A 72,089-nucleotide genomic window follows, 5' to 3' on the forward strand; every position below is an offset into this window, starting at 1 on the left:
CCCTCGCTCGGAGGGACCAAAAGAATAATACAATTCAAATAATGAATTAACTATCCTAGCTAATTAATTATTACAAATTACCTAATTAATTAACAAATTAACTAAGCATAAGGAAAGCAATAAAAAGGGGCTCGGGAAGAGGGTCCGATGCGCGCGTGCTCAGGTCTTGTTCGAAAGTGCACTGCCATGCATAGGCTGCCTCTGTTAATGCTGCTCTGCCTCTTTGAAGACTGCCAAAGCCTCAGAATTGCTTCTCTGGACATTGGGAGACACCACCGGCTGAGTAGAATAGCCACCGGCAGTGGTATGTGATCATCGGCTGTTGGTGAAGATATCGGCCCAGTAAGGATTGTCGGTCGGCACTAAACACTGCCGGTCGGCAGAAAGTTCCTGCAGAATCTGCAATTGACAGCAACAGAGGGCAAGGCAGAGCATGGCAATACAATTCAAGGCATATATGCACCAATCATGTCCCTTATCATGTTAGTGACTCAAAGGGACATGCTCCTTGGTTCTCGGACCATCAATCGCGCATTTCAATGCGTGATGGCCCAAGAGACCAAGTTATGCATTTCCATGTCAAATGCAATGCAAACAATCAAACCAATGGGGACTTAACCTCTATCATGGATAGTCAAGAGGCCAAGCATGCATGCCAATACAATGCAACCTAAGCATGTTAAATAGGCATACAATACGACAATGCAAATGAGCATGCAAGAAATGCGAGGCATAGAGCAATGCGACTAACAAGTGTGCAAGGCTAATGTAAGCATTCAAGCATGTAAGCCAACATGTGACTTCATTCAATCATGTGATTTCAAACATGCAACAACTCACCAATATGCTACAATATACAAGGAGAGCATGCAACAAACAAAGATATGGACTTAAACATGATTTGGGCAGCTCTAATTAGGCCCAAAACAGTGGCCATAATGCTATGAAATAAGGGCTAAATGACATGCAAACATGCATGCAAATATGGTCCAATTCCTAAGGCCCACCAAAGAAATATTGAACTACACTTAGTGCAACCACACATGGCATGAATTAAATGACTAAAAACAGAATTTTAGCATATTAAAACAAGGCCTAAAGATCACTTAGATGGCATCCAAATGACCTAAATTCAAAGGCATGCACAAATGCCAAAACATGGAGCATGCTACACAAACTTTGAAAGCATTAAAGAGGTGTCCAAGGCAAGCATACAAGCATGTCAAAGGGACTGAAATGATGCTACAAATGGTGCCAAACCAATAAAACAAAGCAAATAAAGCATGCTACATACTCACACACTTAAGGCCAACAAGCCAAAATGCAAAAGGGCTATACTAAACATAGAAAATGTGAATCTAAAGACCCAAGACAGACCTTAATCATGTTAAAACATGACCAAAAACCTCACAAAGCTAAGCTAAAATATCCAAGCATGGTGGTCCAAAGGCAAGATGCATTTCTGAGCAAAATAGAGGAATACAAAGCAAGTGTATGATACACATGGAATCTCACCAAATCATCAAAAATTAGTGAATAAAACATGTGAAAATAGGCCCAAATAACCACTGATACACAACCATGGCATGCAAAAATAATGAGTTACTTTAGAGGGCCATGCAAGGAGTTATTAAGCACATGCAAGATAGACATTTAGCAAGACCAAATCAACTCTGGAAATGGCTTATGGGGGTCCTAAAACCCACTGAAAAATGCTTGAAACAAGGTTTGAAAGCATGCAAATAGGAGCCCCTTTGGAAGGCCAAAAAGGGCAACAATCAAGGCAACAAGGGAGAGGGTCACCCCTCTCCTTCTTAGGACCTTAAACCACCATCCTCACCACTGAAATCCCTCAAGATTTCAGTGGTGAGGAGGCCCAAACAAGGTGGTCCCAAAGTTCACCAAAAATAGCACAAAATGGGGCCAAACAAGGCCTAAGAGGGGGTAAACGACCCCAAACACAAAAGTGTCCTTAATGAAGTATCTCAAACACAAAAAAATAGAACTTTTTTATGTTATACACAAAGCTCAAATCAGCAAGCAAGACAGGCTAAAAGGGTGTGCAAAAATGGGGAATAAAGAGGGAAAATGGGTTACCTTTGTAGCCAAAAGGGGACAGCAGCCTCTAGACCCAAAAATGCAACCTTCAACCTCTGAAAACAAGACCCAAGAACCTCCAAGTGATGATGGAAGTGTTGTGCTAGGAGGTGTAGTTCAAATGGCCAAGAACTAGACCCTTTTGGACCCTTTAACCCACCCAAATGTAGAGAGAGAGGGAGATATATAGAGAGTGATATATATATCTTATATATCAGATTTTCTAACCTCTCTAATGGAAGGAGAGGCTCTCCTTATATAAAGAAACCAATGGGGCAAAGCTTCTCTTAGAAGCTTTGACCAAAAAGGCCAAGCTTCTCTTAGAAGCTTGGAGCAAAAGGGCCAAGAAGGCCAAGCTTCTTGGAGAAGCTAGACAAAAGGGCCAAGCTTCTTGGAGAAGCTAGGCAAATGGGTCAAGCTTCTTGGAGAAGCTAGACAAGGGGTCAAGAGGTGCAAGCTTCTCTTGGAAGCTTAGAAGGGTTCAAGCTTCTTGGAGAAGCTAAAAAAAAAAAAAGGGTCAAGCTTCTTGGAGAAGCTAAAAAGGTTCAAGCTTCCTCAAGAAGCTAAAAAAAAAGGTTCAAAAGGGTCAAGCTTCTTGGAGAAGCTAAAAAGGTTCAAGCTTCCTCAAGAAGCTAAAAAAAAGTTCAAAAGGGTCAAGCTTCTTGGAGAAGCTAAAAAGGTTCAAGCTTCCTCAAGAAGCTAAAAAAAAAGGTTCAAGAGGGTCAAGCTCCCTTAAGAAAAGGTCTCGGCTAGGAAAAGTGGCCGATTGATCAGAAACAGTGGCCGGCCGACCAAACACAATGCCGACTGAACATAAATAGTGCCGACCAGCCATCACCAATGGCCGGTGGCAAGGAAACAAGGCTGGTGGCCTCAAGCCATGGCCGGTGAGGTGTGGGGATGGCCTACAAGCTACTTTCCACCCTCAGAAGCAAAACAACAAGTGTTTGGTGCAAAACCAGACACAAAACAGTCAAGTCGAGAGATCCTGAGGTAGGGCGCGTAGCCGAGACCTCCGGGAACTCAAGACGAACACGAACAAGGATGATCACCGAGTGTTCAAACGATGACGTCCAAGTCTTGAGGTCGGTCAAAAATAGGGTGTCTATAATATCCCGGTGTTTTGAAAAGAAGCGTGCATAACAATGCAAGCGGAATGCGCGTAACAACACAAGTGAAGAGGTGTGCATGACAATGCAACCTAAGATGAATTCCAAACACGCTTAAATCGTGTGAGGAAAGGGGTCAGGGAGAAACATAGGGACATATCCCGGTGTTTCGGAATGGTTCAAACATAGGAACGTATTCCAAATGCTCTTAGCCAAAGAGGGAGAAACATAGGGACATATCCCGGTGTTTCGGAAAGGTATAAGCATTGGAACGTATTCCAAATGCCCTTAACCAAGGAGGGAGAAACATAGGGACATATTCCAGTGTTTCGGAAAGGTATAAGCATTGGAACGTATTCCAAATGCTCTTAACCAAAGAGGGAGAAACATAGGGACGTATCCTAGTGTTTCGGAAAGGTGTAAGCATTGGAACGTATTCCAAATGCTCTTAACCAAAGAGGGAGAAACATAGGGACGTATCCCTGTGTTTCAGAATGGTTCAAGCATTGGAACGTATTCCGAATACTCTTAACCAAAGAGGGAGAAACATGGGGACGTATCCCAGTGTTTCAGAACGGTTCAAGCATTGGAACATATTCCGAATGCTCTTAACCAAAGAGGGAGAAATATAGGGACGTATCCCAGTGTTTCGGAAAGGGAGAAGAAACATAGGGACGTATCCCGGTGTTTCGGAAACGGAGAAGAAACATAGGGACGTATCCCGGTGTTTCAGAGAGAAGGGGAAACATAGGGACGTATCCCAGTGTTTCAGAAAGATATAAGCATTGGAACGTGTTCCAAATGCTCTAAACCAAAGGAGGTCTAACCCGTCGCACGCGCGAGAAGAAAGAACAGCAATGCAAGTGAAAAGGTGCATAACAATGCAACTGGAGTGTGCATCACAATACAAGAGGAATGGGTGTATAACAATGCAAGTGAAGTATGACAATGCAAGTAAAGAGGTGCATGACAATGCAAGATAGATGTGCATAAAAATGCAAGTAACGAGCATAACAATGCTAGATAGATGTGCATAACAATGCAACGAATGGTGTGCATAACAATGCGAGAAATGGTGTGCATAATGATGCGACGAATGTGCAACTTCAAAAGCGTGTTTGAAACAAAATGTCGAATAAGGAAATACAAGCCTTAATGAGACCAAATCCAAACGCGACCTCCGATTTACCTCTCGGAGAGGTTTGTAACACACTCCGCTTGAAAAGGGTACACCCTGTTTATATTGGCGAGAGATAACATCTGTTACTGCTTGGACTGCCATTCTGACTTGAAGCAAGCTTACACTTGAGGTAGAGGCGCACTCATACTTCGGTAGCATTAACAAGGCCTGAGGAGGTGCATCCGGAATACAATCATGGAATTTGAAACAAACTCAAATGCTCTGATTTTCCCTCTTTTCTTTTGCTTTGCAGTCTGGAACCTATATAGCTTCAGATAGGTCCTGGTCTTACTGTTCTCACATGACCTGGGTTGAAAGAACAAATCTTGTTTTGCACAAATGTGGAGAATGGCACAGCACTCTGAGCGTAAAACAATTCATTTTTGAAATTGAGAATGAGTTCTCGACCGGGTATTGAGCCTACAACTGACCACAGCCAAAACGACTCGAAAATAGAAAACAAAGGTAAAATAACCTAAACACAACGAGACAAGCTCGAAATGACTCAAAACAAGATTTGAGACAAACAAAACAAAAGACACGACATACAGACGTGCGCAGGGAGCCTGTTTTTTCGGGTATTGTTTCCCACCCTTTCTCATTTGTGATTCTCACATCACTCGGCCCTCAAGCTCTGTTTTTCTGAAAAAAGCCCTTTTCTCACTTTTCCTCTCATCGTACATCTCTCTATTATTCAATCTCTCATTTTTAATCCCTCTCCTGGGTAGTTGATGAATAAGCAGGAAGTCGCGCGTTCTTACCCCTGGTATTCTACCAGACTCTCATTCTTGTTCACAACAGTGAGTTGCTCCCACAGGGAGGCTGTGCTACAATTGGGCGTGTAGCAAATCTGCTACAGACATTGGTTGATGATGCTCTGCCGGGGAGTTTGGACGTAATCAGATATGTCCATATAAGGGAGTGGAATATCTTGATCCATTCCAGCTCGTGCTTCGCACTTGGCTTGATACCTCGTTGTTTGAAGGATGTGAGAGCTTTCTGCCCTTTTGCGGTTTGCTTCAGTGGTGCCCTTTCTGGCTAACAAGGTGCCCTTCTTGGCAAGTATGGTGCCCATTCTGGCAAATGCATTGTCAATGGGGAAAAGACAGAACACCTAACTCAACTGTGCCCCTAGTTCATCATTTTGACCATTTTTTGTTTTGTTTTCTACTAAAACAATTTTGACCAAAATGAGAGTTAGATTAACACGCTTGTTCGATTTTCTGATTTAAAATCATGCAAGTTAGGCTATGAGCACTGAAAATTTTCCTTTTTTGGGTCCAAGAAAATGGCCCAATTTTGGAAAATGAAATAATTTTCGAGAAATTAGTCAACCTCAGTAAAAATTCCCAAAAACTGTTTTTGCAAATGGCCACTGCTCAACGAGCACGAAACCTACTCTTGAGATGCGCAACCTCAGATCTGAAGGAAAATTGCCCCTTGCTCGAAGAGAGCTGCATGACAACGGAAAGTTGCCCCTTGTTTGAATGGCACAGCAGCGCATTGAATGGCAACGGAAAGTTGGCCCTTGTCTGAATGGCACTGCAGCGCATTGTAGTCAATCCTCAGAGTGACGAACACAACCAAATCCTTAGCTTTAGAGAAGGCAAAGATGACCAGAACCATTACATGGACACAGTCGAATTTGGAAGTGTTTGTGGTTGGACTTCAGAATGAAGTTGCCTACGTATCCCAAACATGGGAATCAAGCCTTACGTAGTTCGGGTGAAGGTACACTCGGGTATTTAACCTCTCCTTTTGCGCTCTAACTTTTGCCAAGGCCGCCCTTCCGGATTTTCAACCTTGCGAGCTATGTTTTTCTTTTCCTTTTTCATTTTTTTTCATTTCTTCTCTTTTTCTTTTTCTCTTTTCTTTTTCATTCTTTTCTTCTTTTCTTTTCTTTTCTTTGCTCTAACTTTTGCCTGGGTCGCCCTTTTGGGTTTTCGGCCCAGCGAGCCTCTCAAGGGTAAAAGTGTAGCTTTGTCCATGTCAAATGGTTTTGAGATCCCGAAGTCATCTGAATCTAGGAGAATGGCTGCTGTTCACTGGCGATGCAGGAGTCCATCCAATGGGGGGTTGAATTTGCCCCTTAGTGTTGTGGATAGGAACTCAGCTGTTCTTCAGCAATACCTTCTTCTTTCCTCCCTTCTGGGATTTGGCACTCTTGCCAGTCTTCATTGGTTTGCAGGAATGACTCATCTTTCGCTCTTTGAGCACATTTGACATTTTTCTATCCCTAGTTCCAGGGGTGCCTCTGATCTAGCATTGCAAGCTTCCTTTGATCACATCTGATATTCTTTTATCTGACTTTCTTGCCTCTTGTTTGAGGGCTGCTTCAAATCTGGCCACACAGGCCTCACGTTGTGGTTGACCGTTGAACGTTCTGAATCTAAGTTCAAGGTCTGAAAGCCAGGGGTTGAGTCTCAAGGCTAACAGCGATCCTAGGCTGCACAATCTCAAGAGCAATTCCACACAGGTCTTCGCAGGATCGTGCAAAACATTTTTTTTGAATTTTTTTTTTTAAGAAAGCGACTAATCTTTCGCGCTGAAGACAATGTTGAACCAATCTAGATCAAGCCAGGATCCTTCTCAGTACTCACGTTAACAAACATGATCTCAATCATTAAGGGCTTAGCACGCCTCTCTTTCTCTCAATTGGTCAAATTTTGCAAATCCCGAGGAATTCCTTCCTCTTCATTTTCAATACGTTATTCAAAAAGTTTTAAAAAACTTAGGTCAAATGCAATGACTTTAAGGCACAAAAAAGCAAGTGAAAAGCATTGCCATTTTATTCAAATCCTCTGGCACAACTGGCGCAAGGCAGAAGCAAACACAAGAGTGTGAAAATCACTGCTGTTCATTCAAATCTGTTGGCATTACTGGCTCCAAGACAGAAACAGACTCAAAAGAAAACGAAAAGACAAACGCAAAACAAAATGGTGATGCCTGAGGTAACACCCCCGGAATCACCTGACCTTTGTACAACAGGACTAACTCGATACAACTAGACAGACCCTACTGACTTAATATGAAAAGACTGACTTAATACAAAACGACAAGACTGACCCAATACCCAAGTCAGAAAGCACAAAAACTAGCATTCACAAAATGCTCAAAATAGTGCGTGCCATATGCCACATCCGGAGTAAACTGAGCGCCGCCAATAGGTGGTTCATCCCTTGATCACATCACATTATCCCCCACAAGTTCACTGATCAAGTGTCGATAGACTTTGCAGGACCTGGTACGGGGATGACCCTGTTGTCAATCAAATTTTGTATCTCGTGGCGGAGACGAACGTAACTGTCGGTGTCATGACCGGTTTGTTGATGAAAAGAACAGTACTTAGTCGGGTCATGCTTTAGAGGGAGAGGATCGGGTAGAGGCCGTTGTTCTAACGGTTTCAGATGTCCTTTCCTGAGTAGGACAACCAAAGCTTTAGACAAAGGCATATAAAGTGGGGTGAAAATCCTCTTGCCTCGGGGTAGATAGTCTGAGGTTCGGGGGTTTGGATTGGATGTACCAACAAAGGGGGTGGTTGTTTCGGTGGTGATCATTCCAACTTCAGAAGATCTCACAGCTACATCACCACTGGTGGTCACATTCGAACTGCGGGAAAACGCCCTCCTGGGCTGTTCTCTATCATTGTCAATCAGGCCCTGTTTCAAAGCATCCTCGATCTGTACTCCCATCTCATGTAAATCTGAAAATGTGGGGAAGGGGAGAACGATTATCTTCTGCATGAGCTTTGGTTGGAGCTTGCATACAACCATCCGAATCTGATCTTTGTTAGTTGGCCTAATGGTCATCATTGAGGCCTTGGCCCTCCACCGAGTCACAAAGTCAGAAAAGCTCTACTTAGGCTCCAGGCTAGTCGTCTCAAGATCACGGGTTGTAATCTCGATCTGTGTATTATAGTAGTATTGAACGACGAAAACCTCGGCCATCTCATCCCAATTCCTCTTGACATCGTCTTCCAATTTTGCATACCAGATGGCCGCTACACCTGACAAGGTCCAGCCGAATAAAGAAAGCTTATGTAGTCTGGTGAGGCCCATCGGCCTTAGTATGTCTGAAAACAGCCGCAGGTGCACCATGGGATCTCCGGATCCATCAAATCGGTCAATATGTGGCATCTTAAATCTGTCCGGCAGCGTCACGGCTACGTCGGTATACCCATCCTCGATGTCCGAGATGGACTTCACTCCTTGGGATTTCTTGAACAACTTTTCAAGATTGTTCAGTTTTAATGTCGTGGGGTCCACCTCGAATTCGAAGGGGGAGTCCGGTAGATTGGTAGGTGTTTTGGATAGCTGGGGTAGGATTAGGGGCGGAGCCGGCCCTGTCGGAATGTTCGTACCTTCCTGGACATTTGGTGTTTCCTCGGGTGTCGGAACCCCTGGTGGTGGAGGAGCTTGATGCGAAGCAAATGCTCTGTTTTGCTGTTGCAACCTGGTGATTAGCTTTGCCTGCTGGGCCATGATCGCAGCCTGTTGTTTGGGAAATTTCGCTTGGCGGACAGCGTCCTGCTGCATGAGTTTCATACTTTCTTGGAGTTGATGCATCACCTTATGGTGAACATGCTTTGACATGGCAACAACTACACTCATGCGATATACCAAAGCAAGTAAAAGCTCACCTAGTACTCCATGCTAAAAAGATGATAAAGTTAGAATAATGCATGATCACAACTATGCAATATGACCAATGCAAAACATACGATATGCAATTACTAAGCTCGGATACTTAACATGGCATATGAATCAATTTGATAGCATACGGTCTAAGCACGATTCAAAGAAGCGTTAAACTGACAATGCAAGTTAGAATGATGCGCCAAGCTCGATGCATGCAAGACAATGGATGCAAGGCATGAGAGATGCTAAACAAAACATGATGCCCCAAACTAACCATCATAAGCAGGTAAATAAAAGGGAGAAAGACGTACGGTTGCAGACATACACATAATTGCAAGTTAGCGTCCTCACACATGAGGGTCCAAATAAACTAACTAGCTAAGCTAATTAACTAGCTATTACAAAACGAATTAACTAACTATTACAACAACAAGTAAACTAACTATGCTAACTAGTTATTACAAAGCCAACTAATGAACTATTCTAGCTAATTAGTTACACTAACTAATTAAGTACAAATTAGCATTAACTAATTAATTACAACATGAATACAACATGAAATAAAGTAACTAAATTAACTAATTAGCCCCGGGGAGCGAGGGATGCTCATGCATGCGTACGGATTTTTCACACGAAAAAGCCACTGCTCTGTTGCCAAAAAGGCTTTGTTGCACTGTTGGAACACTTGCACTGTTTTCACCTCAAAACTAGCCCTATTCTATTTCAAAAGGGCACTGCTCAACTTGACAAAAGTGGCCCGCAAGCCAGAAGTGGTGGCCTGCTGGCCACAAATGGTAGCCGGCCGTCCAAAAATGGTGGCCTGTCAGCCACAAAATCCTGGTTCCTCCTGCTACAATATAGAGCAAACAGAGCACAACCGAGGTATTCTCAAGGGTTGTTTGCACAACTTACCCCTCCTTATTATCAAACAGCTCAAAGGAGTGGTAAATTTGATTCACAAACCATCAAAAGATGCAATTTCATTGCATGATGGCCTATGAACCAAAAGTGTACAAGTTCAATAAATGCAACAAATAAAGACTCTCAAACCTCCTCCCTATCATGGATTGATCAAGGGAAGTGGTTGATATTGACTCTTGAACCGTTTACATCACGAACAACTATGAAACAATTCCAGACTCAAGGGCTCAATTAACGTCCGATTGAACCCTAACCAAGTTATTATCTTGTATCATTTTAGTCCTCATTTTATTACTCCATTTTAATTACCAACCATTCCTTAGTCAATTAAGTCCAAGAGTGAGCTTTAAGTCCTCTAATGGAAAGGAGTACCAAACCAAGAGTTGTTTTATGCATGAAAGAAGTATCATGCTGTTGGTAATGAAACCCCCAAAGGGCTTAAACCACTAAGCACAAGACCACAATCTAAAGCTTTAATCAAAGAACTAGCTTGAAATAACTTTCAAAGAAAATGAAAAGCCAAGAAAGGAGGGAGGTTGTAGAGGTGATTAGAGGTGATCACAAGCATGGAAAACAAGAAATAAACACTATCAACTCAAATAGGTTGGTGGCTAAGGCCTAAACCACCAAACCTATGAGGACAATTACACTACAAGTATGCAATACAAGGCTCAAATGCAATGAACAACCAAAAATAGTCCTAAAACAGTGCTAAATCAGTCCTAAAACATGCTGAAATTTAGATAAAAAAAAGGCTAGAACAATAAGCTAAAACATGGAGCATGTTAAGCTAGTAAACAAGCACAAGGAGGGGAGGCTACCCCCTCCATTTTTGAGACTTCAAAATATTTTTTTAGCCTCTAAAATAAATTTGAAATTCAATATTAAAAAACTCAAAAAAAGGTTGACAACAAGGTGGGAAACACAAGGGTAAAGGCCTTGGAAGCTAGGTAGAAGGAATGGTGAGCCACCCCTCCACCCATATTGGCCTTAAACCATAAGTTTCAGCCCAAAATTTTAGACTATAAACTGCCTAAAAACAACCCAAAAACAGTAGGCAAAATAGCAATTAAAGCAAAATAATAAAGCAAGACTTATACCTCTTAAAGAGGAGAACACTTTCCAGGTCACAAATCAACACTTACACAGCCTCAAGAGCTCAAAGTAATCTCAAAAATGCCTCAATTCCAATACTACAAGGTTTGGTTTAGAGTGTATAGGCAAAAACTTAAAATTTTGAGAGAGAGAGAGAGAGAGAGAGAAAGAGAAAGAGAAAGAGAATTTTGCACCAAAATGTTCAACCCTCAAAAATGAAAGGGGAGGCCTTCTATATACAGAAAAACATGAAAATCCCTCAAAAATATGCATACATACACGTGTAAGCAGATGCAAGCATCAGTGGAAATAGCTGGCACAGCTGGCATAAATTTCTACCAAAACACTCTTGTTGCTAGTAGCCAATAGCAGTGGCTGGTAGCCCAAAGAAAGGGGCCTGCAAGTCTCAGGGTTGTTAGGCTTGAAAAACTACAGTTTTGACCCAAAACAAGGCAAGAGGTGCATAGGGTTTGAAGGCTCAAAGTTGTGGCATTCTGCTGAGGACTTCGAGCACTTGACAAGCATATACAACTTCATCATCGGGAGTGCTAGCAATGGAGTCCAAGTCATAAGGGTGCTCAATAATGGGATGTCTATAGTTGCCCCTAGTTGACAGAACTCGAAGTCATGAAATGACGTGAGTGAATGTCAAAACCCGAAGATGACCCATTTTGACAAGGCTGTAAGACTTGGACAAACAATCAAGACATGAATTAAAATGGTTGTGCTCGCAAGCTGCCTGCGTATCCTTTGCAAGGAATCAAACCCGCGTAGCTCTGGGGCAAGATGCAAATGATATGCACAAAAATACTTTAAAGCTAGACTCACACACTTCGCGAAGCTGGCTATTTTGAAAACTTATGATCATGCAAGATGATGCAATAAGCAATAACAGATGCAATAAGCAATAATAAAATAACAACATATGAATAAGCAGCTTCAAGCTTAAAACCGACACAGGTTCCATGCAAAAAGATCTATAACACAATCTAACCACGCCAAAACGTGGGACGAGGAAAGAAAACACCGCCCAGGGTCGCCTTTCACGCGTCCTGAGAAACTGAGAAACAAAAACAGCTCAGGGTCACGCTTCACGCGTCCTGAGATGAAAACCGCTCAAGATCGCGTTTCACACATCCTGAGATAGGAGAAAAACCACTCAAGGTCACGTTTCATGCGTCCCAAGATAAAAACTGCTCAAAGTCACGTTTCATACGTCCTGAGATACTCTAATCACGCTAAACTTGTGAGAAGAAAAGAAAAACCGCTCGGGGTAGTGTTTCACACGTCCCGAGATAAAACCCGTCCAGGGCCACGCTTCACGCATCCTGAGATAAAAATCAATCAGAGCCGCATTTCACGTGTCCCAAGATAAAACACGCCTAAGGTCACGCTTCACGCATCCTGAGATAAAAACTGTTTGGGGTTGCATTTCACGCGTCCTCAGATAAAACCGCTTGGGGTCACGCTTCACGCATCCCGACATAAAACACGCCCAGGGTCGAGCTTCACGCGCCCTGAAATAAAACGATTGGGGCGACGCTTCACGCGTCTTGAGATAAAACACACCCAGGGCCTCACTTCACGTATCCTGAGATAAAAGCAAAAGGTGCGAGACTGCACCACAAATACACAATGAAATGTAAGTGTGCGATAGATGCACAAAGTGAACAAGTGCGATAGATGCACAAACTAAACAAGTGCGATAGATACACAAACTGAACAAGTTGACACGTCAATAAAATGACAGCGTATGCTCCATGCAAGATAGATTACCGATGTATGATGTTAATTGAAAGTATGTTCTATGCAAGAAACAAAAGCATATTCTATGCAAAATTGAAAGCAAATTTTGTGCAAAATTAAAAACATATTCTATGCATGAATCATGAATGATGCAAGACACGCGTGCAGCATGAGTGTATGTGAAAATGCCTATTCTATGCAACAGAAAAGAAGAAAGATGTAATTTGACAAAATGAATAAAAATGATATTTAGTGACAACCTCCAATTCACCTCTCGGAGACTTTGCAACATGCTCAAAAAGGATACACCTCGTTCATATTGGCAAGTAGGGACACATTCACGTACTGGAACACAGTTTCAAGCTCCCAAGGAATTAATCTGAACCCAACAGGGAACAGAGGCACAAAAAAGCACTAGGACACAAATGAGGAGCACTGGCCACCTGCCAGCCACAAGGGAAGACTGTTGGCCATCTGTCGCTCACAAGTTAGGCTTGCTGACCACAAATGTGGACTGCCCGGCCACCCGTGCACAAATCGGGGCAGATTCATCTTTTTATCGTGGGTCTTTATATATCCAACTCCATACCTCAATTCCTCATTTCCACACATTCGAAAACACCCCCTCTCCCTCTTTAGGTGCTTCCTCTCTCTAGATTTACGCTTTATACATGTTTTTCAACGCCCTACGCAAACTTTTTTCATAAAACCCTCTTGATTCTCCACACTTTAAACCGATCAGATTTTGATTTTGTCATTTTTTCTTCATTTTCACCACTTTAGGCTTGTTCTCCTCGAGTTTCTCTCGGGTTTTGTGAACTTTTTCGGGTTTTGACTTTTTTTCCATTTTCTCTCTCCTAGGGTTGACTTTTTCCAAGTTTTCTTTCTTTTCTCCATTTTTCTTTATTTTTCATCCATTTTTCACCCACTTTCCATATGGCGGATGATATTCCCCATGACGGTGCTCCTCTTGAGGTTCCACCTCCATTATCACCCCCTGCTAAGCTTGAGGAGCCGGTGATCGCCGAGGCCGGTGAGGCGACAGAGGACATCGCAGCTAATCTTGAGGCGAAGTTCGCTCTAGAGCTCAAGCCAAAGCCATTACAACTACGGGTGCGGTCCTTTGATCCGATGACGTAGCACCCTCGCACACATATACTACCGTCCAGAGGCATTAGGCGTTTCATTAAGTTCGCTCATGGCATGCTAGAGGAGCTCCTACTGAAGAAGCTGGACTTAAACTTTTCCTCCAGCGCTACCGAGGTATGAACTCTATTTTCATGCATTCTTGCATTTCCTTTAACTATATTTCTTGCACTGCCTTTTATCTGAATGCTCTTTTATCACTATCTTTCGTCTAATCCACCTTTTCTCTACCACAGGGGGACTCCGTGCTTATAGGGGGTACGAGGCGACGACAACGAGGGACTGGTACAATGAGCTCCCCACTAGGGTCTACTACATTATTGACGAGGCCGACTTCTGTCTATTCTGCTCCGGGCTCTCAGGGCACATAGCGAGCCAGACTTTTCTCGAGGTGTTGGGGGAGAGGTGGTGGGACACCACCAACTCTTTCCATATCTCTTCTACCGGGGAGATAACGATGACTCCCTATGACTTCGCTATGCTCACAGGCTTAGGAGTAGGGAGTGATCCGATCCCCTTTAACACGAACATGGGCGAGTGGAAGGCAGCATAGATTCACCTGCTCGGAGCGCACCCACCTTTATACCGCTCAGCCATGGTGAGGTATAGTTGGTTTGCCAAGAAGTTTTGCTGGAGCGAGCCCAAGACACCAGAATAGATGGAGCAGTATGTCTGGGGCTTCTCGATGCTTCTCCTCGGTACTACCTTGTTTTTGAACAGGTGGAACACCATGGGTTTATATTTGCTGAGCGCTTAGTGACATTGCCTCGAGTGTGATTCTATGACTGGGACAGAGTTGGCCTCGCCACCCTCTATGGCTACATGAGCTCCACTTCTTGGATGAGGGGAGAGCGAGTTAGAGGCTACTGGAGAGCCTGGAAGGTATGTACTACACCTTTCTGCTTTTGTACTTTATGTTTTCATATTTGTTCATAACTTGTGCTTTCTGCTTTGCACTTTCTTTATCTGTTCATACATTGTGCTTTCTACTTTGCACTTTCTACTTTAATATTTATTCATGCATTGTGCTTTCTGCTTTGCACTTTTTGCTTTAATATCTGTTCATGCATTGTTGATAACACCACTACCCTCTCCTTGCAGTTGTGGTTTTATGCATACTTCCGGACTCTGGCTCTGGAGGTTATGGAGGAGATTCCCCCTGTGGTGCCATACTCATAACGGTATGACAGTCGGTGCCGACGTCGGAGCCGTGACGACACGACCTTCGCCTTCTTCCGTCGATATTTTGACACAGTGGCTACCGATGAGGTAACCCGAAACTCATAGTCATTTTTTCTTTACTACTGCTCTGAGTTCATACTTCGACAACTGACGGCAACTAAGAATTTGTACATTCTCTGTTTGCAGTTCACATGGCAACCCTGGGTGACGATGCCAGTTGGGGTGCGGGACCAGTACGTGGGAGCCTAGGCCACATTCTGATTTCAAATTTTGCTAGAGGACCCAGTCTGTCGGGCTTGGTTTCTAAGCGAGCGGTTTGTATGCCAGACCATAGACTTACCTGATCCGGTCATTCCCATGCCACCTCCAGCGTCTATGATAATAGCGGATAGCTTGCTTATTGAGGCGATCATCTAGTTAATGGCAGGCCTAGACGCTGACTGCGTCAGAGGGGAAGATGACTACACGACGTTCATCCAGACTCATCTCGTGCCCTCTCTGACGGGAGTTCACATAGGCGAGGCAGTAGGAGCTCCTGTGGTAGGTAATGCGTCTCAAGCGACCAGGGCCCATACTAGAGGGGCCCCTCCTGTTGGGCAGATTACCGGTTGGCTGGAGATTTCCACTGTGCTCACATGTTGGCGGCTGACTGGGATAGCCTACTAGATTCCAATCGAGCCGATAGAGGCAGGGCACGAGTATGTCAGGGCCCAAGGCGCACCTCAGGTATGAACCACACTCCACAATTTGCACCCCACATTTTCTATTTCAAATATTGATTATTCTAGATATTGATCATCCAAATGCACTTGCAGGCACCCATGGAGTATACAAAGAGCCTCCTCGAGCTAGTCGCCTCTTTAATCGGCATGGTGCAGAAGAGAGAGACCCTGCTTGGTCTCCACGGTATCCAAGTATCTTTAACTATTTCAGCTTGCCTTTCACTACTAACTTTGTTGTGCACCACACTATCATATTCCCACTGATACATTGGCACTTCTGCTGTAGTCTTCCCCAAACTACACTGATACACTGCGTCAGCACACTGTACTCATATTGTATCTGGTTTCTGCATGATGCTCATTCTACATACTATGCCTGTATCTGATAAACACATTGTAGCTGATATGTTGACAACTTTTTTTCCAAATTCCATCTATACAGAGGGCACCAGTGGCACCAGTAGCACCAACATCGGCAGAACCTCCTCCAGCAACAGAGAGGAGAGAGAGATAGGCCCCAACATGTGGCCGAGGCAGGGATAAGGGTACTCGAGGCCTGAGCAACCCATCGAAGCCCATTTTGAGTGATGATGATGCCAAGACCGGCGACTCCGAGGAGGTAGCAAGTCGACATCCTGAGTCATTTGAGAGCAGAGATGATGATGCTAGCTCAGGGTCTGGGAGCGGAGATGATGCCAAGGCGGGCTCTGAGGTAGGGAGCGGAGATGATACTGGCTTTGGTTCAAAGTCTGATTCTGACAGCGGTGCTGATGAGTACAGCGCCCCTGAGTCCCCTCTGAGGAAGAGGACGAATATGGCCTCACGAGCTTGAGATGACTAGCACGGATTTTTGTATTTTTGCTTAGTTTCTTTTTGTTTGGTAGCTTAGCACATGTATAGCTTCAGATAGGTTTTGCTTTTTCTTTTGAAACTTGTACTCCTCTTTTGTAAAAACCATGATCGGAATAAAACCTCGCAATTTTTATGAAAAGTGTTATTATTTTTGTATCATGAGCACCATATTTGCATGAAAATGGAAATCGAATTGAATTTGAAAATGAAAACTTGGCACAATGTTCTTAATTAGGTAATGAGCCGACCAACGACCAAAATACAAAATACAACTCGATAAGCAAAGTAAAAGCAACTCAAACACAGATAAATACACTTGCTAAAACCAAAAGACTCAAAACAAGACCTCAAAACACAAAGATCAAGACAAAAGCCAAGCTACCAACACTGCCCAGCACACAAGTGTATGGTAGGCCAGAAGTGGGGGTGTCGGCCACAAAAGGTGGGTGGCCGGCCACTATTAGTGGCCGACTAGCCACAAATGTAAGGAACCTCCAGAGAGCTGACAGCTGGCCCCCACTCACATCCTTATCTTCTATAAAAAGTCCTCCTTCATGATTTCTTCTGCAAAACCTCATTTTAGTTGTTGTTTCTTCCACAAATGGAGATATTCCTTGCCGAGAAGGTCATGGATTGGATAACCACTTTAGACGACATGGAAAAGGTAAATTTCTGGGGCTTCGACATAAATGCATTTTTTTCGTTAAGCCTCACTTCACTTTGCTTTCCGTTCCTCCACGTCGCAGCCCGATGCCGGGACCCTATTACACATGTATTTCGCTTCGGAACACAAGAAATGTGCCCAACTCTTGAAGAATTTCAGGCATTGATGGGAACCTGATGCAATGAGGAAATCATACCTCAGCTACATTTTGGCCATGCTCAAGCTTTGAGACGGATGTGTGGGCTCATTTTGCGCGATGATCTTTGGCCCATAATGAAAAGCAAGACATACCTATCTTGATTCATCGATTTTCTCACATCAATGACAGAGGCGATTATAGACCGCCCCGAACTCTGCTACATGTGCGAGGGCGCGAATTGTAGTTCTAGCTACTATAGTTTGGACTCCTGTCACGGTTCTAAATCTAATCTCACAAAGTGCAATGTAAGACTGATAAATCACCAAAGAGTCCAAATCTGAAAAATCATTTTGAAAAATCGATTTTAATCAAAAAGCGCCAAACATGGACTGCTTTGCCAGATTTCAGAGTCGCCACCTAAATATTTTATTTTGGAAAATTTAGGAACCCTGACTCGTGCCAAAGGCCACATATTCGTCATCACCAATGTTGCCTCGGCTCGGGAACTTGGGTATGATAGGGGGAAGGTCCTGAAATGAGCACCCTCGCTCACCCGATCAAAGGATCGACCTCTTCTAAACATGATATGTTGTTTTTGAAAACACATGTGTTCTTGTCTGATTATTAGCTAATTTACTACATGATCCGCACAGCATACAAGTATAGACACAATCACGCGGGTTGGAACAAAACAACTCTTGTTTGTTTTTCGAGAATGGTTTGAAGTTGCTACTCGCAAGTAGGCTAAGTCGCGGATTTGCCACCCTCAAGTGGGCTTAGAAAAACATGATTTTGCCACTTCAAGTGGGCTTAAAACTCACAAACGTTGAGTTGTTCCAATTTAGGCAATCAAACCTTCATCCACAGGCATTCATGTATTTATAGCAATTAAGCACATAGCCTCATGGCAAGCATGCTATCATGGCAACACTTACACACATGCAAGGATGTGTAGACACCCCATTTTTTACCGACGTTAAGACTCAGACGTCATCGATTGAGCGCTCGGTGATGGTGCATGTTGTGCTCGTTCTGAGGTTTTGGAGTTTTGGCTGAGAGCCTAGCCTTCGAGCCTCAGAACTCTTTGTGCTTTGGCTCGGTTTGCGGACCAAGTCTTGTTTTTCCTTCCCAGAGGGAGGGAGTGGTCTTGTAGACCATCTCTATGTGGTCGTAGACTACTTTTTGTGGTCGTAGGCCACTTTTACCGTTTGGAGATTAGTTTTCGATTTTTGGAGCCTTTGGTCGCGCGCCTTGTCTCGGGACCACTTAACATTCTCCGTTTGGCGTGATTTTTGAACCACACCTTGTTGCCTCTACCTAGAGAAACGCAGTGGTCCAAGAGGCCATTTTTGTGGTTGCATACCACTTTTGATACTCGTCAGCTAGTTTTCGGGACTTTTGGCCGCGTGTTTCGCCTCTCGATTTCTCGTCTTGCATCCGCTTTGATTTGTTTTGGTACAAACCTTGTTTTTCTTGTTTGGAAGGTGGTACAAGGGTGGGAGACCAATATTTCTCCTTGGAGACCACTTTTCCTTTCTTCAGCTAGTTTTCTTGTCAGATAACTAGCTTTCTTGGTCTTTGGACCATCTTTTCATTGTGTTTTGTATATGATGGCTTGAGAAGCCTTTTGGTCAAGATGTATTTTGTATTTCATTTTATTGTATCCAAGTTGTAAGACCTTGATAAGATGTATGACATTCCATTCGATCTATGCACAGCTCTTATGGACTAATTAGATTTAAATTTATTGCTTCCGCACATGTTAGCCCCATATGTATACTCTGATTGTGTGTAAATCCTTGTAAGTTGGCCTTTGGTAACCTCGAATTACTGGCCATCATGGCACCATTCTACTAGGGGCGGAATGGAGTCGTGACACTGAGGTTTCCTGCTGAGGAAGTCAAGCATTTGACAAGCATACACATTCATCATTGAGTGATCAATCAGTGGCACCCAAGTCTTAAGGGCTGTCAAAAATGAGGTGTCTACATATAGGAAAATAGTTAGGAATTTTATTTTTTAGTTAATTCTATTAAATAAATAAATAATTGACAATGAGATATTTGTAATTTTTCAAAACACAGAAGATAATTCGTATTTTAAGCAAAACTTCAAGAAGTGTGTGTAATTTACACAATAAATAAATAAAATTAGGTCTCTAGTTTTTAGAAATATATATATATATATATATAGGTTAAATTATACTTATTGAAAAATCTAAAAACTCTTGAGATATTGATTCGTAATTATATTTCAATTTTAAATAGTGAATATCAATCTCAATCAAATAAACAACAACAAATAGACATAACAATTTAATGTGGAAAAAAAAAGTACAAGTCAAAGCCACAGAACAATCCACTAAAAAGAAAGAAATGAATTACACATAAGTACCCTCAATTACCTAGCGAATCCATACCCAAATTGAACCAAGCCCAATGTACCTCTTCCACCACCATCTTTACCTTGGAATTTCTTTACCCAACATTGAATTCATAATGCCAATTTCAAATTCATGATGATGAGCCACTCCGGAATCCACAAAAACTTCATTCCCAAATTCCCCAGAATCCACCAAAGAACACCTCTCTCTTTATGTGAATAAGTGAATGAAAATAACCTTTGATATTTTACACTATGTAATTCGTTGATCGATCGATCACCTTCTATGCATCAAGGAAACTCATATAAAAACACCCTCCAATAGAGAACACTTTATATTTTACTCCTCTCTGATAATCTGGACGGGTTAAACCTTAAAAACAGCAAACAACACACTTTATGTAAACAGAGCCGCAAAGACCGCTCGAGTGCACACTTCACCACTCGAGTGGTGTGACTAAAAGGCGGTGAAAACATATAGACCAACCGCTTGAGCGCAACATCCACTACTCGAGCGGTGAAACATATTTTCCAAAAGTTCAGTTTGCAGATAGAAATACTAGATGATCCACTTCACTGCTCGAGCGCACAAATGACCGCTCGAGCAGTCAAACAACTTTCCCATCCATAGTCAACGAAATAGTAAACAAGGAATGCTCAAGATACGGAATGTTAGCACAAACTACTCTATATAGACATAATTCGGGTTGGATTCACATCTAAACACTCACAGCTTCACTGAAACAAAAGAGCGAATAAAATTACTACTAAAAGGAGTTTTGTCAAATGGGATTGCTAATTACAAAAACCTAACAATCTCCCCATTTGACAACTTCGTGACAAAACACATCTAACAAATAAAATTGTAATCACCCCAACCCATTACAACCAACAAAGACAACTTTCTTAAGGTCATGTTTTTCCAAACAACTATTAGTGTCACAACAGAATATGATAGCATGAAACATATGATGAAATGAAAATCTTAAAAGAACATCATGCTATCAAGTAACAAATCTTCGCCTCAAACATACGCCCTATTTTTGTCATGAATTGTCAAAGGAAGCTTAATCAATAAAAGTAAGTACAAAAACCACACAAGGATAGGAAGATATAATAACAAATAGCATGCGATAAGTAAGTAATGACAAGAAGATGTAGTAACAAATAGCATGCGATAAGTAAGTAACACATAGCAACAAGCAAACCAATAAGTATCTATCTCCCTCTCAAAACAAACAACATAAGTCCATGTTCAACTAACTCCCCCTCAATAAATAACCTCATCAAAGGACTTCAAGCTTGGGGGGGGGGGAGGGGGGGAAAAAAGAGAAAAAAAGGACAAAAAATCAATGTAATGGAGTAGGTGAGGAATTTCATATTTGTACCTTAAAGCACACAAGAAGAATCCAAGAAACACAATTACTTGAAAATAGGAATGGAGCCACCTAAGGCTTAGGGAGGTCACGTTAATAATTTATTGATCACAATGCTATTACAAATTAATTCATAATTTTCGTATGATATGTATAAGCGGAATTTCATCTTGACAAAGTTGACATCAAGCTGTCCACCAAACTTAGGCTAAGTAAAGAAGGGAAAGAGAAAGTAGAACGAGAGCTCAAGGAAGCTCATGGCAGAAGTTCGTGTTCTCTCAAAAGAGTTAGAATCTTTGACAACCAAGCTATTTACATACAAGATGGAGAGAACTCAATTGTTTCATGATCATGATGAGGTGAAAGAGAAGAATGGTGATCTTGAAAGAGTGTTGGAGACTTGTTCAAAGTACGAGAAATAGCTTGAAGCAAAAATTATCTCCTTGAAGTTATAACTCGAATGTATCAAAGCTTTAAGTGCATAAAGTGTGGATGCGGCTGCTTGTACTCAATACATGATCAATGATAAAGGAGGAGTTGGCATCATCAAAGGACATTTCTCACCATCCAAACCCTCAACTTTCAAGGGATGAGAGCACTTAAGATTTCAAGGCTAGGGGTAACATCACTTCATCTTCTTCATTGTCTCATGATTGTATAGCCAAGGGTAAATTCATTCCTATTTGTCATCATTGTAGGCTTAAGGGTCATATTAGACCTCATTATTTTCATTTGCTTGAGACCAAAGATGAAGCGAGTTTGCATTTGCCTAGACCTTGGAATAGGAGGATGGAAACCAAGTCGAGACGGGTTCCCATTAAAGGGGAAGGGAACCACAACGTCAAGACATCACCCAAGAACCGCAATTCCCATAACATTGTTCATACTAAAACAATTTGGGTAAGAAAGCTTTACTTGGGTTAATTTGTTTATTTGATTTTTTTTTTTTTTTTTTTTTGTTTGCTTTCATATTTTTGGTGTTTCTGTGTGCGTTTGCTTGCTTCTTTCTTGCTTTGTTTATCAAAAATTCAAGAAGTTTTCTTTGTATGGTTTTGCAAGTTTGAAATTTTTGAGAAGTTCTTGGTGCATATTGAAATTGATGAGAATATCCATTACCTGCTAATATGTGTGTGCTATCTGTGGTCATTACTCATTTCAGATTGTGTGTACTTTGATTAGTATGTCTCATTCTGTACGCACTCTTGGATTAGCAAATATCGAACTCTTCTGCATAAGTGATCAAAGTTCTCTATGGACTTCTAATGGTGTTTCTTGTGTTTTTCTTGAGAAATTGACTAATGCTAGCATATCTTGGGTGATGTTGAGTCTCTTAACCTCATACCATCTTTTTGCACCTCCACTACTTACCCCTTTGTGCTTGTCTCTCAAGACATGAGGAAAAGGCTACCTCAAAGTCACCAACCAGGCTTCACTATCTTTTCCATCCTTCTCTGATTCGGTTTCCATATTCTTGAGAGTGAAAGTCATAAGTGAGTGCGCAAGAAAATTGTATCCATTGTTTGAGGGGGAGCATTCGCTTTTACTCAACAAATACCCATCGATCACTAGAGGTTGACTGAGATCTATACTCTTTACATGTTGCATCACGTAGCTAGACCTTCAAGAGGCACATAAACTTTTCTCATGAGATCTATACTCTTCACATGTTGCATCACATTCATTCATGGGAAATCTTCTAGAGTTTGTGCATATTATGTTTTCAAGCAGTGACGGAGCTAGGAATTTAACAAAGAGAGGGCACACATTAAGCGCACCATTAAAATTTTTTTCCATAACAAATAACAACGAGATATTATTAAACTTAATGCACTTTTATTTCCATAACAAATAACAACGAGATATTATTAAATCTCATGAGATTTACATCAACGTGACTTATAAATTCACAATCCATAACTAAATTCTATTAACTCAACAATATGAACAAACAAACAAACAACTAAATCTACAATCAATAAGTTCAAACCTATCAACTCAACAAAAGAGTCCCATAATGAGGAGAAACAAGCAACTAAATAAATCTCATAATAGGAAATCAATTATCAATTGATTCAATTATTGTCTTGACCTATCAATTAAAAGTGTACAAAAACAACCAAAAGAATAGAATATAACATTTTTAAAATTTTAAAAATATAAGAGGTTTTATATGATTTAAAGAAGGGTACTATTATGATTTTATAAGGGATAAATAATATATAATTTTTATATGTGTGGGTAATAATATAAAATAAAATAAAATAAAAAACACCTACTACTCCTAATACTTAACTAAAATTACTACAATAAATAAGAGCCTCTTCTATCATTTCAACCCCTCTCTATCTCTATCTCTCTCTCTCTCTCTCTCTCTCTCTCTCTCTCTTCATCCCAATTGAAGCTTGTAATCAGACACAACCCTCCATTTATCTTATATATGAGAGGGTTCAAGAATGTTGTGGGAAAATTCGAAGATCTTTGAAGAAAAATTCGAATTCTCTAGAAAATGGTAAGGCTTAGATTCTTCAATAGTCTCAACTAAGAACACAAAAGAAAGGAAATGATGAAGATAAGAGATTGGGTAAAGAATAAGGCAAAGTAACTAGAGAGAGAATAATGGCAAGGCTCTCCCATGGATCTCCCACTTTCACTCTCAAGGTTCATAATGGAGAAGGGAAACTAGTTCTTTTCCATGAGTTATCTCTCCAAAATCCATCCCTTGTAAAGTTATGGGTGGGTGCTATTTATAGGCACCTCATGATGTAGGATGGAGTCCATGTGCAAGGCACATGGGGAATATTCTCTCTAACCACCTTGTCCGAGGAGGTGACCTCTCCGAGGATGAGGAAAACCCCGAAGAGGAGATCAACCTCTTGGCGAACCCTTCTTCTTAGCCACACTTAACCAATGATCCCCAATCATCCCAAAGGGTCAGGGGTAGTCCCAGAGGACGTCCTACCGTATAAGGGTCAGGGGTAGTTCAAGAGAACGTCCTGCCGCAAATATTGCCAAGTCTCAGGGACCCCCTAGATCGTGTCACCTCGACCCGGGTATAGGCTAGTTTAACGGAAGAGTGAATTTATCTCCACTCACCATCGTCGGGATCGGGTCCTTTGTTCGAACTCCATTATGCCCATGGTTTTGGTGCGTAGATCCCAGAAAGCTCCGAGCCCGCAAATGTTCTGGAACTCATTAACGAAACGACTTCTAGATTGTGTTTGAATCCATTGTAAGCCAAGTGCTTCGGATCTCTAGATTCGTGGATCTGAATCCTTTTGAGTCCGAGTGCCTCGGATCTCTAGGATTGCTCAATACCCTTCCGGGTCTGGGCCCGAGTAAGTCTCTAAGTTCATGGATCCGAACCCTTTCAAGGCTTAGAGTGATTCGGCCCGTTTAATGGCGATAAATCCGGGCCCACCAATTTTGGACTTGCGATAAATTTGGGCTCACCAACCTTGGACTGTTCAGCCTAATTAATTTAGTAGGCTCAAATTAACTCCTCTTACATCTTACCTTTGTTTTCTCACTCTCTTCGGTATCCAGTAGGCAACTCACACTTTCCATACTTTACAAAAGACAAAGCAAGTTGCTTGACAAGTCTAATTGTCAGTTAAACGAACACACAACCAAAAAAAAAAAATTACAAATAAGTGAGAAATAAAGGAAATAATTACAAGACAATGAAAATTAGAAAATAGAAAAATACAGCCCTATATAAAATTTGTGCCACATGTAATTTTAACTTATATTTAAGTATAGACAGACATAGACGCCATTGTCAGTAATTTATTCAGTACTTCTATAATATCAAGTGACATGTTTATGTGATATTCTAAATCAATCATATTGCAAAAAAAAAAAAAAAAAAAAATGACTAGCATAATATGTGTTTATAACTTTTCATTAGTGAAGAATACCATAAACTCAAAATGGTTACTTTCTCTATTCCTGCAATTCCAAAAATAAATAAATAAATAAAAAACAAGTACCCAAATTGGATTGGACTTTACTATATATAAAATTAAAAATCATTACATCATTAATTGAGGCAAAGAATAGTCAAGGAAGAGGACCAATAACCATGAAAATAAATTCTTTAATTTATTGGTTTATTCAATGCCCTTGGTCATAGAACTGAAAATCTCATAATAAAAATGATCACAAAAATTAAAATGACTTAGACATAATAATCAAATACAAGAAGCAAATCATAATTAAATTTAATTCAAAATTTATTGATCGCACAACCCCTCATAATCAATTACTAAAAATGATTCATAATTTTACTTATGATATGTATTTCATATATTATTCATGCCAAAAAAAGTATTATCGTACTATAAATATTATATTATTACCCATGTATATAAAAATTATGTAATACCCATAATATAGTTTTTATATTTTATATCATATATATGGGTAATAATAATTGGATCTATTAAGTAGGGGTAGTCGAACCATAGAATTCTCCTCACGAATTGAATCTATTATCACAAATCAAATAAGATCTCGCTCCTTAAAACTTCGAACAACAAAGATTGAGCGACCCGCTCTGATACCAATGGAAAAATCTAAAAATCGTTGAGATATTGATTAGTGATTATGTTTCAATTTTAAACAGTGAATATCAATCTCAATCAAACAATCAACAACAAATAGGAATATAATGATTTAACGTAGAAAAAATCACAATTGTAGTACTTCCAATTGTGATATATATATATAAAAAAAAAAAAAAAAAAAAACAAACTACGAGTCAAAGTCACAAAACAATCCACTAAGAAGACAAAAAAAAAAATTACATACGAGCAACCTCAATTACCTAGCGAATACATGTCCGAATTGAACCAAACCCGATGTGCTTCTTCCTCCACCTTCTTCACCTCGGAATCGCTTTACCCAATGTTGAATCTACAATGCCAATGTCGAATCCACGATGATGAGCCACTCCGAAATTTACCAAAATTGTAGGCCCAAATTTCTCAAAATTCATCGAAGAACACCTTTCTCTTTATGTAAATAAGAGAATGAAACAACCCTTGATGTTTGACACTATGTAGTTTGTTGATCAATCGATCACCTTCTATACATCAAGCAAATTTATATAAAAACACCCTCCAACATAGAATACTTTGTATTGTACTCCTCTCTAAGAATCTGGATGGGTTAAACCCTAAAAACAGCAAACAACGCACTTTATAGTAAACAAAGCGGAAGACTGCTCGGGCGAACACTTGGCTGCTTGAGTAGTGTGACTAAAAGGTGATGCAAACATATAGGCCAACCGCTTGAGCGCAACATCCACCACTCGAGCGATGAAACATATTTCTAAAAAATTCAGTTTGCAAGCAGAGATATTGGATGATCCACTTCATCGCTCGAGCGCACAAATAATCGCTTGAGTGGTCAAACAACTTTTTCATACATAGTTAGCAAAGTAGAAAATAAGGAATGCTCAAGATACGGAATGTCAGCACAAACTCCTCCACACAGGCAAAATTCAAATTGTATTCGTATCTAAACACTCAGCCCCACTAAAACAAAAGAGTAAATAAAATCATTACTAAAGGGAGTTTTATTAAACGGAATTGCCAATTAAAAAAACCTAACACTTATCTCTTCTAAGATTGCATAAAATAGAACTATTTAATGTATTGATTTGTATAGACTGAATTTCATTTTTATGTATAATTCGTTAGCCAAATGAATAGAAAAATAATATTATCATCTCTTCTGCATTGAAATTTTTTTTTTTCTTATTTATCCTTGTGCCTTTACATTATTTTTATTAATTTCAATCAATTTAACTTTATTAAAAAAGAAATTAGTCCAATTATACCAAAATTAAAAGTTTATTATATTTTTTCCCCAAATTTTAAGAACAATTATATAATTTACCCTTTTATTTATTATCATTGTGAGTTAAAATTCCATAGAACATCTCCATTGTATTCTATAAAGAGCCTATTAGTGTTAGATGCTAAACAGTTAACAAGTATCTATTTTCTTGGGTAAATTACACCAACAATCCCTGCAATTTGGGACTTGTGTCATTTTAATCTATCACTTTTTAATTGAGATACATATGATCCTAAATTTTGAATCTTGTTCCAAACAAGGGTAATAAAAAATGTTTCCTTTGCAACTGGTCCATTTCAAGAGCAAAGTCGCTATACAACTTATTTTGTGTTGGTAAATTTATATGTTGTCTGAAATGTAATGGCATTTTTTTAATGAATAATGTTAGAACTTTCTTGGTTATAAAATTCTATTTAGTTTGGTTTTCAAAACCTATTTGCAAAAAAAATTTATAAAAAATTAAAAATTAAATTAGTGAAAAAAAATTGAAAACACATCATTTTTATATAATTTTATCCTTTAGGAGGGTATAAATAATTTTTTTAATATTTATTTCGTTAAACTAGTTTATATTTTTTCAAAAGTCAAATATATCGACAATTTTAATGTCATTATTAAACCAATTAATTAAATTAAAACATTGGTCAATTACACATTAATTTATAATGTCATTAAAAATTATATCGACAATTATAATGTCATTATTAACTAAAAATATTTTATATATTAAACATATCGATTACACATTAAAAACTTAAAAAGCATCTATCATATGATAGCCATTATTACATGAGAACTATCCAAAAAATTAACAAAAACAACCACCTATTACATGATCATCATCCAAACACATTAAAAATTAATTTGATAAAAAAAATAACAAAAATATAAAAAAAATTTATCATTTTTATATAATTTTATCTTTGGTGGATAGAAATAATTTTTAAAAATTCAAAAATAATTTTTTGACATTAATTTTTGTCAAACTAGTTTATATTTTATCAAATTGATGACTCTACTCTTAAAATGGAGCAACAGTATCTTTAATTGTCCTTATTTAGAATGAGATTTAAAATTCAAAATCAAATATATCATAATTGAAAGATTAAAGACCAAAATAAAATAAGTTACAAACTACAGAAACCATTAGTATCACCCTATTTTCTTTGTCTCTCCAATGAGTTTGCTAGTTGTGGTGTTAATGTTGCAAGGTTGATATATCATATGCATGCTTGTTAGGTATTTTTATTATATATATATATATACATATTACAAATTTTTGAGATAAATATTATATATTTTATGATAGAAATATAATAATTTATAAATTAGAAATAAAATAACACAATTTGTGATAATGTTATATATATATATACACACACACATGTTTTTTGGAGAAATTACACAAAAAAAAAAATCTCAGGATTTCACTTTTGTAACAAAATAAATCTTGAATTTTTAATTTTATCAATTTAAACACTAAACTTTTGATTTGTTTTCAATCTAAACCATCTGTCTATTTCTGTGTAGACACCCTATTTTTTACCGCCCTTAAGACTTGGGCGCCACTAATTGATCACTCGATAATGATAGTTGTGCTATGCAAATATTTGATTTCTTCAGCAAAAAGAGCTCTAAATCCCAACCTTACACCCCATTTTGGACCAAAATGATTTTTGACAAAAACTATTTTAGACCTTAAAACTCTCTCTTTCAAAATATTTTTGAAAATTCTTCTACGATGTTCCGAGGCTTGTATTTCGTTAAAATTGCACTTTCGGTAAACCGAGCAAGGACAAAGTAGAAATAAATGGAAGAGATGTGAACTCTTTGAAAAAATCTTTAAAACATCTTATTTAGAGGTTTGGAGTTTAAGAAAATTGGAGGGGAGGAAGAAAACTAGTTGGGGAAGAAGTTGGGTATAAAACCGTTGAGAAAAAACTAGGCAACCTCACTAAATCAGGCCTATCCTTTTGTACACTTGGACTTTAATTGTGGAGCCACCACCATTGGAAAGTGGACTTCCAGGACTTCATTTTACACTCAAGAATCTCCAAAAGCCGAGTCTGGATAAGGGAGATATGGCCGTTTGAAGTAAGGCATCCATCCGGTTAAGCCAAAACTGAGCAACTTTCACTTAAATAGACATATCTCTTAGCCCACTTAGAATTTTGATGTGAGGACACTTCCATTGGAAAGTAGACTTCATGGGCTTCAATTTAGACTGAAGAATGACCTACAAAGGAGTCTGGATGAAGGAGATATGCCCATTTGAAGTTGGGCCTAGAAGTAGATTTTTGATGACCGACAATCCACACTTCTGGCAGTCGGCCACTGGTGAAAAACCTAGATATTTTTGTCCAGCTGTCCCCCACAAGCTCTAGTTGTTCAAGGCTTGATATTTTTGACCTGTTAGGCTGTTTTTCTATATATACTAGGCCAAACCTCTTGATTTAAGGTTCAAAAAAAATTCCAAAAGCTCCAATTCTTGGAATTCTCTCTCTATCTCTATCTTGCAACCTATACACCCTCTCTCTACACTTCCTAAACCAATATTGGAGCTCTCCTTGTTGAGATTGTTGAGTCCAGATTTCAGCCCTTGAGAGTGAGAATTGGTTGGTTTGTGAACAAAAGTGTTATTCCTCTTTAAGAGGTATAATTTTGAGTACCTTTGCACTACTTCTTTTCTATCTTTTCTTGCTGATTTAGAAGTGTTTTTCAACTGTTTTTATGGGCTGAAGCTTGTGGTTTAAGGCTATTAAAGGTTGAGGGGTTAATCACCCTTCTTTAAACCTTATTCTCTAAGCCTTTGCACTTGTGTTTCCCATTCTTTTCTCAACTTTTTTTGAGCTTTTTACCACTGATTTTCAGAGGTTTTCAGAGCTAAAAATGTTGTTTTGAGGTCCCAAAATAGGAGGGGTTAGCCTCCTCTCCTTGTGTCTTGTTTGCTAGCCTAGATAGCTCTGTGTGTTAGCCTATTTTTCTAGCAATTTGTAGCTTAATTCCAGCATGATTTAGGCTCTTTTTTGGACTGTTGTAACTCTATTTTTGGCTAGTTAAGTCATTTAAGTCTTGTATTGTATAGTTGTAGTGTAAGTCCTTTCACTAGCTTGGTGTTTTAAGGCTTTAACCACCATTGGTTTGAGTTGATTGCATGTTTTAGTGCTTTTTATCACCTAATTTCAGCACTTATAATCTCTGCAATCTCCCTCATTTCTTCACTTTTTTCATTTGGTTTGAGGGTTGTTTCAACTTTATGGTTGTTTAAACTTGAGATTGAGGCTCATGCTTAATGATTTAATCCTCCTTTGAGGGTTCATTACCAACGGCATGAAGTTTCTCTCATGCCTTAAACTATCACATGGTTGTATAGACACCCCATTTTTGACCGACCTTAAGACTCAGACGTCATCGATTGAGCGCTCGGTGATGGTGCATGTTGTGCTCGTTCTGAGGTTTCGAAGTTTTGGTTGAGAGCCTAGCCTTCGGGCCTCGGAACTCTTTGTACTTTGGCTCGATTTGCGAACCAAGTCTTGTTTTTCCTTCCCGGAGGGAGGGAGTGGTCTTGTAGACCATCTCTCTGTGGTCATAGACTACTTTTTGTGGTCATAGGCCACTTTTCCCGTTTGGAGATTAGTTTCTGATTTTTAGAGCCTTTGGCCGCGCGCCTTGTCTCGGGACCGCTTAACATTCTCCGTTTGGTGTGGTTTTCGAACCACACCTTGTTGGCTCTTCCTAGAGGAACACTGTGGTCCGGGAGACCACTTTTGTGGTTACATACCACTTTTGATGCTCGTTAGCTAGTTTTCGGGGCTTTTGGCCGCGTGTTTCGCCTTCCAATTTCTCGTCTTGCATCCGCTTTGGTTTGTTTTTGGTACAAACCTTGTTTTTCTTGTTTGGAAGGTGGTACAAGGGTGGGAGACCAGTATTTCTCCTTGGAGACCACTTTTCCTTTCTCCAGCTAGTTTTCTTGTCAGATAACTGGCTTTCTTGGTCTTTGGACCATCTTTTCTGGTCGGCCAGCATACCACCACCTAGCATTTAGTGTGTTGACCTCTCCCACCTATGGCCGACCAGTTTTTGCTCTGGTTGACCACATAGGTGTAGTGTAATCCCCCCTATTTGCCTTGTATGAATCATGCCTTATGCCTTTCATGCTAGCACATTTTAGCTTCCTTCCTTGCACGTTTTAGACTCATTTTAACATGTTCTAGGACTATTTTGGATTGCCTTAATCTCATGCTTCATGTTTTGTGTACTTGTAGTACAAATGCTCTTGTTTGCCTTAAGCTTTGAGCATCATTACATGCTTCATTTGTGTTGTGTACGTGATTTGGTATCATCTACCATGACATTTCAGAGCTTATGGCATGTTTATATTCCCACTTCATTCATGCTTTGAATGTCTTTAAGTGTTGTGCATTGTAGCCTTGTTATGCCTTAGCTTGCATGCTTCCATGCCTAGGCCTTTGGGCCCTTGTCTCAGCATGTTTAGGTCTTTATTTTGACCTATTTAAGCTCTGACCATGCTTAGTTCATGCATTTGTGCCATGTATTGCATGCCTCTTTTGTGTTGCTCTTTGCTAGCTTTCATGCCTTAGGACCCTAGCATGCTTTACTTATGTTGTTTGAATGATTTGGCATCATTTCTTGCTTCATTTCAGTGCACTTAGTGTTGTTACACTTCCACTTTTGTCACTCATTGTGCACTCTTGAGAGTTGTGCTCTTTGGCCTCTTTGATGGCCAACGCATTGTGCATGCGTGCCTTGCTTTATGTGCCTTCATTTCATCACTTATGGCCACTGATTTGGGTATGATTGAAGTCTACCCTTTTGGTTTAAGTCCATTGAGTATACCATGTATATCGCATTGAGCATGCCATGCTTGGTATATTACATAAGTTGCCCTTGTTGCATTGCATTGTGCATGCATGCATGCATTACATTATGCTTAGAACTTTATGATTGCCTTGCATTGAGTATGCCATCTATTTCTTAGTATTGAGCATTGTGTATGCCTTATTCATTGCATTGCGCATGATATGTTGTTAGTTGCATTAAGTATGCCATGTAGTTGCATTGCATATACTTGCATGCTTGAGTCGTATTGTGTATGCCATGCTTGTTTGCATTGTGTTTGGAGTAGGTGTTAGTCCAAACACGGGAAACGAGGGACGTTTCATACTTAAAGTGATGAAACGTGCGTTAAATCCCGGTCGCTGACGCTCTTGATCATCCATGATAGAGTTTTAGGCTATATGTGTTTACTTGTGCATTCATTTTCATATTGAATTGTGCAACTTCGCCTCTCAGCCATCATGCATGAAAATGCGCGATTGGTGGCCCGAGGGTCGAGAACCTACACTCCCTTGAGTTCATGACATGATAGGGAGGGTGGTTGTGTACACATATCTTGCAAATACATTGCCATGCCCTTTCTTGTTCTCTGTTGCAGCAAATTGTAGTTCAGCAACAACAACTGGTCGGCCAGCCAGAAAAAGTAGCTGGCCAACCACTTTTCTTGGTTTTCAACAACAAAAAGTGGTCGGCCACCCTCCCACTGGATTCCCAAGGTGGATTTTCAGCTTTCTGAAGCTTGGTGCAAGTTTCTAAGAACAAATGAAAACAGAGGCAAATCGGGGCATCGCATTGGATTTCCGAACGAGGCGACCGAGCATGCATCCAGTCTTCTCCCTCTGAGAACCTCCTGCTTTTATTGCTTTCCTTAGCTGCCATGCTTAAATAGCTAGGTTTTGCTTTGGTTTGTTCCTTTAATTAGTTAATGCGTTTAGCTATTTTCAATTCGTTTTGTAATAATTAGTTAACTAAGATTAGTTAATTAATTTGTTTTGTAATAATTAGTTTAATTAGCTTAGATTAGCTAGTTAGCTTCTTATTTGGTCCCTCCCTCGAGAGGGCACATTGTTGTAATAAGCGTGCGTGTGATGCATGTCTTCCAATCCCCATTTCTTTCTCCCTTTTACTTAACCGCTTACGATGGTTAGTTTTAGGGCACGTTTCATTTAGCATACCTTATGCTTGCATGTTTGCATCCATTCATCTGTATTGCATGCACCGGGCTCGGTGCATCATACTAACTGCATTGTATTTTAATTCTAATTTGATTACATGTACCAAGTTGCATTTCACATGACATCCTTAGGATAGTCGAGCCTATCTTAAATGCATTTTTGCATGTGTTGCATTAGCCATTCTAACATGAACTAGGATCATGCACTGATTTCTAACTAGTTCTTTATTTTGGCTTGGAGTACACTGTGAGTGTTTACGCTTTATCATACTGCATGTGTGTTAAATTTGCCATAAGGCTATTTGCTTATATGATATAACTGCCTGAATACTTGTGGGTGAAGGTTGGATTACTTGAATTGGGACAATTCATCGAAATCCGCACTTTAGCCTACTTGCGAGTAGCAAATTTCAAATCATTTTCCAAACAAACAGATATGCAATGCTTTGTTCCCAAATTAGGCGATCTAGTCTATGCTTGTTTTGTTGTGCGCATCACATAATAATTCTAGCTAATTAACCGGAATAAGAACGCATGTGTTTTCAAAAACTCGATATCATGCTTAGTACAGGCCGATCTTTGATCGGGCGAGCGGGGGTGCTCATTAAATGACCTTTCCCAATCGTACCCAAGTTCCCGAGCCGAGGCAACTTTGGTGATGACGGACATGTGGCCTTAGGCATGAGTCAGGATTTACTAAATTCCCCTAAAATAAAATATTTAGGTGGCGATTCTGTATCTGGCAAAGCAGTCCATGTTTGGCATTTCTTTCTAAAAATCTGTTTTCCAAAACAATTTGCCGGATTTGGACTCTTTGGTGATTTATCAATCTCACATCGCACATTGTGAGATCAAATTAAGAACTGTGACATTTGAGTCCGAACTGTAGTAGCTAGAGAGCAAACGAATTTCGCGCATTTGCAAAAGCGCGGAGTTCGGGGGCCCTCGTGAGCGCGTCTACAGGTTGACACTTCTTTCATCTTAGAAGACACTCACCAATGGACAAATTGATTAATGAATGATTTGGTAAATAAAATGTGTAAACAAAATTGGCAAGTAAAAGTGACAAGATAAGCATTCCTTTCTGTTGCATTGCCTTTGTTCAAATCAGACATTAATTTGAACACAAGGAAAATAGGACATTTCATACTCAAAAGTGATGAAATGTTCCATTTTCCTAGGTCTCCATTGCCCTTAATCATGCATGATAGGGTGATGGTCATTTTGGTCTCATTTTGCATTTATTAAACTTGCACAATTGGTTTCACAAGCCATCATGCAATGAAATTTCTTGATTGATGGTTTATGAACCAAATTTTGTCCCTCCTTTGATTTTTCCATGAAAATGAGAGGCAAAATGTGCAAACAACCCTGGAGAAATACACTGTTTTGTTCTGTTTGCTCTCTGTTGCAGCAAGGAAGTCCAGACTATTAGTGGCTGACATCCACCACCAGTAGATGACCAACCATCAGTGGTAGCCAACCGGCCGCCATTGATAGCCGACCAGCCCCTTATCAGCCATTAGTGAAATTTGCACAGTGTATTGGTAAAGTGGAGAAGAGGTGTTCTGGAAGTGGGTGTAGACACCCCATTTTTTACCATGCTTAAGACTTGAACGTTGTCGTTCGAGAGCTCGGTGATTGCTCATGTTTGTGCTTGTTTGGAGTCCCCGGAGTTTTCGATTGTGCATCTTGCCTCTAAGTCTCTGAACTCTCTTGATTTTGTGCTTGTTTTAAGCCAAACCTTGGTGCCCCTTTTGCCTGGAGGGAGAAATAGGGCTTGTCGACCACTTTTTCTCCTTGTTAACCACTTTTTCTCCTTGCCAGCCACTTGTGGTGGTCGGTCGGCTAGGGTAGGTGGTCAGTCGACCACTTTAAGTGGTCGGCAGCCTGCCATCCTCTTCTCCTCTCTTTGTAGACCCCTTTTCTCCCCTGTCGACCACTTTTCTCCCTTGTCAGCCACTTGATGTGGTCGATCGACTAGGGGAGGTGGTCGGCTATGCCAGCTGTTGGGCACAGAATGCATTCTCCCTACATGTGTAGGGAGGGATTCTAGAAAGCTCTTGCTTGCATTTCTATAAAAGGGGAGGTGCCTCCCCCTTATTGAGGGTTCAAATTTTTCAAAGCTAAAAAAATCTCCCTCTCTCTCTAGAATTCTCACTCTCTCTATATATATTGTGCTATATTGAGCCTTAAAGTGTATTTTCTTCACACATTTGCATTAAGACACCTAGTCAAACACCTTCACTTTGGAGTTGAGACCCATTGAAGCTTGATTCGAAGTCTTGGAAGTTGGTTTTGGCTCAGAAGTGCTGTTGTGGCTGTTGTGCTTCAAGGATGAGTCCTATATCCTCTTTAAAGCTTTATTTTAGTTGCTTACTTAGCCACCTTTGCATGCTATTTTAGGCCTAGCTTTCAACTACAAAAACCTTTGTTTTTAAGTGTTAAAAATGGTTGTTTGGGGCCTTGTTTGAGTTAGGGGTGTTTCACCCCCTTTTGTGCCTTATTTTCTAAGCTTCTTGCTATCTTTTAAAGCTTTTGAAACCATCTGTTTTTGGCCCTTTAACCACTGAATTCCAGAGGAATTTTAGTGGTGGAAAGCTTGTTTTGAGGTCCCAAATAGGAGGGGGTGGTCCCCTCTCCTCTTGTCTTGCTTGCATGTGTTGATGGCTCACCAAATGAGCATGTATTTCTCCCTTCTTGAGGCTTAGTTTGAGCATGTTTTTGTGACTTTTTAGACCTACTATAACTCTTTTTTTGACTGGTTTGGTCATCTCTTGCATGCTTCATGCACTTGTAGTGTAATCCTACTTGCTAGCCTAACATGCTTCATGTCTTAGCCTATAATTCTAGCATATTTTGGCTCCACTCCAGCATGGTTCTGGCCATTATTTAACATGCTTTAACTCTGATTTTGGCTGATTTGGTTACCTCTTGCATGTTTCTTGCACTTGTAGTGCAACTTTGTTCACTAGCCTAGCATGCTTGGTGTTTTAGCGTATTGATCTAGCATGTGTATGCTCTACTCCAGCATGTTTTTGGCTATGTTTTAGCATGCTTTATGTCTGATTTGAGTGGTCTTTATCATATATGCCTTGCCTTGCATGGTTGTAGTGTAAAGGGCCTTGACTAGCTTTGAGTTTCAAAGTCCCTAGCATGCTTTGCTTGTGATGTTTGCATGCCTTAGCCTCATTTCTTACATGATTTCAGTATGTATAGTGTGGTCACACTCTCATATGTTCTACTCTTTTAATGCTTTTGAGAGATGTGCCTTGTGCCTTGCTTGTAATAAACCGACCCTCGTATATGTTTATGATATACTTTTAGTCCCTTACTTTGAGCCTTTATATACTTACTGTGAAATTTCATGTGAAATCAAGTTAAGTGGGTGAATTTTATGATTAGAAATTCATATATGTTCAATAAGTGAAATATCTGTTACAATTGCGATGTTTGGATCAGAAATTAAAAGCCTTAGAAGCTTAATAATCTAAAATTGATTTTATATTTGAGATCAGCATAATTTTTAGATCGTGATATGATTTTTTGTAAAAATTTGATTTGGAATGATTAAACTGATTGACTTTTGTCTTTATTCACTTTTATATAAACTTGGTCCCTTAAGCACTTGACTTAATAAGCTTGAACCCAAAAATACCTCCTGAGGGAGAGGGAGAGAGAGTAGAGAAGAAGAACAAAAGGGAGAGAAGTCCTTCAAGGAGAAAGATTAGGGAATTAAGAGGGCTTATAGAGATTTAAGTTCAAGGTATGTGTTATCTACTTTTATTAAGCCTCTCTTGATTAAAAAGTGAGGAATTCTCTACAATATTGAAGTTAGGGTTTGCGATATAAGTCAAGCATGTGTTCAGTGATTAATTGGGATGATGCCTCTTGTGTTTGGTTGATTTGGAATTATATTGAACTGTCTAGTGAGAATTTACATCTCATTTCTTCAATTGTCATGCTTGAGCTCAACTATGTGGATAAATGGCCATGTATGTATATATATCTATCTATGTGAAACGTTGGAAATCTCATGGAATTGAGCTATGTTTATGAGTTTCAAGGAATTAAAGACTTAATTGAATTTGTGATCCATGTTAATATGATGTTATACCATCCTATTGTCTTAAATTCCTCCATTTTTGGGCTTTGAAATTTTGAAATTTGGTAAAGTTGTGTTTTGTTTTGGACTGCCCAAAACAGGGGCCACGGCCGCACGTGCGGGAGCACCACCGCACGTGCGAAGGTCACAGCCGCACGTGCGGAAAACAGGGAAAAATTGAAGTTTGCATTCTGAAATTCATCGCACGTCCGGGGGAGGATCACCGCACGTGCGGCCCACCTTTCCGTACGTGCGGAGGGTACTACCGCACATGCGGCCCATGCCGAAAAATTTCGTCCACTCCGTTTTCCTTATGTGGCCCTCTGATATTTTTAAAATCCGTATTTGATGCTCTTTACATAGTTGTAAATTCATTCAAAACGAAATGAATCAGGAATTGTTTAAAAAGAAAAACGAACTAATTCTTGAACTGTGTGTGTATGTAGGGTACATACTGGAAGCAACTGTCGCTCTATCACAGCACTGTGAGTAATAGTACTGTAGTTGTACATTTACTTATCGTTAATAATTATTATTATTAGCGCTCTGTTATTCACAAGTTAATTACGTAAACATTTATAAATGATTGAGAAACCTGTGTACATCTGTACAACTCCGGATTATTCTGCTTTGTTGATATCTGGGTCAGAGGCCAATCTGCAAAATCTGTTAGGCCAGAGACCGATCTGTAAAATCTGTTGGGCCTAAGGCCAATCTGTCAAATCTGTTAGGCCTAAGGCCGTTCTGTATGACACTGGGCTTGTAGCCGCTCTGCATAAAATCTAGGCCAAGGCCATTCTGAAAATATTTGCAGAATAAGCTTAATCATATAACCTCTGCACGTATGTACATTACAATTCAAGTTAATCATTGAATTGTTTAAGTACTATTATTCACAGAGCCTTGCTCATTGTGTGTTATGTCTGTTTATGTAGGCAATCAACCTGGAGGTCGGTCTTAGTTCAGCATTAGTCACTCCTTTTTGGTCAAGCAATGTAAAGAAGCTCATACATTTTGTGGGGTTCTCTTAGTGACCCCTAGTTTGGTCTCTAAACTTTTGTCTAACGTGATCAGTTGTGTATAACCTTCTTACTAACATTTTTTTTGCTGTAAGCCCACGTGTGGGGCTGGTTTTGTATATATACTCATAGATGTAATTGTGTGTATGCAAATATCTACTTCTTATATGTCTGTCTATCATAAGAGGAACTGTTTAATGATACATTGAGATCCTGGCATATAGGCGTGAGCTCGATGGATGTTAATTCATGATATTTTATATTATTAGATGCTTCCGTTCAGGCCCCATACATTGTATATATCGAATTGGCTATCTGTTTCTGAAGTGATCATGCCCAAACTTTTAGGAGTGGGTTTGGGACGTGACATTGCTCATAAGCCAACTTGCATGCATGTTTGTCTAAGCTTTTGGACTATCATTTCAGCATGTTTTGGCCTTTGATTTGGCATGATTGAGCTATGTCCAAAGCTGGTTTAGTTGTTTAGGCTATGTATTGCATGCCTCTTGTGTAAAGCCTTTGACTAGCTTTGTGTTTCAAGTCTCTTGACATGCTTTATTTGAGCTATTTGCATGATATGGCATCATTTGACATGTAATTTCAAAGCATATAGCCTAGTCCTACTCTCATGTATATCACTCTTTAAGTGCTTTTAAGAGTTGTGCTTCATGCCTTATTGATGAGCCAATGCATGAACATCATTTTCTTGCCTTTCATGCTATCATTTCGGATCATTTTAGCCACTTTTTTGGCATGCATAAGGTCTATTTAGGGCTGGTTTAGTCCATTGAGCATTGTATTGCATGGTCCTAGTGTTGTGTCCTTCACTAGTTTCAATGCTTAAGTCTCTTAACATGTTATGCTTGCATAGTTTGCATACTTTAAGGTCTTTAGCATACCATCTCAGCATTGAACATCTGCAACCTCCCCCATTTCTTCATTTTTCAATTTGATTTGAGGGTTGTTTAGCCTTAAGCTTGTGTTTAAGCATGAAGTAGGGTTTGTGCCCAAATGGCTTTAACCCTCCCTTGGGGGTTCCTCCTAGTCAAAGGGCATAATCCCTCTCATGTCCTAAATCCCCCTTTTGGTTGACCTCCTCTCCTTAGAGGACTTGTACATTGGACTTAATCAATTAAGAAATAGTTTGGTAATGTAAATGAGTAAACAAGAATTGAGCAAAGTAAAACATGCCAAGATAGCATATGTGTGTTGCATTGCATGTGTTTGGATCGGACGTTAATCCAAACACGAGGAATGTGGCACGTTTCATACTCAAAGTGATAAAAACATGTTGCGTTTCTCGGTCTCCGACACCCTTGATTGTGCATGATAGGGTGGAGGCCTTTCGAGTCTTATGTGTGCATTCACTAAAGCTTGCACAAGCTTGATTCTTTGGCCACCATGCATTGAGAATGCTTGGTTGATGGCCCGAGAGTCAAGTGCCATACTCCTTTGAGCTTCAAATATGATAAGGAGTGTGGAAGTGCATATATTTCCATGCAAATACACTGTCTTGCCTCTATTTGTGCTCTGTTGCAGCAAATGAAGGAATTTCAAGGAAGTACTAGCCGGTTACCGCTATTTCTGGCCGATGGCCCCTCAAGGTGTTCTTAAGATTAGAAAGAAGCAATCTGGAAGTTGGCATAATTTTCAGAGGTCTAATGAGTGCAAACAAAGGCGTCTTGAGGCAAGGCGGTGGATTTCCGAGAGGACGCAACCGAGCATGCATATCTCCCTCGCTGTAGACACCCCATTTTTAACCGTCCTCAAGACTTGGACGTCACCGTTTGAACACTCGGTGATCCTCCATGTTTGTGTTCGTCTCGAGTTCCCGGAGGTCTCGACCACGCACCATGCCTCAGGATCTCTCGACTTGACTGTTTTGTGTTTGGTTTTGCACCAAACACTTGTGTTTTGCCTTTGAGGGGCAGGGAATGGCTTGTTGGCCATTCCCACACATCACCGGCCATGGCTTGAGGCCACCGGCTGGGTTTTGTTGCCATCGGCCAAATATTTGGTCAGTCGGCACTCTGGATGGTCGGTCGGCCATCTATTTTGGTCAAATTACATTTTTGGTTGGCCGACCACTGTGCATCTGCTTTTGGCAGATATTTTGTGCCAGCTGTGATAGCTGGCACCCACTTTGCTCCCCTCCATACACGTGTATGGAGGGATCTCCCTCTTGACTAGCTTACTTGAGAAGCTTTGCAAAAGTGAATCTCTATAAGAGGGACCCTCTTCTCCCTCCATTAGGGTTACAACATTTTTCCAGAGGGCTCTGATATTAGGGTTAGGATTTGCATATCCCCCATCTCTATATCTCTCTCTCTTTTGTGTATAAGTGTGTGTTTAGTCTTATTATTGCACACAAACACCCACCATTACACCTTACCTTGGCTACTGAGGTGCTAGGGAGCTATTCTTGAAGTTCTTGACTGGTTTTGAGATCAAAGAACCAGCTGGAGCATTGTTTGTGAAGGAGGTCTACAAGGGTAACAATCTTACCCCTTTTCCCCCATTTTTCCATAGCTTTTTAACCTATCTTGCAACTGTTTTCAGACTTTGTATATAACTAATGAAAGTCTTGTTTTTGAGTGCTTTAAATAGTTGTTTAAGGTCACTTTGTTGTTTGAGGTTGTTTGTCCCCTCTTAGGGCTTGTTTGGCCCCATTTTGTGCTATTTTGGTGAGCTCTGGGACCACCTTATTTGGGCCTCCTCACCACTGAAATCTTGAGGGATTTCAGTGGTGAGAATGGTGGTTTAAGGTCCTAAGAAGGAGAGGGCCATCCCCTCTCCTTGTTCTCTTTAATATATGCCATTTAAGCCTCATGTGTGAGCACCATTTTTGAACTCATGTTGGCCATGTTTCAGTGGACATTTGGTAGTATTTTGCCATGTTTTACCTTTGTTTTTACTTGGTTTAGACACACCATGCATGCCTTGCATACATGTCTTGTAATGCCATATTTTTGCCTTAACATGCCGTAGGCTTTAACCCTTGTTCTAGCATGATTTCAGCCTAGCTTTGTGAAGCTTTTATGCTTGTTTTAGTATGCTAGAGGATTGTTTTTGGTCATTTGAGTAGTCCATGCTTTACTTTGTATAGCTACCATGCAACCTCTCTTGTATACCCTAAGTATTGACCCCTCTAGCATGCCATCCTTGCTTTGTTTCAGTGTTTGGAACCACTTGACATGCCATTTCAGTCCTTGTGGTGTGTTTGTATGCTTGCATTTGGTGTTCCTTTAAGGCTTAAAGGGTTGGTGTTTCATGCTCCATGTTTGTGCCTTCATGTATGCCATCATGTTTATGCCTCTAGGATGCCATGTCATTGTATTTTTGGCTTTGTTTTAACATGCTAAAACTCTGATTTTAGTTGTTCAATTCATGCCATGTTTGGTTTTGTTAAGAGTAGTTCAATACCTCTTTGGTGAGCCTTAGACCTTGGACTTTGTTTGCATACTTTGATTGCCTTGTTTAAATTGATTTGGCATCATTTTATAACATGATTTTAGAGCTTATAATGTATGCCATATGTCCATGTTATCATCTTTTAAGTGTGCTTAAAAGTTGTCTCCATATGCTTAAGTGTTTAGGCCTTAACATGTGCATGTTTGTGTGTGTTTTGCCTCTCATTCCTTAGCATGTTGGCCACTGTTTTGGGCCTAGTATAGGGCTGCCCAAATTGGTATAAGTCTATTGTTTGCATGTTGTCGCATGCTCACCTTGTGTGTTGTCATATACTTAGCCTATTGCATGTGTTGCATGCTTCAATCGCTTTGCATTTGGCACGCATTCTCTTGGCTAAGCTGCCTAACATGTTGTCCATGTTACACCTTGCATGCCTGCATGGTTAAGCTTGCATAGTTATTCCATCTCTTGCATACTTATTTGCTTAGGTTGTGTACCTATTGCATGCTTACTTGTTTGCATCCCATGTTGCACACTTAGATCACATGTCTAGGTTGCATATCATTGCATGCATCTTTCACCTCTTGATCAAGCCATGATAGAGGTTGAAAGCCCATTGGTATGTTTCTATGCATTGCATTTCATTTGAAATCAAAATGCACGACTTGGTTCCTTAGGCCATCACGCATAGAAATACGCGATTGGTGGTCCGAGAATCAAGGAACATACCCCTCTGAGTCACAAACATGATAAGGGATGTGTTGGTGCACACATTTGCTTGAAATACATTGCCATGCCTTGTTTTGCCCTCTGCTGCTGTCAAAACAGGTTCTGCAGGAAGACTTGGCCGGTCGACTACATGGAGTGCCGACCGACCAATTATTGATGGCTGAGAGCCCAACAAATGGTCGATGACCATCCGGACATGGTCGATGGGGTTTCCACTTGGTCGGTGGTGATCCACAGTGTCCATGGAGCATACCTTGGCAGTTATGCAATTTTCAGAGGAGCAGAGCAGGGGAAATAGAGGCAAACTTGTGCATGATGGTGGGTTTCCGAGCGAAACCGAGCGCGCATACATTGGGCCCTCTTCCCGAGGCTACTTTTACTACTTAATTAGCTTAGTTAATTTGCTTAACTAGTTAATTGTCTGTAATATTTAGTTAGCTTGATAGTTAGTTAAATTGTATTATTCTTTCGATCCCTCTGAGCGAGGGCAAATTTATAATAAGTGTGGGTGCGTATGTGCATGTCTTCCAACCCCCATTTTTTTCTCCCTTTTACTTACTTGCTTTGATGGTTAGTACTAGGGCATATTTAATGTAGCATACCTTATGTTATGCATGCGTGCATTCATACATTTGTCTTGCATGCACCAAACTCGGCGCATCACGCTAACTGCATTGTATTTCAATTCCAAATTGAATACGTGTTATCTGTCGCATCTCACATGCCATTCATAGATTAGCCGAGCCTATTCTAGTGACATTTTGTATGAAGATACATTAGCCACCTTAACATGAATTAGGATCATGCATATGATTACTAACTAGTTCACTATTTTGGCACGGAGTACGATGTAAGTATTTATGCTTTAGCATCTCGCATGAGTGTGAATGTTAACATGATAGCATGCTTACCATGTGGCTATATGCTTATGTGATATAACTGCATGAATGCCTGTGGGTGAAGGTTGGATTGTTTGAATTTGGATAATTCATCGAAATCCGTATTTTAGTCTACTTGCGAGTAGCAAAATTCAAACCATTTTCCAAACAAACGGAAATGCGATGCTTTGTTTCGACTCAAGCAATTTAGTCTATACTTGTTTTGCTGTACGCATCACATAGTAATTCTAGGCTAATAACCGGTATAAGAACGCATAATGTTTTCAAAACAAGATATCATGGTTAGTAGAGGCCGATCTTCGGATCGGGCGAGAGGGGGTGCTCATAGCTGACCTTCCCCAATCGTACCCAAGTTTTCGAGTCGAGACAACTTTGGTGATGACGGATATGTGGCCTTAGGCAAACGAGTCAGGGTTTCCTAAATTCCCCCATAAAAAATATTTAGGTGGCGACTCTGTATCTAGCAAAGCGGTCCATGTTTGGCACTTCTTTTCTAAAAATCTGTTTTCCAAAACGATTTGCCGGATTTGGACTCTTTGGTTCAGATTAAGAACCATGACGATTTGAGAGTCCGAACTGTAGTGAGCCCAAAACGAACAGAACAGGACCCATCCTCCCGGGGCATTCGGGGACGTCTACACTCACCCACGAGGCCATTTATCGCTTTGTTAGCTAGATGTGGTTAATTACATGTTTTTGTAATTAATTAGTTTAAAGTACTTTGTTCTAATTAGCTTAGATTAGCTAGTAATTCAATTTGTGTTGTAATAATTAATTAGCTAAGTTAGTTAACTAGTTGGTTTGCAATAAGTAGCTTAACGTAGCTAGCTTAGCTCATTTATTCGGACCCTCCTTCGAGAGGGCAAATGTTGTAATAAGTGTGTGTGTGTGTGTGTGTGTGTGAATGTCTTCTAACCCCACGTCTTTCTCCCTTTTATTTATCCGCTTTCAGTGGCTAGATTAGGGCACATTTCAATTAGCATACCTTATGCTTGCATGTTTGCATCATTCATTTTGTTTTGCATGCACCGGGCTCGGCGTATCATTCAAACTGTATTGTATTTCAATTCCTATTTGAATACGTGTATCAAATTGTAGCATTCATATGCCATCATAGATAGCCGAGTTTATTTAGTTGCATTTTTTGCATGTGTTTCATTAGGCACCTTGTATAGTTAGGGTCATGCATTGATTTGTAACTAGTTTTCTGTTTTGGCTCGGAGTACACTGTAAGTGTTTACGCTTTAGCATCCTTGTATGTGTGTGAGTAGTACCATGATAGCATGTTTGCCATGAGGCTATATGCTTAAGTGATTAACTACATGGATGCTTGTGGATGAAAGCTTCATTACTTGAATTGGAACAATTCGACAAAATGTGAGTTTTAAGCCTACTTGGAGTGGCAAATCGTCATGTTTTAAGCTCACCTTGTTTGGTTATAAATCCGCATTTCTAAGCCCACTTTAGGGTGGCAAATTCAAACCATTTTCGAAAACAAACATTGAATTGTTTTGTTCCAATTTAGGCGATTTAGTCTATACTTGTATGTTGTGCGCATCACGTAGTAAAGTTAGATTAATAATCGGACAAGAATGCATGTGTTTATAAAAATAACATATCATGTTTAGTAGAGGCCGATCTTTGATCGGGCGAGCGATGGTGCTCATTTTATGACCTTCCCCCTTCGTACCCAAGTTCCCATGCCGAGGCAACTTTGGTGATAACGGACATGTGACCTTTGGCATGAGTCAGGGTTTCCTAAACCCCCAAAACAAAATATTTAGGTGGCGACTCTGTAATCTGGCAAAGTAGTCCAATTTTGGCATTATTTGATTAAAAATCAGTTTTTCAAAATGATTTGCTGGATTAGACTCTTTGGTGATTTGTCAGTCTTACATTGCACTTTGTGAGATTAGATTCAGAACCGTGACAGGAGTCCGAACTGTAGTAGCTATGAACCCAATTCGCGTCCTCACGCGCGAAGCGAGTTCGGGCGGTCTACAATGGGCAGAATTGTCAATGTTCAAATGAGCAAACAGAGGTGTTCAGTAGCAAGGCAGTAGCTTTTTGGGTAGAAACCGAGCATGCATGAGCCTCCCTCGCTTCCTGAGATTAGCTAATTAGTTTAATTAGCAATAGATCAAATACGTGTTATAATTAATTAGTTGTAGCTAATTAAGAGTTGTAATTAATTAGTTAGTTTAACTAGTTATTCGATTTTGTTTTGTAATTAGTTAACTAGAATAGTTAATTAATTCGATTTTTGTAATAATCAGTTAGCTTAATTAGCATAGCTACTTGGTTAGCATGTTCATTCGGACCCTCCTTCGCAAGGGCGTAATGTTGTAATAAGTGTGCGTGCGTACGTGTACGTCTTCCAACCCTACATCTTTCTCCCTTTTATTTAATCGCTTTTGATGGTTAGATTAGAGACACGTTTCAATTAGCATACCTTATGCCTTATGCTTGACATCTATGCATTCGTATTGCGTGCACCGAGGCTCGGCGCATCATGCAAACTGCATTGCCATTTCAATACTTATATGAACACATGTTTAATCGCATGTTGTTTAATTGTTTCATATGCCACATTAGTAGTCGAGCCTATTAATTGCATATTGCATGTGTTGCATTAGACACTTAACATAGCTAGGAATCATGCATATTTTTCTAACTTTGTTTTCTTAGCTTGGAGTACTAGGTGAGTTTTTATGCTTTAGCATACTTGTAGGAGTGTGAATGTTACCATGATTAGCATGCTTACCATAAGACTATGTGCTTAAATGCTAAATTGCATGAATGCCTATGGATGAAGGCTTGTTGTTTGAATTGGAACAATTCAACGATTGTGCATTTTAAGCCCATTTTGTTGAGTGGCAAATCATGTTTTAAGCCCACTATGTTTGGTGGCAAATCCGCAAACTTTAAGCCCACTTGAGATGACAAATTCAAACCATTTTCACAAACAAACATGAGTTGAATTGTTTCAAATTGAGCAAATTAGTCTATACTTGCTTGTGCGTATAACATAGTAAAGCTAGCTTAATAATCAACAAGAGCACATAATGTTTATAAAAAAAAAAAAAAAACTATGTCATGATTAGTAGAAATCGATCTTTGATCGGGCCAGCGGGGGTGCTCAATTCATGACCTTACCCTCTTGTACCTAAGTTCCCAAGCCGAGGCAACTTTGGTGATGACGAACACGTGGCCTTTGGCACGAGTCATGGGTTTCCTAAATTCCCCCCAAAATAAAATATTTAGGTGGCGACTTTGTATCTGGCAAAACAGTCCAATTTTAACATTTTTTTATTCAAAATCAATTTTCCAAAACAATTTGCTGGATTTGGACTCTTTGGTATTTATCAATTTCACATTGCACTTGTGAGATTAGATTCAAAACTGCAGGAGTCCGAACTGTAAGTCTTTCTTTTCGAGCTTCTGAAAGGGGGCTCAAAAAAGCCGAGCTACATTCTGTTAAGCAAAAATGATAAGAAAAATATTTTAGTCATTAAATTGAACAAAAATTGATATTTTAGACATTTTCTCTACACTCATATTGAGTTTTGTTAGGAATTTTATGATTGGAATTCTCGTTGAGCAAAATGTCATCAAATTATAATCACATTTGTGTGTGTGTGTGTGTGTGTTTTTTCTTTTTTTTTTTTTTTGTATTTGCGAGATTGAGAGTTGATTAGATATGAATCCAACTCAGTTTGTCTCTAGCAATCATTAGACAGTTATTCTCCCATGTTAAAGACAATCCAATAAAGTAATATAGTTTGCTTGATTCACTAAATATGCACTCGAGCAACTAAAACATTCTTGTAACTTCTTAGAAGAGAAAAATTCTACAAGACCAAAAAATTTGCTCAAGCGACCAAATGTGTGCTCGAGCAACCAAGGTGGTTACAATTACTTAAAAATGCATTTCTGGGTCAGATCTAAGGTGAGACTTTAATATATTCATTCTTGAAGTGCAAAAAACAGAGAGAGAGACAGAGAGAGAATGTGTGTGTTCTCTAGTGTGATTTGTATGTGTTGATGAATTAAGAGCGATCTATGGATCAATGCGCTTTATATTGAAAATCATCGAGGAATTATCATTTAAATACACATTTCTGAAGAGATGTTATTTGGTGGATTTCAGAGAACTTAAGATTTGAAGCTTTGGTGGATTCCGAAGTGGATAATCGTCATGAATTCGATATTAGCGTTGTGGATTCAATGTTGAGTAAAGCAATTCTAAAATGAAAACGGTATTGGAAGAGACACAACAAGTTGGGTTCAATTTGGATATCAAAACGTTAACTAATTGAGAGTTCTCTTATGTAATTCTATTGTCTTCTTAGTGAATTATTTTTTGATTTTGGTCCTCAATTTTTATCACAATTAGAGGAATCAAATTGTGATTTTTTTTTCACGTTAATTACTGTGTGATCTTTTTGTTGCTTAATAGTAGAACAAATTCAATTTCTCTTATAATTGGATTAGATCTATGATTGTTTGATTGAGAATTGTTGTTTATTATTGAAATTTAATCCTAATTACAAATCACAATCTTGAGAATTTTTTTATTTTTTTCAAGTTTAATTATTAAAATACTTATTTTTCGTTGGTTTTACTTAACGAAAATAGACTGATAGTTTAGATTGAAAATAAATTAAAGGATTGGGATTCAAATTAATAAAATTAAATACTCATGTTATTTTGTTACAAGGTCAAATTATAGAAACAGAGAATGAGGTCTCCTTTAGAAATTAACTATTTTAATTAAAATAAAAAATAATATGGCAATTTGTAATAATTTTTGGACCTTTATAAAAATCAAAGTTTGACTTTGGTGTCTGCTTACCCCAAAAAAATTAAAAAAAAAATGACTTTGCTGTTTGTGTGTGACACCGATGGAAGAAACAAAGAAAAAAAAGAGAAAGTAACTGTTTAGTGTTAGTTTGTAATTTAAATTTGTGATACAATTTATAAATTTTAATAATTAATGTTATAATTTTTTTTATCAATTAATAATTATTTTTGAAGAATAACACTGATAAATAATTTTTTCAAAAAAAAAAGAAAGAAAAGGAATGCGTTAGGTTTTTATAATTGACAATTTTGTTTGACAAAACTCTTTTCAGTTATAATTTTATTCGCACTTTTATTTCAATGAGGCTATGAGTCTTTAGATGTGAATCCAACTAGAATGGTGACTGTGCAAAGGAGTTTGTGCTGACATTCTGTATCTTGAGCCTTACTTCTTTGTCACTTCGCTAACTATATATGGGAATCAAGCTTGTTAAAGTAGTTTGACCGCTTGAACGGTCATTTATGTGCTCGAGTGGTGAAGTGGAGTTTCCAATATTTCAGCCTGTAGTCAGAACTTCTAAAAAACTTTTTACTGCTCAAGCGGTGGATGTTGCGCTCGAGCGATTAGCCTATATGATTTGCACCGCCTTTACTCACACCACTCGAGTAGTCAGCGCAGTTCTGTTTTTTATAAAGTGCATCATTTGCTATTTTAGGGTTTAACCCATCCAGATTTTTAGAAAGGAGAAAAATACTAAGTGTTCTACATTGGAGGGTATTTTTATATAAGTTTTCTTGTATAGAAGGTGATCGTTTGATCAATGAACTATATAGTGTCAAACATCAAGGGTTGTTTAGTTCTTTTATATACATAAAGAGAGAGGTGTTCTTCGGTGAATTCTGAGGAATTTAGGCTTGGAGTTTTAGTGAATTCCAGAGTGGCACATCGTCGTGGATTCAACATTGGAATTGTCAATTCAACGTTGGGCAAAGCAATTCCAAGGTGAAGACGGTGTTGGAAGAGGCACGTTGGGTTTGGTTCAATTCAGACGTGAATTCGCTAGGTAATTGAGGGTACTCATGTGTAATTTTTTTTTTTCTTCTTAGTGGATTGTTTTGTGACTTTGACCCATATTTTTTTTATCACAATTGGAAGTGCTTAAACTGTGATTTTTACTATATTATATTGATTTGTCTTTGATTGTTTGATTGTGATTGATATTCACTATTTTAATTTGAAACATAATGAGGAATCAATATCTCAAGGTTTATTTAGATTTTTCAGAATGGTGTATGGTGATTTTTTTAAAAAAATATTTTATAAATATATTTATTTAGATTTTATAAACATAACTCATCTTAAATTCAATAAAAATAATATTTTAAAATTTATTTTATTATAAAAATTAAATCTTAAAATAAAAATTAAAAAAATTAATAAAACATCCATCTTTAATTTTGGATAGTAGGAGAGGTCCAATATGTTTTTTTATTATTATTATTAGTTAAGGTATCTCAATAACATTATTAGAGAAATTTTAGCCCGTCATTGAAAATTTTCAATTCGTCATTTCTCTATAAAAATATTAAGAGATCCCAACTAATATGGTATTTTTTTTTGAAACAAACTAATATGAAAATGTTACATATTATTTTATCTTATAAAATTTTAATATTAATGAACTTAAACTAAAAATTTTATAAAACATTATATTCTTTATTGGTAAATTACACTTACACCCCTTGTTAAACATCAAGGGTTGTTTAGTTCTTCGGTAAATTCCGAGGAACTTAGGCCTGAAGTTTTGATGAATTTCAGAGTGGCTCATTGTCGTGGTTTCGACATTGGTACTGTGGTTCAACGTCGGGCAAAGTAATTCTAAGGTGAAGACGGTGTTAGAAGAGGCACATTGGATTTGATTCAACTCAAGTTTGGATTCGCTAGGTAATTGAGGATACTCATGTGTAATTCTTTTTTGCCTTCTTAATGGATTGTTTTGTGATTTTGGCCGATGATTTTTTATTGCAATTAGAGGTGCTTCAATTGTGATTTTTACCACGTTATGTCGATTTATCGTTAATTGTTTGATTGCGATTGATATTCACTATTTTAAATTGAAACATAATGAGGAATTAATATCTCAAGGTTTATTTAGATTTTTCAAAATGATGTACGATGATTTTTTAAAAAAATTATTTTATAAATATATTTATGTAGATTTTACTCATACATAACTCATCTTAAATTCAATAAAAATAATATTTTAAAATTTATTTTATGATAAAAATTAAATCTTAAAATAAAATTTTTTAAAATTAATGAAACATCCATCTTTAACTTTAGGTAGTATGAGAGATTTAATATGTTATTTTTTATTAGTTAAGGTATGTCAATAATATTATTAGATAAATTTCAATTCGTCATTTCTCTGTGAAAAATAAAAAATTTCTCTATAAAAATATTAAGAGATCCCAACTAATATGATTTGTTTTTTCAAACAAACTAATATGAAAATGTTACATATTTTTTTATCTTACAAAATTTTAATATTAAGGAACTTAAACTAAAAATTTATATTCTTTATTGGTAAATTACACTTACACCCCCTGAGATTTGGATTTAATACATATCATCCCTTGACGTTTGAGAAATTACACTAACTCTCTGTCATTGTAATTATTTAGATGAAATGAAGATATTGAATTCATACACTTTCTCTCTTTTCTTATTTTGTTTTGCCTTAGTTTCTCTTCTTTTTTTTTCTTCTTTTTTTCCTTCTTTGCTTTATTTTTTTTTTCAATATAATTTTTCTTATTTTTTTAATAAAAATTATTAACTTTTATATAAATGAAAAGATTACTAAAATAAAATTATTAACCATAATGATGAGAATACAATTTCCCATAGGTCCAAAGATAAGAAGTAACTAGACCAAACTTTAAAGGTGTGTAATTTACGTATTCTTTATTTTTTATACTTTTACTTTACGTTATTGTGTTTTACGGTAAATATGTAATGGTGATGTTGAAAGTGACTTGAGTACTTTTTGTCAATTGAATACCAGTTTATCACTTGTGCGCTATTTACAGGATAATTATAAACATTTATATTTATTTTAATTTTTTTTAATATATAAATTATATTTTTTAAGATTTTTTATAAAAATAATTTAACAATCTTATCACTAACCATAGTGTATAGGAGAAATTAAAAAGGCTACTGCAGTAACTATGCACAGGTTGTATCTATAATTATTTGTATAAGGAGATTTTAAATACTAATCAGAGATTTTGACCAAATCAATAAATGCAGGCATATGGATTGAAAAAAGTTAATAAATGCTGATCAGGGGATTTTGACCAAATCAATAAATACTGAAGTTATTTTTTTTTAAAATAAAAAATTTAGAAAATTAAAATTGAGATATTGGAGCTCGCATGGAGTTTAGAAACCCCCTTTTTTCTTAATATATTTACACAATTATCAATATATGTGAATTGCGATTTTTACATGTCTTTTTTTTTTTAATTTTTAAATGTCTTCTTTTTTTCCTTTTTTATATTATATTAAAGTTTAATATTTTGATAATAGTTTAATATTTTGATAATAATTATATGTGTTGGACTTTTCAAGAAATTTTTTTTATGCTTGTTCTTAATGTATTAAAGTGTTATTATGAGAGATAATAATTATATGTGTTGGAACTTTTTAAGGAATTCATATGTGTTGCATTTCAAAAAAAATTTTTAATACTTGATCTTAATGCATTAAAGTGTTATTATGACTTTTCAAGAAATTCATGTGTTGGATTTCAAAGAATTTTTTTATGCTTGTTCTTAATGCATTAAAGTGTTATTATGAGGGTAACACTTGGGGGTTGGGAGAAATTAATAAATGCTAAGGTTTTTTTTTCAATCAAAAAATCAGAAAATTTAGATTGGAAGATTGGAACTCCCACAAGGCTTGGGGTTAAAAACCCTCTTTTGCTTAATATATAGTATAGAAATTATATTATATTAAAGTTTAATATTTTGATAATATTCATATGTGTTGGACTTTTCAAGAATTTTTTTTATACTTATTCTTAATGCATTAAAGTGTTATTATGAGTGATAATAATTATATGTGTTGGACTTTTCAAAGAATTCATATGTGTTGGATTTCAAAGAATTTTTTTATATGCTTATTCTTAATGCATTAAAATATTATTATGACTTTTCAAGTAATTCATACTAGCATATCACCCGTGCTATGCACGGATTGTGTTTACAATTATCTATATATGTGAATTGTGATTTTTAAATTTTTTTTTTTTTGAAATATCTTCTTTTTTCCCCTTTTTTATATTATATTAAAATTTAATATTTTGATAATAATCATATGTGTTGGATTTTTCAAGGAATTAAATGTCTTTTTTTTTATTATACTATATTAAAGTTTAATATTTTGATAATAATCATATGTATTTAAAAAAAAAATTATGCTTGTTCTTAATGCGTTAAAATGTTATTAGGATGGATAATAATCATGTGTTGGGACTTTTCAAGGAATTCATATGTGTTGGATTTCAAAGAATTTTTTTTATACTTGTTCTTAATGTATTAAAGTGTTATTATGAGGGTAAGACTTGGATTTGGGAAAAGTTAATAAATGCTAAGATTTTTTTTTTTAAATCAGAAAATCAAGAAATTTAGATTGGGAGATTGGAGCTCCCACAAGACTTGGGGTTAAAAGCTCCCTTTTGCTTAATATGTAGTACTAGCATATCACCCGTGCTATGCACGGATTGTGTTTACAATTATCTATATATGTGAATTGTGATTTTAATTTTTTTTTTAAATGTCTTCTTTTTTTCCTTTTTTTATATTATATTAAAGTTTAATATTTTGATAATAATCATATGTGTTGGACTTTTCAAGGAATTAAATGTCTTTTTTTTTAATTATATTATATTAAAGTTTAATATTTTGATAATAATCATATGTGTTAGACTTTTCAAGAATTTTTTTTATGCTTGTTCTCAATGCATTAAAGTGTTATTATGAGCGATAATAATCATATGTGTTGGGACTTTTCAAGGAATTCATATGTGTTGAATTTCAAAGAATTTTTTTATGCTTGTTTTTAATGCATTAAAGTGTTATTATGATGGTAAGAATTGGGAGTTGGGAAAAATTAATAAATGCTAAATTTTTTTTTTAAAATCAAAAAATCAAGAATTGGGAGATTGGGGCTCCCACAAGGCTTGGGGTTAAAAACCCCATTTTACTTAATATATAGTATAGATTATTTATTAATTTATATTTTATTTTTGCTTGAATGAGAGCTATAGGCTGTGTTTGGTTATATTTTCTACACATACTTATATCCTATGTTTTGAGTATGTTGTTTGTTTAAAGTTTTCAAAAATTAATTCAACACTCACTTTTAAAAATTCTGTCCAAGGTGAGAAAATTTATGCTAACCAGTCATCCCCCGAGTGTCCGACAGGTCATCCTCCCAAACATCTGGCCACTTGACCGGAATAGTGCATAATTTTATTTTATTTATTTGTTTATTTTATTTTATTTTTTTGCAATTGGCACCTGTTATTTTTTATATTTGAAGTAAAAAAAAATTGAATTTTAAATTTTTTTTTTATGAGCTTTGAATATAATTTTGAGTTGTGTGTTTGGTTATGAGTTGTAAGTTTTTGTGTCAAATATCATATGTCACATCAAAACTTTCTCACTCAATTTAAAACTCTTTTCAAAATTCATTCATCAAACAAATTTTTCACACTTAAATCATAATTTCAAAACTCACAAACTCAAAATACAATTCTATTCTCAAATCATATTTAGAAAACTTTACCAAACACAACCATAGAGTTTTTTTTTTTAAATTATTTAAAATCAAAAAATTAGGAATTTTAGTTGAGATATTGAAACTCCCACAATACTTGTGGTTAGAAATCTCTTTTTACTTATATAATATATAGATAGATAGATAAATAAGAATTTATATTTATTTTAGATATTTTTTTAATATACAAATTATTTTTTTTATAGATTTTTTATAAAAATAATTTAAGAATCTCATTACTAACTATAGTGTATGGAAAAAGTTAAAAATGGTGTAGCAGTAGGTATGAGAGAAATCAAAAAGGCTTGTAGGTTGGGAAAAGTCAATAAATGTTGATTTTTTTAATCAAAAAATTAAAAAATTAAGATTGGGATATTGAAACTCCCACAAGGCTTGTGGATTAGAAATTCTATTTTCCTTATATAACAGACTAGCATATCACCCGTGCTATGCACGGATTGTGTTTACAATTATCTATATATGTAAATTGTGATTTTTAAATGTCTTCTCTTTTTTTTTTTTAAATGCCTTCTTTTTTTCCTTTTTTATATTATATTAAAGTTCAATATTTTGATAATAATCATATGTGTTAGACTTTTCAAGAAATTAAATTTTTTTATTATTATATTATATTAAAGTTTAATATTTTTGATAATAATTATATGTGTTGGACTTTTCAAGAAATTTCTTTTATATTTATTCTTAATGCATTAAAGTGTTATTATGAGGGATAATAATCATATGTGTTGGGACTTTTTAAGGAATTCATATGTGTTGGTTTTCAAAGAATTTTTTTTATGCTTGTTCTTAATGCATTAAAGTGTTATTATGAGGGTAAGACTTGAGGGTTGAGAGAAGTTAATAAATGCTAATTTTTTTTTAAATCAAAAAATCAAGAAATTTATATTAGGAGATTGGAACTCCCACAAGGCTTAGGGTTTAAAACCCCCTTTTGCTTAATATATAGTATAGATAGTATAGATATAGATAATATATATAATATATATATATATATATATAGATTATAAGATGAGAGAAATAAAGTGCTATCTTATTATAATGGATGAGATCTTATAGAAAAAATGTGTAGATATGAATGTCCTTCTATTTTATTGTATTTACAATTATCTATATATGTGAATTGTGATTTTTAATTTTTTTTTAAATGTCTTATTTTTTTCCTTTTTTATATTATATTAAAGTTTAATATTTTGATAGTAATCATATGTGTTGGATCTTTCAAGGAATTAAATGTGTTTTTTTTATTATATTATATTAAAATTTAATATTTTGATAATAATCATATGGGTTGGACTTTTTAAGAATTTTTTTATGTTTGTTCTTAATGCATTAAAGTGTTATTATGAGGGATAATAATCATATGTTTTGGGACTTTTCAAGGAATTCATGTGTGTTGGATTTCAAAGATTTTTTTTTATACTTGTTCTTAATGCATTAAAGTGTTATTATGAGGCTAAGACTTAGGAGTTGGGAGATGTTAATAAATGCTAAGATTTTTTTTTTAAAAATCAAAAAATAAAAAAAATTAGATTGGGAGATTGGAGCTCCCACAAGGCTTGGGGTTAAAAACCCCTTCTGCTTAATATATAGTATAGATATATATAGATTTAATAAGAATTTATATTTGTTTTAGATATTTTTTTTTAATATACAAATTATTTTTTAATTTTTTTTATAAAAATAATTTAACAATCCCATCACTAGCCATAGTGTATAGGAGAAGTTGAAAAGGGTGTAAGAGTAGGTATGAGAGAAGTCAAAAAGTGGCTTGGGAGAAGTCAATAAATGCTGAGTTCTTTTTTTTTTTTAATCAAAATTTTAAAAAATTAAGATTAGAATATTGGAGTTCCCACAAGGCTTGCAAGTTAAAAATTTCATTTTCCTTATATAATACTAGCCCATCACCCGTGCTATGCATGAGATAATTATAGATATTTATATTTGTTTTAGATTTTTTTAATATATAAATTATGTTTTTAATATTTTTTATAAAAATAATTTAACAATTTGATCACTAACCATAATATACGTGAGAAGTTGAAAAGGGTACTGCAGTAACTATACACGAATTGTATCTATAATTATTTGTATGAGGGGATTTTAAATGCTAATCAGGAGATTTTGACCAAATCAATAAATGCAGGCATGTGGAAAGACATGTGGATTGAAAAAAGTTAATAAATGCTGATCAGTGGATTTTGACCAAATCAATTAATGCTGAGTTTTTTTTTTTAAAATAAAAAATAAAAAATTTAGAAAATTCAGATTGGAATATTGAAACTCCCACAGGCCTTGGGGGTTAAAAACCCCCTTTTGCTTAACACGGAATAATTATAAATATTTATATTTGTATTAGATTTTTTTAATATATAAATTATGTTTTATAAGGTTTTTTATAAAAATAATTTAGCAATCTTATCACTAAGCATAGTGTATGGGAGAAGTTAAAAAGGGTACTGCAGTAACTATATACGGATTGTATCTATAATTATTTGTATGAGGGGATTTCAAATGCTGATCAGGGGATTGTATCAATAAATATAAGCATGTGAAAAAACATGTGGATTGAAAAAAGTTAATAAATATTGATCAGGGGATTTTGACCAAATCAATAAATATTGAGTTTTTCTTTTTTTAATAAAAAATATAAAAAATTCAGATTCGGATATTGAAACTCTCGCGGGCCTTGGGGGTTAAAAACCCCTTTTTGCTTAATATATAGTATAGATATAGATAGATAGATAGATATAGATATAGATAATATAATATAGATAGATAGATGTGTTGAAATTTTCAAGGAATTTTGTTTATGCTAGTTTTTAATGCATTAAAGTTTAATTATGAGTGGGTTTTGACCAAATCTCCCAAAAGCCATGGGGATTGAGAGAAATTAATAAATGCAGAGTTTTTTTTTTTTTCAAATCAAAAAATTAGAAAATTAGAATTGGGATATTGGAGCTCTCACAAGCCTTGAGGGTTAAAACCCCCTTTTGCTTAGTATATAGTATAGATGTGTTGGATTTCAAGGAATTTTTTTTTATACTTGTTCTCAATGCATTAAAGTGTTATGATGAGGGTCAGACTTCGAGGTTGGGAAAAGTTAATAAATGTTAAGATTTTTTTTTTTTTAAATCAAAAAATCAAAAAATTTAAATTGGAAGATTGGAACTCCCACAAGGCTTGGGGTTAAAAACTCCATTTTCCTTAATATATAATATAGAAGCGTAATGTTATATCAATAATGACTTTGACCTTTTTTTTTTCTCAACCCCTTGACCCCTCTTCACCTGATTGACTACTTTTTCTTTTTTCTTTTTTTTATTCCTTCTCCTCCAATCACCACGTGTCTATGGGCGGTGGGGGTGGTGATTGGAGGGGGTCTCAATCATCACCCATGTTTTATATATATATATATATATATATATTAATTAGTGCATTAATTAATGTATTAATTGATGAGATTGTATAATTAAGATGTTTTTTATATTTATAATTTACATAATGAGTGTGGTCAATAATAATGTCATAATTAGTGTTAATACACTAATTAATACATGTAGCATCACTCATTGAATAATGTTTGAAAATTTTAATTTGAAAGTTCTAATATAACTTTAATAATGTGAAAAGTGCCAATATAAAAATAGAGCCACCACTTTTCTTTCTATCTCTCTTCTATTTTATTAGGTAGCGTTTGATAACGTTTACGTTTTTTATTTATGTTTATAAAAATTTTATAAACTAATTTTTGTTTATTTTTAGAAAAACATAAACTACAAACTCGTTTGGTTTCAACAAAATATTTGAAAAATTTTAAAAACATAAACTAAAAAATATGTTTGTTCAGGCCTAAAATATTTATATTTATTTTTTTATTATTTATGACAATAGAATCATACACGTTATAATTAAAAAAATAAAATGGAAAAAAAATTAATTGAATAGAAATAATTGATAAAAAAAATTTGTTTATCAAATTTTTAAATTTCTGTTTAAAAATCAGTGTAAACTTATTTTTTTACTTTATATTTTTTTTTCAAATTTATAAATTGAGATAATTATTTATAAATTAAAAAAATTATTAAATAAATTTTTATTATAATTTTTTTAATTTTTATAAATATAAATTAAAAATTAAAAATGAAATAGTGAATGGGTCTGACATAAGATACGTATGTCCAACAATCCAAACAATTTCCTCGAAAGTAACAAATGCAGAGCCTTTCTTGAAAGAAACAAATACAGAGCCTTCACGTGTTGTACTTAACCAAATCAGGTTGAATAATATTCGCTCCGGTGGTGCTGGATGTACGTGGGACTGTTTTGGAACTTCATCCGTTAAAAAAGTGACAAAGTTAATATTTTATTTAAATTATATCATTTGATTTTGATTAGTGACTCGAATTCGGATGTTTGAATTTGATTCGAATTTGGAGAAGAAGAAAAAAGAGAAGGAAGAAGGAGAACTGGAAGGGAAGGAGTCATCAAAATTGGACTGGAGAAGGCGGGGTTGCGACGAGCTGCGGCGGGGCTGCGACGATCGGAGATGCTGAGAAAATCGGCGACGTCGGAGACATAAGAGGGACCCTTCTCTCCTCTCCTCTCCTCTCTCTTTCTCCCTCCCTCCTCCTCTTCCCCTCTATTCTTCTCCTGTGTTCAACGAAGAATAAGAATAAAAGAAAGAAAGAAAAGACAGAGAAAGAAAAGGAAGAAATAGGGGAAAAAAAAAAAAAATCACAAAACGACGTCGTTTTGCAATTTGAGCCAAAATCGGGCCACTTTTTTCGAGCTACCAGTCATTTTCCTTACATCATTTTATTTAAGTGACATTATTTTTCTATCTTATTATTTTAAATTTAACTCATATTTTATAAAAAGTCAAAAAATATACTTATTTAAAATATTCCAAACAACCCTCTAGTTTTTTTAAATTCTTTTAGTTAAACAAATAAAAATAAAAAAATCACAAAAAAATTAGTATTTTTAGTTAAAAAAATCAAAAAAAAAAAATTCAAAAAATTCAAAATTTTAATTTTTAACCAATTTTTCAAAACATCTCTTAATATATTAACTAGTATACCAAAACTAATTGTAACATTATTATTGACCCACTCATTATACATATTATAAATTCCAAAAATCTCTTAAATTATACCACATTATCAATTGGTACACTAGTTAATATACTAGTTGGTGCATATAGTATTATTCTATTCACTCAGGTTGATTTTACTTTACAGAAAATACTTTTTAAAAAATTTACTTTTTTATTTTATATATATATTTTTTGTTTTCACTGAATTTTTTAAAATATTTTAAGTAATTTTCAAAATTTTTAAATACCTAGCATAGATACACTTAAAAAGTATATTTTTTTTAAAAAAAAATCTTTAAAAAATTCACTAAATACCAAAAATATAAATATATATATATATATATATATGAAAATTTAGTACATTTTTCATATTTTTGTATATTTATTAATTTTTTAAAATATTTATTCACAAATATTTTACTTTTTAGATACATCTAAGGAAGGTGTATCTAAAAAAGTAAAAAATTACTTAAAATTTTAAAAATATTTACTAAAAATAAAAAAATATGAAAAATAAAAAAAATTAATTTTCAAAAAATTAAATTTAGAAATTAAAACCAAACACACTTATTAGAACCCATTCTTATGAATTCATAATTTATTCTAAATATATACGTGTAGTAACAACTAAATTGATTATGCCTCGTTTGGCATATAAGTGTTTTAGTTTAAAAGTTAAAAAATTACTAATACCATTTTTAAAAAGTGGATTAAAAGTTATTTTTTAACTTTTATCCCATTTTAAATCTCATCCCCTTACATTTTCCATACAATTAAAAAAAAAAAAAATTTAAAAAAAAAAAACCAAAACCTACAATTTTATGCAACACACCAGAGGTCAAATGACCCACCAGAGGTCAAATCACGTGATATGTGACACAGCAGAGGTCAAATGACCTTTCTACCCCTTCTTTTTGTTTTTTGTTTTTTATTTTTTTAATAAAAAAAGACAAATTACATATATCCCTCGAGATTTAGCTAAAGAGCAGCGCTAGGGAGCTCGAAAATGAGCTCCCCCCAATCCCTCTAATTTTTTTTTTTTTTTTTTTTTTTTTTTTTTTTTTTTTTTTTTTTTTTTCAGCAGCGAAGGAGGAGGAGGAGGGGGAGAAGGAGGAACTGGAGGGGGCCATCAAAATGGAAGGAGGCGGAGGCGGGGCTGGGCAGAGGCGGAGGCAGGGCTGAGTAGAGGCTGCGACGGCGGGGCTAGGCAGATGACCGGGGCTGGGCAGACCACCGAAGGCGACGACGGGCTGGGCGACGACGGCGATGGGCTGGGCTCTCTTCTCTCTCTCTCTTCTCCTCTTATTCTCTCTTTCTCTCCCCCTCCCTCCTTCTGCGTTTCAGAGTCGAAATGGAAGAAGAAGAAAAAAAAAAAGAAAAGGAAAATGGCCAAAACGACGTCGTTTTGGCCATTAGGGGGGATTCGGAGGGAAGAATTTCGGGGGACAAATCATTTTCCTTTAGCTAAATTACAAATACTCCCAAGATTTGAAAAATACAAATTCCTCCCTGAAAGTTGTATTTGCATAACAAATTATGAGACAATTTGTTATGAAATTATAAATCTCGGAGAGAATCTATAATTTCTTAAACCTCAAGAATATCTGTAATTTAGCTAAATCTCAAGGAAAGCATGTGTAATTTGCCCAATAAAAAAATGTTATAAGTTCTAAATTTTCTCTAGATAAATAATCAAATGTCTCACAAGTATAGGGTTTACAAAATTACAAACTTCCTATCTATATGAGACATTTAATTATTTATTTAATAAAAAATTTAATATTCTCAACGCTACTTTTTTTTTTTAATTTCTGTCCGAACCCTCCTTTGGCTTATTTTGGGAAGATGGTAAAAAGTGCCTTTTTGGCTTTTAATCAAGTTTTTGGCTTTTTTTAGACAAATGATTTGGGAAGTTGGTAAAAAGTGACTTTTTACTTTTTTTTATTAATGTTTGTTTATGATGTCAAATCATAATAAAATGACCAAACTACCCCCATTTATTTAAAATATTTACAATCTCACCTATGTAACATATTTTGACCCATGAAGGGTAAAATTGTAATTTCACCGTTGGCTAAAAACCAACATCCCAAATGAAAAAAAAAGACAAAAAAGTCAACTTTTGACTTTTGCTACTAACCAAAAAAAAGTGACTACAAACCATATTGCCACGTGACTGGTTTTTTTTTTTTTTACCACCAATTTGTACATTTAAAAAAACATATATATGTTTTTACATACCAAAAATCAGTGAAGGCAACATTATGCGGCAACAACCCCGAGCAAAGATCTCCTCACCGACTCCCTTACTTGACTCACTACTAGATAGGTCATTACGATTATTTTTAGATTTAATTTTGATGATTCGGATCATTTATGTTTTAAAATTTATCATGTATATCATATTTGTAAAAATTTAAATTTATTAAATATTAGAAGAATTAAAAATCATTTATTATAAAAAAATTAATAAATAATTTTATTGTTTAATAAAACTTTTAGATCACATGGTTTTTGATATCGATCGACTTGATTTTTTACATATATAATATACATAACAAATTTTAAAATATAAATAGTTCGAATTATTAAAATTAGACCCAAAAATAGATCCAATCACCTATCAAATAGGGAGTCATGTAGAAAAGTTATGGAGGAGATCCTTTCTCCAACAATCCCCATATCACCTAAGCCTATTTAGCTGGCATATTGCAATAATATTTGCTACATCACGGCTGAGTAAGGAATCCGTAAAATTCGTAATTCGATCCAGTCCAGTCTAATTCAGTAGGTTTAGATTGGTTTTTTTTAATCCGTAGTTCGGTTCCAGATTGAAAAATTAAAAAATCCGTAGTTCATGGATTGGTTCTAGATTGAACCCCACGGTTCTGGATTGGAACCGATCCGGACCGTATATAAATAGTCTATATTTTTATTATACACCCTCCTGCATAATATATTCTCTTATTTCATATGAAACTTAAATCAAAATCTAAACTCGCATGGTATTTTCTTTTATTACTTTTGTTTGCTAATTTTTAGTGTTAATTTGTAATGGTCCAAATCCTTACGGTGGAACTAGTTTTCTTATAGTTGTTTAAATTTTAAAACAGTATGTCGCTATTATGAAAAGACATGTTGCTATTGTGAAACTAATATGGTGCTATATTTATGTTTTTATGTTTTTTTGTTATTTAATTATGTAAATCTGTGGTCTTAAACCGATCCAATCCGTGTTTAAATTGATTGGCTCGGATTGTTTCCACGATTTAAATGGATTTGACTAGTTCTAATTTTTTAAGAATTATAAATAACAAATTAATCTTGATTTTACCCTAATCCGATCCAAACTTGACCATGCTCACACCTAGACAGCATATTAGGTGAAGTCACATGCTTATTGGGTGAAGTCGCATGCCTATTGATTGACCAGCAACTTTTTGAAGGTAAAAATGTCTATTTACTTATTTTTATTTTATTTATATTATTTTTTTATATTTTTTCATAAAAAATTTTAAAAAAATTAAATATATTAATTTTTTATATCATATTTTAATTAATTATTTAAAAAAAACCTGTTTTCAAAAGAGTCCTCATAAATAAAATAAATTTGAATTATTAATTTTTTTCTAAATAAATATTCAATGGATAAGAATAAATTTATAGTGTTATTAAATTAGGTAGCGTCTTTGAAAGTTTTTACTTTGGCTTTGTTTGGAAAGGAGGATTAGATTAGGTGTGGGACTATTTTACTTATAAAAAGATGAAATAGGCTTTTCAGCTTAATTAGATAAAATATCACATCTAATCTAAAATTATTATATTTTTTCTCTCACAAAAAATCAAAAAAGTCAAAAAGTCATTCCCAAACGAAACTTTTTAACCGCAAACTAAAATAATCAAAAAACCAAAAAGTCAACCCACTTCCCAAACGAACCCTTTAGATGGTGATAAGGAAACCTCCGGGTAAGAAGTTAAAAAAGTTAAGAGAGAGAGAGAGAGAGAGGTGGACTTGTTTGGTTTGTATATCAAGATATAGGGTGTGTTTGATTTAGTTTTGAGAGAGAAGTTTTGGAAATCAAAATTATTTGGTTTGAGATTTTTCTTAAAAAAATTTCAAAATCACTTGCTCTCTCTTACACATTAATAAATCACTTTTTCTTTTTCATCTCTCATTCTCAATCACTTTTTCTCTCACACACATCTACTCAATTACAACAAAATATCAAATCATCCCAAACTATTTTCAAAATATACAACTAAACAAACTAAAAAAAATTCTAAACTCCCTCCCTAAAACTTTTTTTGAAAATCACTATCTCAAAAGGAAACCAAACACACTCATAATTTTTGAAAAAAAAAATTCAAAATTTTGTTTAGTTCAAATTTTTTGAAAAAAAAAATTCCAAAATCACTTTATCTCTCTTATACATCAATCAATCACTCTTTCTCTCTCATTTTTCCTTCTCAATCACATTTTCTCTCATATGCATCTACTTAACTATAACAAAATATCAAATCATCCCAAACTCTCAAATTATTTTTAAAATTTATTTATTTTTATTTTATTTATATTATTTTTTTCACATCTTTTTGTAAAAAGTTAAAAAAATTTCTAAACATACTATTTTTTTTATGTCATATTTTAGTTAAGAAACAAAAAAATTATTTAAAAAACCTATTACTAAATGAGACCTTATAAATAAAATAAATTTGAATTATTTATTTTTTTCTGAATAAATTTTGAATGGATAAGAATAAATTTATAGTGTTATTAAGGGGTGGTTTGAGATAATCTAAATAAGTGTACTTTTTCACTTTTTATGAAATATGGGTTGGGTATAGATTGGGTTTAAAGTGATGTATTAGAGAGATGATGTGACTTAAATAGGATAATAACTTTTTGAATTTTTTAATTTATGACATATAAGACCTAAATCAGGTAGCATCTTTGAGAGTTTTAGGGCTGGTTTGAGGTGTTCTAAAAAAGTGTACTTTTTATCTTTTTGGACTAAAAAAGTTGAGAAAAAAAATATGGAGGTTTGAGTTAACTTTTTGACTTTTTATAGAAAAATGTGTATTAAAAAATTGTATAAAAAAAGTGTGTAAGAGATGATTAGAGAGGGGTGGCCCCAGCCTTACAACTGGCTGGAGTGAATTGAGGTTGGAAATTATTGGCTAATGTTTGTACAAAGCACTGGACGGTTTTGTTTGGCCCGTGGGGGTCATCACGGGTCCCATTTTAATAATCTGAACCGTTCAATGTGTGTAACTCGTTGAACACTATGTACCTATAAAAAATCACGTTAATCGGATATCGATAGCTATCTGATCAGATTTATTTATTTTTCAATCATTAATTATAACACCATCCATTTGTTGTACATAACTGATTTGATCATATAGTTATCGATATCCGATCAATGTGATTTTTTGCAGACATATAGTACTTGACGATTTCTACATATTGAACGGTTTATATTATCAAAACGGGACCCGTGATGACATCCATAGGACGAACAACGGTGTGTGTAAAAACCACACCCAATCATTTCTTTTTCCTCCACTGCCGCACACAGCACTGCCGCACACATCAATTCGGTGAATAGTGATTTTGAAGAAAATTGATTTTTTAATTTTTTTTTTTTTGGTGAATAGTGATATCTTTTTGGATTTTGGAGTAACTTTTTGACTTTTTGACTTATTTAGTATAAGCCAAACCAGCCCTTACTTAAGATGGGATAAGGAAACCTCCTGGTAAGAAGTTAAAAAAGTTAGAGAGGGAGAGAGAGGGATGGGCTTATTTGATTTGTATTTTGAGATGTTTTTGAAAAAAAAAATTCAAAATTTTCTTTGGTTTAAATTTTTTGAAAAAAAAATTCAAAATCAGTTTCTCTCTCTTACACATCAATCAATCACTCTTTACACATCAATCAATCACTCTTTCTCTCTCCTCTTTCCTTCTCAATTATATTTTTTCTTACACACATCTACTCAGTTACAACAAAATATCAAATTATCCCAAACTCCAAAACTATTTTCAAAATATACAACCAAATAAACTCTTCTTAAAAAAAATTTTGAAAATTTATCTCAAAACATAAATCAAGCGCATCCTGAGATTCTGAAGGTTGTTTTAATGAGTACAATATAGTAGAATTACTTAATTATATAGCAGTTAATTATAGATTTATACTAGAATTACTTAAACATATAGCGGTAAATTGTAGATTCACATACAAGTGGGAATTTAAATCCACATTCTATTTGCACCCAAACAATCATTAAGTACACTTAATTTCTCAATATATCTTATTAAATTATTTAAGGTTATAATTTACTCTTAATACACCCTACGTTTTTCCTAAATTGTCCTTTTAAATACACCCAAATAACAAACAAATCAAAAATTTCAAATTACATCACTTTAAAAAATCCTTTTAAAAATTCTTAAATAGATTTCTCACAACTATTTTTTTTATTCACGTATAGATTTCTCGATTTCAATTAAACCTATCATTAAATTTTATTTTATTTTTTTTAGAATATATAAAGCAGTTATTTTATCAATTTCTGAAAAAGGTTTTTTTGGGAAGTGTCAGCAATTGTGTTTACCATGCCAAGTGCCCATTTGAGAAGATCATTGATGGGTTGCCCAGTTTGTTTGTTTGTATTTTTTTTTTTTTGAATGATGCTCAGTTCTCTCTTGTCTCTCGAATCTCTCCTTATATATTTCAGTACAATATTTATATCTAAGCTTCTTATAGGTTTTAAGAGAGTAATTTGTGTAGCCAAATTGGGCCGAGCTAGGTTGGAGTGGCGGTCAAAGATGTTTATAGGACCTATCTACGGGACCTAGCTAACGGGCCTAGCTACAAAACCAAGCTGTTGGACCTAGCTACAGGACCTAGCTACGAGACCGAGCTACAAGACCTAGCTACGGGACCAAGTTATTGGACCTAGCTACGCGGCCTAGCTATGAGACCTAGCTACGGGACTTAGCTACTTCCTAGTGGCGGTCAACGCTATGGCCGAGCTACCAAGCAAGGTAGTCAAACGGAGAGAAGAGCCGAAGTAACTTGGTTGACCGCAATGTTAGCCGAGGTAAAGATATCAGCCGAGGTAAAGGGTCAGCCGAGGTAAAGGTGTCAGTCGAGGTAAAGGTGTTAGCCGCAGTAAAAAGAGCTTAGCAAGTGGATCGCAAGTGTTAGCTCGGTCCAAGTGTAATGACGGTCACCGCGGTCGTAGCGCGCCATAGTTAGCTTGGTCGTAGTATTTGGAGCCAAGGTATGATGGCTTTTCATGGTGGACCTCGCTTTGGTTAGCGCGGTCTTAGCGCACCATAGTTAGTTCGGTCCAAGTATGAAAAGGGATTGGCAAGTGTTACCACGGTCCAAGTGTGATTAAAGTCACCAGACGGAGTAAAGGTAGTTATCTCGGTCATGGTATTCAGAACCAAGGTATTTGGGCTTCTTGCGGTGGACCTAGCTATCGTTAGCTTGGTCGGGGGTTTACTATGGTTAGCACGGTAGTAAGTAAACACCACAGTTGGAGAATGTCAAACCGAGGTACACGCAGTGAAAGGAAGAACCAAGCTAGTCGGAGCTCGGTCTAGTCTGCGGCTTTAGCATGGTCATGTTAGCTCAGTCGTATTGACATCCAACCGTGATAAAACCATCTCACTTGGTTTAAGCAGTGAGGGGGGTGTTGAAGGATAAGCATTATCTTTCAGGAATGTGATTCCTAGGAGGACTCCATATGGAGGAGTAAGAGTCCTACTTGGATTGTGCCACGCGGAACCTATAAAAGCTCATAAAATCACCTATGGAGAGGTAACACAACTTTGATTCTCGAATACACAGAGCTTTTTGTCTGTTTGTCTATTTGGCTGACTTAGGCATCGGAGAGGTATTCGGCACACACCCGCCGGTTAGCTCACGTTTGTATTTTCAGGGAATAAATAGACGACGTACGGAGGAGCGCAATCTTGATCAACAGGATTATACATGAAGAATATTTCATGCCCGTACAATTGGCGCCGTCTGTGGGAACATCAGACTAGAACAAAACCTCTTGATCAAGTTTTCCTTGCTAGTAAGAATCAATGGCTCACAACGAAGATTTGCCGTAGTCCGCCATCGACGGACAAACTCCAGAAGGGGGTGGGAGGCGTGAAGGTTTTCCTCATATCCCTCCCATGACGGATTTGGAGCCCCAACGACAGAACCCCAGGAGGGATACTAGGAGGAGGCGGAATAATAGCCCCCGTCGCTCATACTCACGAAGTCCTGACAGACAAAGGCAAAGGATTAATCCTCAAGTTCTAGAGGACCGCGTGAAGGAGCAGGACGAATTGATACGACGGATGGTGGCGGATATAGAATCTATGAAACACCAGATCAAAGGAAAAGGGGTGACGACAGGAGAGGGGCGCAAAAGCAAAACGCCCCCTCGCCACTCAAAAGATCATGGTAGGCATACCACACCATCACGAGCAGAGAGTAGAAGCCTCAGAACAGGCGATACTCAATCCAGAACCTCCAGGACTCGTTGCTCCAGGTCTGAGAGAACGAGATCTGAGAGGTCTTGCACTGAGGGAAGCACCTATCGGCCTTCACGCACGCACTAGACATCATCTAGGCAGACGGAGTTGCCTAGATCATCCAACTTACGAACCGTGCTAGAAGAAAGGGCACGATGGAAGGAGGACACTAGGGCGCACGACCCTTGCAGAGTTTCTGCCTTTCAGCGGTTGGCTCCTCGGACGCATGGAAGCGTCGAGGTTGGAATGCCAATACCGCGCCCTGCCTACGAACCAACAGACAAAGCATTAGTGAGGCTGCAAAGCTCGCTGTTCGTTCAGGAAATTGAGAATGCGCCCCTACCTTCAGGCTTCCTCCAGTCCAAATTCATCACGTACGAGGGGAAGACAGACCCCTACATGCACCTAAGCCACTTTTGCCAGGTTATGGCGGTATATCAGCGAAACGAGGCTTTGATGTGCATCCTCTTTCCATCTAGCCTTGGCAACCTAGGCTTGACTTGGTTCGAAAAGCTTCCAGAAGGCAGCATAGCCTCTTGGGCGCAATTGGCGAAGGCGATCGTAACAAGGTTCAGAACGAACACCAAAACCCCAGTGGAGATCGATCAGCTACTCTCCATCGACAAGGGCGACAAGGAGACGTTAAGATCCTACAATAGCCGCTACTGGGAGACCTTCAACCAGATTAGGGATTGCCTCACTAATCTCGCCATTGCACAATACAAAAGAGGTCTTCCAGTCGGAAACAGGTTGAGGGACTCAATCACCATGACGCCACCCCATACGATGGAAGCCTTGATGGAGAGAGTACACCAATATATTCGCATGGAGGAAGATGGCAACCGCGCTAAAGTAAAATCTGGCACAACCGCAATACCAGATAAAAAGACTACGGCAAAAGTCAATGCGGTAGAACGTCCAAGTAAAAATGGGCGAGACAGGCGGGACAACGGAGAGGACCAAGACAAAAGGAGGTTGAGAGTCCGCACTGCCATTACCACGGTGTTCAAAAAACCGATCTATCGGATTCTCAGCGAGATTCGCAATGAACCTTTCGTCCGATGGCCTGCTAAATTGAGAGAAGCGCAAAGAGACTATGACGAGAGGACGTGGTGCACCTTCCATGATGAAAAGGGTCACCACACTAAAAATTGCACACCATTAAGGCAGCATTTGGAGGAGTTAGTGGCAGCTGGGCACCTGGACCAATACATAGAAGGAGGGACACGACCAGCCCCCCAGAACCACAGCAACCCAAATGGGATGCCGGTCGACGCTCCACCTCAAGGCATAATAAACGTAATTCATGAAGTATTCGAACCTGAGCGAGTAAGTGAGCTCAGGGGGATGATCAAAAAGGTTGAGCACGTAAGGGAGGTACTAAGTGCACAACCTACCATCAAAAAGGGGAGAACAGAACCCACAAATGTCATATCTTTTTCGGACAAAGACTTAGCAAGGATATACTGCCCTCACAATGATGCACTGGTTGTCACTCTACGCGTCAAGAATTTTGACATCAAACGGATTTTGATCGACCAAGGAAGCTTATATAAGATAATGTATTACGAAACCTTCAAACAATTGAAACTAGAGGACAAACACTTGGCACCTGCAACATCTCCCCTAATCGGATTCAACTCAATGCCAGAGTGGCCAGTGGGCAAGATAATCCTCCCAGTCAAGGCAGGAACCATGACAAAACAAGTGAAATTCTGGGTATTCTCTTACAACATAATATTGGGAAGGACATGGTTGCACGCCATGCGATCGGTAGCTTTAACCTACCATCAAGTATTGCGGTTCCCCAACGAAACCGGGGTAATTGAAGAGGTCTTTGAAGACCAAATTATGTCCAAACAATGCTTCATCACAGCAAATGGCAGTCGCGCTGCCAAAGGATATGTACAGCTGGTGGAAGAACTCGAGAGCAAGGAGTTGTTCACAGATGTTGGCAAGGCAGCTGAATAAAAGGCAATTTAAGATTGGAGATTGGGTGCTGCACAAAGTAATAGGAAACACTTTGGCACCTGGAGATGGCAAGACTAGGGCCTAAATGGGAAGGACCATACGAAGTGGTTGATTAGTAGGAAAAGGGGCATACCACTTGGAAGATGGAAATAGCAAGGTTATCCCCAGGCCGTGGAACACTGCCAATCTTAAGTTATTTTATTTTTAGCTTTCCTATATAGTACTTGTAATTTTTCTTTTCCTCAATAAAACAAGTAGTTTCCTTTTCAGCATAGATTATTTTCTTTTGTAAAAGTTATTTTAGCGAGCTAGGGGCATTAAAAGTAGAGTTGGCTAGAAAAACCAACACTTACCTCTCCTAAGCCGAGATAAGGATATCTAGGCTGCAGGAAGTTGGCAGGTTTGACCAACAAGTCTTTGCCCGACTTGGGGGGCAATTAAGAAGTTTGGCAGGAATAACCAAACGCTTAGCTCTATGTTGGCCGGAATAACCAACATTTAGCTCTCCTAAGCCGAGATAAGGATATTTAGGCTGCAGGAAGTTAGCAAGTTTGACCAACAAGTCTTTGCCCGACTTGGGTGGCAATCAAGAAGTTTGGCAGGAATAACCAAACGCTTAGCTCTATGTTGGCCAGAATAACCAACATTTAGCTCTCCTAAGCCGAGATAAGGATATCTAGGCTGTAGGAAGTTGGCGGGTTTGACCAACAAGTCTTTGCCCGACTTGGGGGGCAATCAAGAAGTTTGGCAGGAATAACCAAACGCTTAGCTCTATGTTGGCCGAAATAACCAACATTTAGCTCTCTTAAGCCGAGATAAGGATCTAGGCTGAAGAGTGGTTGGCTGAAATAACCAACTTTTGGTACTCTTCAACCGAGATAAGGATCTAGGCTAAAGAGTGGTTGGCAGGTATAAGTAGATTGCAAGGTTGAGATCGAGATTAGTACCTCGGAAAGAAATTGTTATACTTCATACAAGTTATAGTTGAATAATGGATGCAGGTATAAACCGAATAGAAAGATGAGAAAATGGAAGATTTCATTCCAAACTGAAGATTTCATTCCAAAAGTGCATTACAAAAGGAGGGGCCATAGCCCGGTTACAAAAGCTTCCAAAGTTAGCATCCAAAGAAAAGAAAGTACATGGTCATGCAAATAGGTCATCTAAATCAGTGTCCAATTCAACCCTGGCTTCACCTAAAGGTAGCTCGGTTATGGCAAGCACACTTTGGTTGAGCTCGGTCGAAGGCACCGCATCAGACACAATAGGCAAGGAGGATGGAGACCACTGGAGTTGGAGAGATGGACTGGCGACCGAGCTGGGTGTTGTTATCAGGCTCTTGGGATGCATCATCTTCCTCAGCTTGTAGAAATTTTTGCTGAATGGCATTTGCATAATCCACCATGGAGCTCGGTATAAAATATGGAGGAGGGTTTAGGAAGACCTCAGTCTCTTGGCTATGACCGAGTTGCGCCACAGCTGCTTTCCACCCACACTTGAAGAAGAGGTCTTTGGCAGCCTCACATTGCAAGATATAGGTACTTGTCTTTCCGTTCGACCAGGGCCTTTTGCTTATCTGCTTCCGCTTATTTGACTAGCTCGGTAAGGCAGACGATTTCGGTCTGAAGTTCGGTTGTCTTTTGTTGGGCCACTTCAGTATCACGGTTGAGCGTGCAAAGGTGTGCCTGGCCAACCTAGTCAATCTGCAAAGTGAAAAGGAAAAATATTAAGCACGGATCGTTGGACCGTGCTAAAAGAAACAAAGGCGAAATAAAAGGGAGTCCTCTCTCGGCTAAGTGGAACGAGGGATTCGTAGCCCGGTTGAACCTTATGGTACGACGTTCTTAGTTCAGTTTTGACTAAGTCAAGGAGTTGGTTTCGCCCCAAGTTATTGCTGGGTTGAAGGGCTGAAGTTTTTAGCTCGGCTGTTAACAGGTAATCCCAAATCATGCTACGCAGATGGAATTAAGGGGCAATTGAGAGGGTAATTTGTGTAGCCAAATTGGGCCGAGCTAGGTTGGGGTGGCGGTCAAAGATGTTTATAGGACCTATCTACGGGACCTAGCTACAGAACCAAGCTGTTGGACCTAGCTACAGGACCTAGCTACGAGACCGAGCTACAAGACCTAGCTACGGGACCAAGTTATTGGACCTAGCTACGCAGCCTAGCTATGAGACCTAGCCACGGGACTTAGCTACTTCCTAGTGGCGGCCAACGCTATGGCCGAGCTACCAAGCAAGGTAGTCAAATGGAGAGAAGAGCCGAAGTAACTTGGTTGACCGCAATGTTAGCCGAGGTAAAGATATCAGCCAAGGTAAAGGGTCAGCCGAGGTAAAGGTGTCAGTTGAGGTAAAGGTGTTAGCCGCGGTAAAAAGAGCTTAGCAAGTGGATCGCAAGTGTTAGCTATCGTTAGCTTGGTCGGGGGTTTACTATGGTTAGCACGGTAGTAAGTAAACACCACAGTTGGAGTATGTCAAACTGAGGTACACGCAGTGAAAGGAAGAACC

This window comes from Camellia sinensis, chromosome 7 (assembly GCF_055761805.1).
Source record: "Camellia sinensis isolate YWXY chromosome 7, ASM5576180v1, whole genome shotgun sequence".
Lineage (NCBI taxonomy): Eukaryota > Viridiplantae > Streptophyta > Magnoliopsida > Ericales > Theaceae > Camellia > Camellia sinensis.